Source organism: Bufo bufo, chromosome 3 (assembly GCF_905171765.1).
Source record: "Bufo bufo chromosome 3, aBufBuf1.1, whole genome shotgun sequence".
NCBI lineage: Eukaryota > Metazoa > Chordata > Amphibia > Anura > Bufonidae > Bufo > Bufo bufo.
This window is the reverse complement of record NC_053391.1, coordinates 313,741,852-313,813,940: the sequence shown is the minus strand read 5'-3', so window position 1 is coordinate 313,813,940 and position 72,089 is coordinate 313,741,852. Positions and strand designations below refer to the sequence as shown.

The 72,089-nt window shown below is 42.7% G+C and overlaps 1 protein-coding gene across 1 annotated transcript; it reads right to left on the bottom strand.

Annotated features, from left to right (window-relative positions):
• Positions 1-30,243: 30,243 nt before the first annotated feature.
• LOC120995227 (mitochondrial peptide methionine sulfoxide reductase-like) lies at positions 30,244-57,807 on the bottom strand. The gene is made up of 6 exons (XM_040424292.1): positions 57,701-57,807; positions 57,463-57,531; positions 57,267-57,386; positions 39,289-39,393; positions 31,772-31,878; positions 30,244-30,452 (listed from the first exon to the last, which is right to left on the bottom strand). The coding sequence occupies exons 1-6, from the start codon at positions 57,771-57,773 to the stop codon at positions 30,300-30,302; spliced, it is 627 nt and encodes a 208-aa protein (XP_040280226.1). The 5' UTR covers positions 57,774-57,807; the 3' UTR covers positions 30,244-30,299.
• Between the last annotated feature and the right edge of the window lie 14,282 nt (positions 57,808-72,089).

Genomic DNA, 72,089 nt, shown 5'->3' with positions numbered 1-72,089 from the left:
AGTTGTTCAGTTTTTTCCACGCGGGTGCAATGCGTTTTGATGCGTTTTTCCCGCGCGTGATAAAAAACTGAATGTTTACCAACAACATCTCTTAGCAACCATCAGTGAAAAACGCATCGCACCCACACTTGCTTGCGGATGCAATGCTGCTATTCTCACGCAACGCAGAACTGATGCGTGAAAAACAACGCTTTCACGTCACGCATTGCACCCGCGCGGAAAACTCGCTCGTGTGAAAGGGACATAAGATAGCATCTCTTAGAAAACCTTAAGGTCCCTTTCACACGAGCGAGTTTTCAGCGCGGGTGCAATGCGTGACGTGAATGCATAGCACCCGCACTGAATCCTGACCCATTCAATTCTATGGTGCTTTGTACATGAGCGTTGTTTTCCACGCTTTGCGGACAAGAATAGGCATTTATATTGCTGGCGCCCGTTCCGTTCCGCAAATTTGCAGACCGCAAAAAACTGCACAGCCGTGTGCATGAGGCCTTAGTCTGTACAGATCAATTTACAGCAGTTACCTGCTTACCAGTCATTCTAATCCTACGGGTAATGATATCACCTCTGTGTATAGATAACACATGATCCACCATTCATAATAGGTGATTGTCAAATCTTACAGTATCTAGTCTTTCCTTGTACAATGACCTCTGCACAGGTCACAGAGCATGCGGAGAAAACTCTCCATAGAAATCAATAGATTCAGCTCCATTTTGTCTATGGCCCATGTGGCTGCTATAAATTAATTTTCTTAAAGAGGTTTTTCAAGATTAGAAAAACATGGCTGTTTTCCTCCAAACACGGCTCCACACCCGTTGTGTCTGCTATTGCAGCTCCGCTCTATTAAAATGAATGGGGTTGACGTGCAACATAGTTTTCAACAGTCCCAAATTTGCAGGGAATTTCCCCAATTTTCGGAGACATTTTTAGCAAATTCGGTTGAAAAAGCGTGGTCCCTTCCAGAAGTGGGCAGTTCCTGCTGGGTTTCCCATTCCCAGGGCGGGGCTTACATGCTCCGAATTTACCAACTATAATGTTGGTAAGAATGCCTCCAACACCACATACAACTTATGGAGAGGTGTGGAACAGTTTATGTAGAATGCAGCCCTGTTTTTCTAAACCTGGACAACCCCTTTAGGCCCCTTTCACACGAGCGAGTATTCCGCGCGGGTGCAATGTGTGACGTGAACGCATTGCACCCGCACTGAATCCGGACCCATTCATTTCAATGGGTCTGTGTACATGAGCGTTGTTTTTCACGCATCACTTGTGCGTTGCGTAAAAATCGTAGCATGTTCTATATTCTGCGTTTTTCACGCAGCCCTGGCCCCATAGAAGTGAATGGGGCTGCGTGAAAAACGCATTGCATACACAAGCAAGTGCGGGTGCGATGCGTTTTTCACTGATGGTTGCTAAGAGATGTTGTTTGTAAACCTTCAGTTTTTTATCACTTTATTTATGAAAAACGCATCAAAACGCATTGCACCCGCGCGGAAAAAACTGAACAACTGAACGCAATCGCAGACAAAACTGACTGAACTTACTTGCAAAGTGGTGCGAGCTTCACTGAACGCATCCGGCCCCAATCCTCAACGCCCGTGTGAAAGGGGCCTTAAGGCTTTCACAAGTGGTCCAAAACGGATCAGTTTTGCCCTAATGCATTCTGAATGGAAAAGGATCCGTTCAGAATGCATCAGTTTGCCTCTGGTCAGTCTCCATTCTGCAAGCAGCGTTTTGGTGTCCACCTGACGAAACTGAGCCAAACGGATCCGTCCCCATTGACTTACATTGTGTGTTAGAACAGATCCGTTTGGCTCAGTTTTGTCAGGCGGACACCAAAACGCTTTCTCTGACACAATAGAAAACGGACTTTTAATGGTGTTCAAGACGGATCCGTTCTGAACGGATGCAGACGTTTGTATTATTTGAACGGATCCGTCTGTGCAGATCCATGACGGATCCGCACCAAACGCGAGTGTGAAAGTAGCCTTAGGGGGCGTGTCCTTTCTCAGGGGAATGTCCTTTCTACTGCAGGTGGTTGCAGTTGAAGGATGGAACTGAGCATGTACTTCCATCTCAGTGAGCCGGACAGGGAAATTAGGAAAAGAGCAAACAGCAGGTGGCACTATATAGATAGAATTCATTGAATAACTAAGTAGCTTTAATACATTTTTAAATTACATGCAATTATAAAAGTATTCAGATCCACGTGCTGGTTTGAAAACTGTAGAATATTTTTCATGGGACAAAACCTTTAAAGGGAACCTGTCACCGGGATTTTGGGTATAGAGCTGAGGACATGGGTTGCTAGATGGCCACTAGCACATCCGCAATACCCAGTCCCCATAGCTCTGTGTGCTTTTATTGTGTAAAAAACCCAATTTGATACATATGCAAATTAACCTGAGAGGAGTCCTGTATGTGAGAGGAGTCAGGGACAGGACACATCACAGGTTAATTTGCATATGTATCAAATCGTTTTTTCTGACACAATAAAAGCACACAGAGCTATAGGGACTAGGTATTGCGGATGTGCTAGCGGCCATCTAGCAACCCATGTCCTCAGCGCTATACACAAAATCCAGGTGACAGGTTCCCTTTAAGAACAGCTCAGACAAGATGGCAGATAAAAAAAAGGATATGTGTTGCTAACTGGTTTTAACTGGCAGATAAAATATTTGGGGACATATTTCCTTTAAAACAAATAAAAACAGATTTTGGAGTGTGTAGAACATTTTGATCACTTTCTATATAATTTTTTGGGGGGAGGTAAAGAAACGAAAAAATGGCAAATCAGAATTTTTTTTTTTTTTTTTTTGTGTTACGCCGTTCACCGTATGGGTTAAATACATACAATAGTTTAATAGTACAAATATTTTGTGAAGTGTTGATACCTATGATCTTAGGCTGAGTTCACATCAGCGTTCAGCCTTTCCGTTCTCCTGTTCCGTTATAGGAGCAGGAGAACGGAAAGGACGGATTCGGCACATAACTGAGCCGAACGGAGCCTACGGACCCCATAGACTATAATGCGGTCCGTTAGGTTTACGGTTATGTGCCGAATCCGTCCTTTCCATTCTCCTGCTCCTATAACGGAACAGGAGAACGGAAAGGCTGAACGCTGATGTGAACTCAGCCTTATTGTTGGTCTTGTTTACACGTTAATACTGCTTATATAGTTAGCCACTCTTATTGTGACGGCCATCTAACAGCGTACTGTAGGGTAGGAGGATTCTCTGTCCTGAAAAAAGCTGAATTTGCATCAGATTTTTTGGATACGTTTTCTTTATGTGGTTTTTGATGCGGACTTGGTGTGGATTTTCATTGCTGCCCATGTTCAATAGATATTCTCTTTTCCACATTACGGTTTTTAAAACTGCAAGCGGAAAAAAGCGCTGTATGGTTTAACATGCGGATTCCCCATTGAAATCAAGTTCTGCATGCGTTTGCGTTGTGTGTTTTGCGGTCTGCAAATTGTGGATCCGCAAAACACAGATGGCGTCCATGTGCATTCCGCAATTTGCGGAAAGGCACAGACAGCCATTAAAATAACTGCCTATTCTTGTCCGCAAAACGGACAAGAATAGTACAGGTTATATTTTGTTTGCGGACCACAGAACGGAGCAATGGATGCGGACAGCAGTCTGCATCTTTTGCGGCCCCATTGAAGTGAATGGGTCCGCATCCAATCCGCAAAAACTGCAGCTCAGATGCGGACTAAAACAACGGCTGTGTGCATGAGGCCTTAGGGCTCGTTCAGACGAACGTTTTTTGAGTTCCGTATACGGGCCATTTTTAGCGTTATGTATATGCTCCGTATACGGAACCATTCATTTAGATGGTTCCCCCCAAAAAACGGAATGTACTCCGTATGCATTCCGTTTCCGTATTTCCGTTCCGTTGAAAGATAGAGCATGTCCTATTATTGCCCGCAAATCACGTTCCGTGGCTCCATTCAAGTCAATGGGTCCGCAAAAAAAAACGGAACACATACGGAATTTACTCTGTATGTCTTCCGTATTCGTTCCGTTTTTGTGGAACCATCTATTGAAAATATCATGCCCAGCCCAATTTTTTGTATGTAATTACTGTATACTGTATATGCCATACAGAACAACGAAACGGAAAAACGGAATGGAAACTGAAACACAACGGAAACAAAAAATGGAACAACGGATCCGTAAAACCGCAAAACACTAAAAAAGCCATACGGTCGTGTGCATGAGCCCTTAGGCTCCATCCAGACGTCTGTAACGTGTTTTGCGGATCCGCAAAACACGGACAGCGGCAATGTGCGTTCCGCATTTCGCGGACCGCACATTGCCTGCACTAATAGAATATGCCTATTCTTGTCCGCAATTCCGTATCCGGGCAGCAAATCGTGCTGCCGCATAGAAATGAATGGGTCCGTAATTCCGTTCCGCAAAATGCGGAACGAAATTGCAGACGTGTGAATAGGGCCTTAGGCTCACCAAAAATCCTCCATATGAACATACCCTTAATGCTTGCACACATGGCTGTGTTGTCCATATTAGAGCACTCACAGATATCTTAGGGCGTCGTGTGTGAGGGCCGGATAGGATGCGGGTGCGTCGCGGGAAAATGCGTGATTTTTCTGTGCGAGTGCAAAGCGTTTTAATGCGTTTTGCACGTGCGTGAGAAAATTCGTCATGTTTGGTACCCAGACCCGAACCCGGACTTCTTCACAGAAGTTCGGGTTTGGGTTAGGTGTTCTATAGATTTTATTATTTCCCCTTATAAGGGTACTTTCACACTTGCGGCAGAGTGATCCGGCAAGCAGCTCCGTCGCCAGAACTGCCTAACCGATCCGGCATAACGTATGTCAACTGATGGCATTAGTAAGACTGATCAGGATCCTGATCAGTCTTAAAAATGCCTGATCAGTCAAAAAAAATGTATTAAAATGCCGGATCCGTCTTTCCGGTGTCATCCGGCAAAACTAATCCGTCATTTTTTTATTTTCACAGACCGGAAGGACGGATCCAGCATTCCGGTATTCTGAATGCCGGATCCGGCACTAATACATTCCTATGGGAAAAAAATGCCGGATCCGGCATTCAGGCAAGTCTTCAGTTTTTTTCGCCGGAGATAAAACCGTAGCATGCTACGGTTTTATCTTTTGCCTGAACAGTCAAAAAGACTGAACTGAAGACGTCCTGATGCATCCTGAACGGATTGCTCTCCATTCAGAATGCATGGGGATAAAACTGATCAGTTCTTTTCCGGTATAGAGCCCCTGTGACGGAACTCTATGCCGGAAAAGAAAAACGCAAGTGTGAAAGTACCCTAACATGGTTATAAGGGAAAATAATAGCATTCTTAATACAGAATGCTCAGTAAAATGTCCATTGAGGGGTTAAAAATAATAAACTAATTTAACTCACCCCATCCACTTCTTTCTTCAGGACCTGGGTAAAGGACCTTTGATGATGTCACTGCACTCATCACATGGTGATGGACTTGCTTGCGGATGCTTGCGATTTTCACGCAGCCCCATTCACTTCTATGGGGCCTGCGTTACGTGATAAACGCACAATATAGAGCATGCTGCGATTTTCATGCAACGCACAAGTGATGCGTGAAAATCATCGCTCATCTGCACAGCCCCATAGAAATGAATTGGTCCGGATTCAGTGCGGGTGCAATGCGTTCACCTCACGCCTTTCACCCGCACGGAAATCTCGCCGGTGTGAAAGAGGCCTTAGGTCTCGTTCACATCTTCGTCAAGCAGATCCAGCAGAGAATAGCCTGCCAGATTTAGTTGGACACGGCATTGCCAGATTCTCTAGTTCACCGTCGGATCCCGTTGCATGCAACATTTTTTTGTCCGGCCGACAACCGGCATTTAGCAGCTGGATCTGCTTGACAGAGATGTGAACGAGGCCTAATTGCCCATTCTGTACCTTGTGTGCCTCTGATTTTAAACAAACTCATACTTCATCCATAAGGAATCCATTCGGAAAAAATATCGGCATCTTGCAGTTATAATAATCAGATTTTGGCCTCATGCACATGACCGTATTTTGTATCTGTGTCCCATCAACATTATTTGCGGATTGCACACGGCCCTATTCATTTATTTCTATGGGTCAGCAAAAATAAAACACAGAGATGTCATTGGTGTGCTGTCCGCATCTGTGTGTCCATTCCATAAATAGATAGAACGTGTCCTATTCTTGACTGGAAAATGTGGACCACAGACCCATTGAAGTCAATGGGTCTGCAAAAAACGGACGCAACATGGAGTTCACACGGATGTCATCTGTGTTTTGCGGATATGTGTTTTGTGGACTGCGAAACAGATACGGTCTTGTGCATAAGCTTAAACCCGACCATACACATGAGAGAACTGCTGGCTTACATCTGTCTCGCCCAATCCCCCTATACACACGTAGGCTCGGCTTGGCCAAGCATGCATGTATTGTAAACTGGAGAGAGGAGAAAGCTGCTTCCAGACACTTCTGGTGGATGGCTTCTCTCCCTGAGATCAAAAGGATTGGCCATGTTGAAATTCAACATGCCTGACCATTCTCTCCCCCAATCTGCTGTCAGGGAGAGTCGAGAGGTCCACTCATACACATTAGAGCCAATCATGGGGAAACTGACAGATTTGTCCAGAATAGATCTAATGTCCATGGGGGGAAGCTTATGGCCTTTACACTAGAAAGCTGCAGCAAATTCCCACAATGTATCTTGTTTTGTGGAGAAGGCCTCCTGGTTCACGGAGGGCCATAGGGTGAACTATTGTGATCTTTGCCCTTGGTGCACTAATATCTTTGAATGCCTTGGACTATGCTCTTTTCTATCTCATCTTGGGAGGGACAGATTTAATTGTGCATACTACTGATACTTATCACATCTGTGTCAACATCATGTGGAGGATTGTACCCTGGTCCCTTCTGTCGCCCGCCTGGAGATGGACAGCCTATTTTGATGATTCCCTTTCATACAAGTCAACCTACAAGTGGCAGCATTCATTTCCCATGGCTCCTATTCTGTGCGGGTTGCTCTGGAAGCAGCAGAACTCCTGAAGCATAGCTCATTCTGCTTATGTCAGGGTGTCAGGCTGCTTTGCGGGAAGGGGCAGTGACTGGATTGTCTGTAAACGAGGTGATAATGGGACAATCTGCATGACAATGCCACCAGTTCACACTCCATTTGTAGAAGAGCTCAGGGGGTCCACAGCTGCCGCCCTAGAGTGGCACTACATCACTCTCTTGTTAGAACAACCTTTTCATATGGGGCCCTTATGGATGCTAAGCATTTCAGGTCACTTTCTGAGAACCCCTGTTCCCAAATCCTGCACTGAAGCCACCAGGCCAGCTGTGCTCATTTACAAGAGCTGAATGAATCAAGAGTAAATGGGAGAGATACTGACAATTCTCTCACACTTGAAAAGGATCAGATAAATTCACGTTCAGCTGGTGGAACACAGGCATGTATCATGTCTACCTCATAGAAAAAAAGAAAACTAATTCAAAAGAGCAGTTTTTCTCCATGACTCCGTTAGGCTGGGACAGGTCTAAAAGAAAAACCTTTGTCTTAGGCCTCATGCACCCGGTGGGTCAGCAATCCACGGTGCCGGCCGTGTGCACCACGCATCACGGATGCGGACCCATTCACTTGAATGGGTCCGCAATTCCGGAGATGCGGAACGGAGTCACGGAACGGAACACCGGAAGCACTACGGAGTGCTTCCGTGGTGTTTCTTTCCGTTGTTCCGCACCGCAAATATACAGTACAGACCAAAAGTTTGGACACACCTTCTCATTCAAAGAGTTTTCTTTATTTTCATGACTATGAAAATTGTAGATTCACACTGAAGGCATCAAAACTATGAATTAACACATGTGGAATTATATACATAACAAACAAGTGTGAAACAACTGAAAATATGTCATATTCTAGGTTCTTCAAAGTAGCCACCCTTTGCTTTGATTACTGCTTTGCACACTCTTGGCATTCTCTTGATGAGCTTCAAGAGGTAGTCCCCTGAAATGGTCTTCCAACAGTCTTGAAGGAGTTCCCAGAGATGCTTAGCACTTGTTGGCCCTTTTGCCTTCACTCTGCGGTCCAGCTCACCCCAAACCATCTCGATTGGGTTCAGGTCCGGTGACTGTGGAGGCCAGGTCATCTGGCGCAGCAACCCATCACTCTCCTTCATGGTCAAATAGCCCTTACTTTCAAAGTTTTCCCAATTTTTCGGCTGACTGACTGACCTTCATTTCTTAAAGTATTGATGGCCACTCGTTTTTCTTTACTTAGCTGCTTTTTTCTTGCCATAATACAAATTCTAACAGTCTATTCAGTAGGACTATCAGCTGTGTATCCACCTGACTTCTCCTCAACGCAACTGATGGTCCCAACCCCATTTATAAGGCAAGAAATCCCACTTATTAAACCTGACAGGGCACACCTGTGAAGTGAAAACCATTTCAGGGGACTACCTCTTGAAGCTCATCAAGAGAAATGCCAAGAGTGTGCAAAGCAGTAATCAAAGCAAAAGGTGGCTACTTTGAAGAACCTAGAATATGACATATTTTCAGTTGTTTCACACTTGTTTGTTATGTATATAATTCCACATGTGTTAATTCATAGTTTTGATGCCTTCAGTGTGAATCTACAATTTTCATAGTCATGAAAATAAAGAAAACTCTTTGAATGAGAAGGTGTGTCCAAACTTTTGGTCTGTACTGTATATCACATGTCATATTTTTTTGCGGTGAGACCACGGACCCATTCAAGTTGCGGTCCCCAATACACGGAACGGCCGTGTGCATAAGGCCTTACCTATGGCAACCTATCACAGCACAGCTTTCAATTTTCAAGAGCACTATAAGAAATAAGCTGTGCTGTGATTGGTTGGTACCAGTAAGGGCTCATGCCCACAGCCGTATGTATTTTGCATTCCGCAAAGCACGGATCCGCAAAAAATACAGATGACGTCCATATGAAATCCGTTTTTTTGTGGATCCATTGGAACAATGCCTATCCTTTTTCGCAAAACAGACAAGAATAGGACATGTTCTATCTTCCTTATTGAATGGTCATGCGGACATATGGAAACGGAATGCATTTCGTTTTTTTTCCCCGGACCCATTGAAGTGTATGGTTCCGCATACGTGTCGCCAAAAAAAAACCCCAGAAAAACGGAATGGACATGGAAAAAAATACGTTTGTATGTATGAACCCTAACAAAGACAATTTTTCTTTTACATGGTTTCATAAATCTCCACCACAGAGCTTTGAAGTGATTTTCACAATGTTTTTCTTGCCGTTTTAATGGTAGGCTTTTATTGGTCAAAAATATTCTGGACGGATGTTACTTTAACAGATTAGGGAACATCCGCCGTATATTTATGGAGGATGATCTAGGTCCGTAAAGCCTTTAGTATATATCATGGCACAGGCTTTGGCCTCTTTCACACGACCGTATGGCTTTTTCAGTGTTTTGCAGTCCTTTTTTCATGGATCCGTTGTTCCATTTTTTGTTTACATTGTGTTTCCGTTTCTGTTCCGTTTTTCGGTATGGCATATACAGTATACAGTAATTACATAGAAAAAATGGGGCTGGGCATAACATTTTCAATAGATGGTTCTGCAAAAACGAAACGGATACGAAAGACATATGGATGCATTTCCGTATGTGTTCCTTTATTTTTGCGGACCCATTGAATTGAATGGAGCCACGGAACGTGATTTGCGGGCAATAATAGGCAATGTTCTATCTTTCAACGTAATGGAAATACGGAAACGGAAGGCATACGGAGTACATTCCGTTTTTTTTTTTGCGGAACCATTGAAATTAATGGTTCTGTATACGGAACGCAAAAAACGGCCCGTAAATGGAAAAAAAACGGTCCTGTGAAAGAGGCCTTTAGCTGGCTGCCCAAGCAATTAAGCAGCTAAATGTCAGGTTGCCCAAAGTCAAAGACTTTGGGGCACATTTACTAATGGACTTGCAACACTTATACATGTAAAAAAGTGTCGCTAGCCCTCTTTTCTGTCCGGCCGTGTGACACAATTTGGGGGTGACAGGGGCGTGTCCGAGGTCGTGTCAGAGCTGGAAACAGGCGCAAATGTTAGATAAAAACGACACCAGCAAGGGGCTGCCATAGTTTTTACTCCAGGCACAGGGACTGCCACAGATGCACCTAATTTACGACAAGGTGCTAGCGGCAGCGCAGAGGGGAAACTAAGCCGCTCTTAGTAAATGTGCCCCTTTGTGTTTTTCATCAGTTCTATTAGCTCTTTTCTTGCAAAAACTGCGTTCATAGGAATGCTCTTTAGAGATTATCTGGCAGTGTAAATGTACTGCCGATTACCAGATGAACGAGCAAAACGCTCGATCATCGGATAATCCAATCATTCATGCGGACACAAAAATTGTCATTTGCCGGCAGCAGAATGTGCTGTGTAACCAGCATCTGCTGCCGGCAAACAATGAGTCAGTATGAAGAAGAGCAATGGCATTAGCGATCACTCCTCCCCATACTCTGCATGTATGCATGTAAATGGTCTCCACCAGCGAGCAGCAGATTGTCAGGAAGGACCGCTTCCTTTCCGATAATCTGCTGCTCTGTCGTCCCATGTAAAGGGACCTTTAGACCAGCCTTTTATGCCGGTCTGAGATTCTCCCTTACGACCGTGCCGTTTTTTTGCTGTCCGCAGATTGCTGTTCCGCAAAAAACAGATGCCGCCCGTGTGCCTTCCGCAATTTGCAATTTGCGCAACGGAACAGGAGGCTCATTATAGAAATGTCCATTCTATACATCAGCCTTGGGCTAGCGTATCTGATCTGATCACTGCTATCTTTTAAGGGGTTCTAGGATAGGTTATAAAAGTATGATCGCTGGGGGTCTGACTGCTGGGACCATCTTCGATCATAGGAAGTCCCTTGTGTGAATGGAGCGGTTGTGCCCAATTTGACCTCTATTGTGGCGTATGGGCCTTTGGGCCCCTCAGTAACCAGGGCCTGGGTCAGACCCCTGCACCTCCTATAGTTAAACAATATATGGAAGCACTCGTCACAGCGGACCTGCTCCCAGTCTCAGTTTTACCTCTGGTAGTACTTAACATACAACAACCATTAGGGTTCCTCCTCCCTCTTCTCATTACAATAGTCAAATACTGATGACAACCAAAAGGATGATTTGTGTAAAACCCATTACCTGCTTAGGACCTTTCTGCCGTGTTTGTGTCCAAGCCTTACACTTCGGGCTACATACTCCATTGCTACATATAGGTGATATATGCATGAGACTAAACAAATATTGGAAGAGCGATTCTCTCAGCATACAAATTAGAATGAAGGAACACAAACATTGACTCAAGACAGCAGTAATAATTACTTATAGATAAAGACAACTCAATGCTCTGCACTATTGTAAGCTCATTACTCTACATTACTGTTACCTGCAGCTTCGGGTGCATCTGTACACTGGAAGTTCTGGCTCGACCGCAGGTCTAATGACCCTCCCTGACAACATTATAACAATTTATGGATGTGTCACTTTGGGTCTTTAGACCTGCGACTGTAATATGGGCTTGTTTAAAATTGGCCTAAGGCTGGGTTCACACCTGAGTGTTTTACAGCACGTTCCTATGCACTGTAAAACGCTCAGCAGGCAAGGACCAATGATTCCCTATGGGCATGGTTCTCACCTGAGCGTTTTACAGCGCGTACGAACGAGCTGTAAAACGCCCTACGCCCCAAGAAGTACAGGAGCTTCTTTGGGGCGTATTGTTGTGCTTATTGTGGCAGTTTTTCATTGGATTAATCACACAAAATACAAAAACGCCCCAAAATACGCCTCAAAAATGCCTGATAAAAACGCCTGTAAAAAGCGCTTATCAAATACACTCAGGTGTGAACCCAGCCTAAGGGTGGTTTCACACTATGGCCCAGATTCCTAATCCTAAATTTACATGCTCCAAGGAGCATCTGATTATCGGGAAGGAAGCGTTCCCTCCCAACAACTCTCTGCTCAGTGGAGGTGATGAGAACAAGCAATCGCTATTGCCATCGCTCATCCCCATACAGCTGCATTGTTTCTAGGCAGCAGAGAAGAAAATGTAATATGGCAGCACCCTTAGGGCTCATGCCCACGAGCGCTAGGGCTCCATGCTCGTGTTGTGGACCGCAAATGGCAGGTCCGCAATATACGGGCACCGGCCGTGTGCACTCCGTGGTGCGGATGTGGACCCATTGACTTGAATGGATCCGTGATCCACAAGATACGGGCTAAGATATGACATGTCCTATCTTTTGCGGAGGAACGGAGCAGAAGCCTATGGAAACACTACCAAGCACTTCAGTGGTCTTTCAGTCCGTGCTTCCGCACCACAGCTGCGGTCCGCAGCACAGGGACGGAGCCCTTATGTTCGTCAGCATGAGCTCTTAGGATGTTTTCAGGTTATTGAGCTATCCCAGTCTCACATAAACATAATGGGATGAGATTTATCAAAACCGGTTCAAAGGAGAACTTGCCCATAGCAACCAATCAGATTCTACCTTCCATTATCCAAAGGAGCTCTGAAAAATGAAAGGTGGAATCTGATTGGTTGCTATGGGCAGTTAGTTTTCCTTTGCACCAGTTTTGATAAATCTCTCTCAATATTCGGTAATCTTAAATTTACCTGATCTTCTTTTTACTTACTACAGCAATCAGTTGTGTAAAGGAAGATATTGGGGAGATGTATTACTGGTGCATTGTACAAATGGTGTGCAAATCTCTCCCTCTAAGGCCTCATGCACACGACCGTGCGGATCCGCAAAAAACAGAAGCCACCCGTGCGCATTCCGCAATTTGCGGAACGGCACGGACAGCCTTTAATTTAAATGCCTATTGTTGTCCGCAAAGCGCGGACAAGAATTGGACATGTTATGTTTTTTTAGCGGGGCCACGGAACGGAGCAACGGATGCGGACAGCACACGGAGTGCTGTCCGCATCTTTTGCGGCCCCATTGAAGTGAATGGGTCCGCATCCGAGCCGCCAAAACGGCGGCTCGGATGCGGACCCAAACAACGGGCGTGTGCATGAGGCCTAAATTCATCACAGGGGAAAGATAATGGCAGGTCATACTTGGTGCTATTTTCCAACAGGTTTGTTGCGATTTCTTTAGTTTAAATCCATACTCTTGTGTTCCTGAAAAAGTCGCTCAGGCTTGAAATATTTGGGGGGGAAGTTTCATTTCTGGTGGTTTGGGTATGAGTTCTAGATCTGTAAAAAAAATACTCCAGGGGGTTGCTCAGTGTGAAGATGGGACTTTTTGCCAACTTTTTTACTAAATGTCGCAAAATGTAACCAAATGCCGCAAAAATATGCACCAAATGTTGGAAGCAGGCATCACTTTTCATTTTTATGCCACAAAACTGGTGTAGCAGATTTGCTAGGCGTTCCTTGTAATGTTTGGACCGATGTTATGTTTTTCAAGGTATACATCTATGTTTTTCAAGGTATATCAGAAATCTGGCGTAAATTGCTAAATCTGCCCTGTTCTCCCATCAATCAGAAGGCAGATATCAAACTATTCTAGTGCCTATTTAGGCCTCTTTCACACGACCGTTTATTTTTTTTTCCGTTCACAGGCCGTTTTTGCATTCCGTATACAATCCGTATACGGAAGCATTCATTTCAATGGTTCCGGAAAAAAAAAAAAACTGAATGTACTCTGTATGCATTCCGTTTCCGTATTTTCGTTTTTGCGTTCCGTTGAAATATAGAACATGTCCTATTATTGCCCGAAAATCATGTTCCGTGGCTCTATTCAAGTCAATGGGTCCGCAAAAAAACCCGGAACACATACGGAAAATGCATCCGTATGTCTTCCGTATCCATTCCATTTTTGCGGAACCATCTATTGAAAATTTTATGCCCAGCCCAATTTTTTCTATGTAATTACTGTATACTGTATATGCCATACAGAAAAATGGAACAGAATCGGAAACACAACGGAAACAAAAAACGGAACAACGGATCCGTGAAAAACGGACTGCAAAACACTGAAAAAGCCAAACGGTCGTGTGAAAGAGGCCTTACATAGAGATAACTAGATTTATGTTTTTTTCAAGCTGGCCTGTAAACATGTGCATATACAAGGAAATTCCATCAGTCCAGAATCCGATAATCTGGCACTCCATCACAGAACTGCAGTATAAGGCCTATTGCACACGACCGTATGGCTTTTTCAGTGTTTTGCGATCCGTTTTAAACGGATCCGTTGTTCCGTTTTTTGTTTCCGTTGTGTTTCCGTTTCCGTTCCGTTTTTCCGTTCCGTTTTTCCGTATGGCAAATACAGTATACAGTTATTTCATAGAAAAAATTGGGCTGGGCATAACATTTTCAATAGATGGATCCGCAAAAAACGGAACGGATACGGAACACATACGGATGCACTTCCGTATGCATTCCGTTTTTTTGCGGACCCATAGACTTTAATGGAGCCACGGAACGTGATTTGCGGCCAAATATAGGACATGTTCTATGTTAAAACGGAACAAAAAAAACGGAAACGCAATGCATACGGAGTACATTCCGTTTTTTTGCGGACCATTGAAATCAATGGTTCCGTATACGGACCGCAAAAAACGGCCAGTAAACGGGAAAAAAAAACGGCCGTGTGAAAGAGGCCTAATGTGTATAGGAAGAAAAGGAAACCAGGATGACAAATTAAATTCCCCTAATTAAAGCAAGGTTCCTGCAGCAGTTTTTAGGCTTTTCCTCTAGCTTTACAAATGAGTTTTATATGTTCTCTGCCTATGGCTGCCTGATAATCCAGAATGCCTGATAATCTGGCACAACGATGCCAGGCAAGTGATTAGGGTTATTTACAAATTCTCTTCTTCCTTCATTCTCCAGGAAGGCACTTTGCTCAAACAGCTCTGTCCTGATTCTTCCTTGGAGCAAACTTCAAAAGACAATTGGAAGTACAGTGGATCCTTTGGGAAGTGTTCAGGCATCTTATTGTTGTGTCTGATAACGGCGGACTGTTAACCCCTTATCTGGAGCTTCCTTTCTCCAACAGCAGTGACACCACAAACAGATATTTTTAGCTTCTTAAGCACTTTTTATCTGCCTTTGCACATTTTTAACTTGTAAGTTTGTGGGTGGATACACGGTTATCTTTCGTCTTAAGCTCTGATTCCTCCATCCGCGGATAACGCCACATCCTGAGGTGGTGTGCAGTGAGTGATGTACCAGCTGTTTTCCCCTCTCCAGCGTCCATCTAAAGTTGTAGCAGAGCTGAAATGGTCATTCAACTTCTTCTCATGTGAACTGTGATAGCTGAATTATGATAATGTGGTCGTTTTTCTTTCAGACCAGTGGAAAACGGCTAAAAAACAATCGGGACAGATTGGCAGAAGAATTCCGTCGCACTGGCTGTGCACCACATTTAGGCCTCATGCACATGATCGTGTGCCGGCCATGCCCACGCTGCAGGCTGCAAATTGCGGTCCGCAATGCATGGGCACCAGCCGCGTGCCCACCGTCTGCGGACGCGGACCCCATTCAAGATCTGCCTCCAACAGTCCGCACTGCAAAAAAGTAGTGCATGCACTACTGCATGCTTCCGATCCGTGCCCTAATTACGCACCACACCGCATCTCCCGGATTGCGGACCCATTCAAGTAAATAGGTCCGCATCCATGTGCACACACAGCTGGTGCCCATATATTGCAGAACCACTGTTTGCGGGCCGCAATACGGGCACAGCGGGCCCACAGTCATGTTCATGAGGCCTTATTAAGGTTTTGTCTCAGCCATCAAGGGAAGGGAAAGTGGGAAAGGCTCAGTGGAAGCAGTGTGGCTTAATATGCACCAGAAATGTTCCAGAACTCAGGCACAAAGTAAGACATTTATCATCCAGCAACAGCCATTGTGATAAATCTAGAGCATTTCTAGACTGTCTAGTCTTAGTCTACACTATTAGTAAATCCACTCCATTGTGCCAGAAGACAAACTTAGGCTACTTTCACACTGGCGTTTTGGCTTTCCATTTCTGAGATCCGTTCAGGGCTCTCAAGCGGACTAAAACGGATCAGTTTTGCCCTAATGCATTCTGAATGGAAAAGGATCCGTTCAGAATTCATTATGCATCAGTTCAGTCTCCATTCCGCTCTGGAGGCGGACACCAAAATGCTGCTTGCAGCGTTTTTCTGTCCACCATGTGGTGAGGAGCAAGTCAATGGGGGAAGGATACGTTTTCTATTGCGTCATAGAAAACGGATCCGTCCCCATTGACTTAGGCCCCATGCACACGGCCGTTCCGTTTTTTTGCGGTCCACAAATTGCAGATCCACAAAACACAGAAGCCGCCCGTGTGCCTTCCGCAATTTGCAGAACGGAACAGGCGGCCCATAGTAGAAATTCCTATTCTTGTCCGCAAAACGGACAAGAATGGTGGGACCCTGGACAATAGGGAAGGATCCACATGGGATTAAGGTCACCCCTAGGTGGATTATGTTATTAGTTTTGGCGGGAATTTTTCCCGCACTTTTTACTATTGCCGTGTCCGGGCAGATTTCCTGGGATGGCAACCTGGTTTTGATTGGGTCGCCACAGTCTGGGTAATTCTGCCCTGCGGTGGCAACCCTTATTTTATTGGCTGATATTTTAGGCCAATGGATATCTTTGTTTGTGTTGTCAAGACTGTGATTGGCTGGTCGGGTTGAGCTGGTGCGGATAAATATGTGGGTGCAGGTGAAGCTGGGGTCTGTTACCTCATCTGTGAAGGAAGAAGCATCGCTGCCCCGCCCGCCCTTCCCGATAGGCTGTCGTTTTTTATTTTTATTTAATTTTTAAGCTGGGGTATGAGATGTTTGATAAACTGCAATTTCTAAGCTTGAGCTTATGGCTGAGCTCGTGCTTTTTTGTATATGAGGTCAAATGAATGTTTAAATTGAGTTAGTAATGTTAAATTATTAATTTATAATGAGATGGGGCTTATGGCTGAGCTCGTGTTTTTGAGTTCAATGGTATTTTTAATTGAGTTGTTAATGTTGAATTATTAATTTAGTAAAATATTTTCCAATCAAATTGACTGGTTTCAGTGTTTTTATTGATATGATTAGGAATATGTTAAGTGGGGTATGACCATTCATCCCATAGGACATGTTATATTTCACACGGAGTGCTGTCCGCATCTTTTGTGGCCCTGTTGAAGTGAATGGGTCTGCACCCGAGCCACAAAAACTGCGGCTCGGATGCGGACCAGAACAACGGTCGTGTGCATGAGGCCTGACATTGTGTGTCAGGACGGATCCGTTTTCTCTGACACAATAGAAAACGGATGCGTCCCCCATTGACTTTCAATGGTGTTCAGGACGAATCCGTCGTGGCAATATAAGACATAACACAACCGGATCCGTTCATGACAGATCCATGCAGTTGTATTATTGTAACTGAAGCGTTTTTGCAGATCCACGACGGATCCGCCCAAAACATGAGTGTGACAGTAGCCTAAGCGTTATACTATGTGATCCCTTTCTGTCTCTCTATACAGCATCAGAATGGCCGTTGCTGGAGATCTCACTGTATGACGTGTAAACTGTTGTAGTAAATGCTGTGGGTTTTCCTCCCCCTTCTCTCAGCTGCATGGCTGAATGCTTCTGAATTCTGGGAAATCCTTAATAAGGTTTTTAGTGGGAAGAAGGCAGGGAGACGCCATGGTGTCTGAGCCGGACATAAGAGACGCCAGGGAGAGTGGTCTGTGTCCTGATCCCACCCAGTGTTTCCTGGAAGGAGGGAGGGTGAGATGGAGAGAGAAGGCGGGAATAAGCAGAGATGCAATGAAATTCTGCTCGTGATGTGAAGAAAAAAAAAAAAGGAAAAACTTTCCGCTTTGCTTTATGGGTTGGTGACCCTACATGACGGAGCCTATACATCTCTGTCATGTTGTGTCTGTAGGAAATGTATCCATATCATGCACACACACATGTGATTGTATGTATATCTCCTGTCTCCAGTCAGTCTCCGGGAAACACATTGCCATAACAGAGGGGGAAGATTTATCAGGAGGGGAATTTTTCACGTCCGTTTTGCAAGTATCTGCATTGCCATAATTTGTGACAAATTTATCAAATGTCGCATAATGTTTGATAAATTTGCTGCATCATTAATAGAGGTTATCCAGGATAATTAAAAATCTTGAACAAGCCGACACAAATAGCTTCAAATATAAAAAAGATCATATACTCGCCCTTTATCCCTGTCCATTTTTATGTAAAAGATTCACAAATGTTAATAGACTATAATTAATAATCTAACAGTCTGCGGTTCCCATGTATCTATTTTCTATGACATATTCCAGATGAAGTATCTTGTGTGTGCAGACAAATTCTGTTTCTATGGCCATGACTTTACATGTTGCCTATAGTCATGGCTGGACTGCTGGCAAATGCCAGATGGGCCAGTGCCGGAGTGGACTGGCTGCTCCTGGGGCATTGCTAGGCGAAACCATCAAGGGCTTGGGCCCCAGATTTCTTGCCCAGAAAGTGTTGGCCGCGGCAGATAAAACTGTATCGCCACCCTCAGAACAGCAATATAGCTGAAAATTGCAGGCCGGGCCATGGGAATCAATGATTCCCAGTCCTAATTTTCACTAGGCAACTAGGTCTGAAGCCTATAAGGGCGCGCAGTTGTTGGCTACGGGATGACATCATCATGCACCGAGTCTTAAGCAGTCTCAATGATATTATTGTGCCAGGTTGAAGGCGGTGCATGGCAACTGCCTGCGCTGGGATGTTTGTCACTTTTGGGGTACTATTGAGGGAGGAATACAGGGGGCAGTATATCTATATTATATTTATTATTACTACTGGTGGTACTGTGGGGGGGGGGGCATTATTATTTTTGGGCACAATGTAAAAAGTACTAATACCATTTAGTTTTATTATTCCTAGATACTTCTGCTTTACAATAATAGTACTTAAAGTATATACCCTCGTGAACTGCATGGCAAAGTCCACGGACAAGATGCGGGTGCGTTGCGGGAAAATGTGCAATTTTTCAGCGTGAGTGCAAAGTTTTTTAATGCGTTTTGCACGCGCCGTGATAAAAATCGGCATGTTTGGTACCCAGACCCAAACCCGGACTTCTTTCCAGAAGTTCGGGTTTGGGATCGGTGTTGTGTAGATTTTATTATTTTCCCTTATAACATGGTTATAAGGGAAAATAATTGCATTCTGAATACAGAATGCTGCGCGAACAAGTGGATTAAGGTGAGTAAATTATTATTATTTTTTTAACCCCTCCATCCCTAATTTACTTAGCATTCTGTTTTAAGAATGCTATTATTTTCCCTTATAACCATGTTATAAGGGAAAACAATAAAGATCGGGTCCCCATCCCGATCGTCACCTAGCAACCATACGTGAAAATCGCACCGCATCCGCACTTGCTTTCGGATGTTTGCGATTTTCACGCTACCCCACTCACTTCTATGGGGCCTGTGTTGCGTGAAAAACGCACAATATAGAGCTTGCTGCAATTTTCACGCAACGTACAAGTGATGCGTGAAAATCACCGCTTATGTGCACAGCCCCATTGAAGTGAATAGGTCCGGATTCAGTGCGGGTGCAATGCGTTCAACTCACGCATTGCACCCGCGCGGAATTCTCGCCCGTGTGAAAAGGGCCTTAGGCTACTTTCTCACTTACGGCAGAGTGATCCGGCAAGCAGTTCCGTCGCTGGAACTGCCTGCCGGATCGGGCAAAACGTATGCCAACTGATGGCATTTGTAAGACTGATCAGGATCCTGATCAGTCTTATGCCTGATCAGTCAGAAAAATGCATTGAAATGCCGGATCCGTCTTTCCGGTGTCATCCGGCAAAACGGATCCGGCATTTATTTTTTTCACCTTTTTTTCGGTCTGCGCATGCTTTCCATTCAGAATGCATGGGGATATAACTGATCAGTTCTTTTCCGGCATTGAGCCCTTTTGACGGAACTCAGTGCCGGAAAAGAAAAACGCAAGTGTGAAAGTACCCTTAGGCTGCGTTCACACGGGCGAGATTTCCGCATGGGTGCAATGCGGTAGATGAACGTATTGCACCCGCACTGAATCCCGACCCATTCATTTCAATGGGGCTGTTCAGATGAGCGGTGATTTTCACGCATCACTTGTGCGTTGCGTGAAAATCGCAGCATGCTCTATATTGTGCGTTTTTCACGCAAAGCAGGCCCCATAGAAGTGAATGGGGCTGCGTGAAAATCGCAAGCATCCGAAAGCAAGTGCGGATGCGGTGCGATTTTCATGCACAGTTGCTAGGAGATGATCGGGATGGAGACCCGATCATTATTATTTTCCCTAATAACATGGTTATAAGGGAAAATAATAGCATTCTGAATACAGAATGCATAGTAAAACAGCGCTGGAGGGGTTAAAAAAATAATAATAATAATTTAACTCACCTTAGTCCACTTAATCGGGGAACGGCATCTCCTTCTGTCTCCTTTGTTGAATAGGACCTGTGGTGAGCATTAATTACAGGAACAGGACCTTTGATGACGTCACTCCGGTCATCACATGGTTCGTCACATGATCTTTTACCATGGTGATGGATCATGTGATGAGCGGAGTGACGTCATCAAAGGTCCTGTTCCTGTAATTAATGCTCACCACAGGTTCTGTTCAACAAAGGAGACAGAAGGAGATGCCGGGCTACGCGATCAAGTGGACTAAGGTGAGTTAAATAAGTTTTTTATTTTTTTTAACCCCTCCAGCGCTGTTTTACTATGCATTCTGTATTCAGAATGCTATTATTTTCCCTTATAACCATGTTATAAGGGAAAATAATACAATCTACAGAACACCGATCCCAAGCCCAAACTTCTGTGAAGAAGTTTGGGTTTGGGTACCAAACATGCACGATTTTTCTCACACGAGTGCAAAACGCATTACAATGTTTTGCACTCCCGCAACGCACCCGCACATTTTGCCGCAACGCCCGTGTGAAAGAGGCCTTAGGGTACTTTCACACCTGCGTTTTTCTTTTCCGGCATAGAGTTCCGTCCTAGGGGCTCTTTACCGGAAAAGAACTGATCAGTTTTATCCCTAAGCATTAAATTGAGTGCATTCCGTTCAGGTTGCATCAGGATGTCTTCAGTTCAGTCTTTTTGACTGATCAGGCAAAAGATAAAACCGCAGCATGCTATGGTTTTATCTGCGGCCCAAAAAACTGAAGACTTGCCTGAATGCCGGATCCAGATTTTTTTCCATAGAAATGTATTAGATCCGTCCTTCCGGTCTGCGCATGCGCAGACCGGTAAAAATGTGGAAAAAAAAACGTAATGGATCAGTTTGTCCGTATGACAAATGGACAGACGGATCCGTTCTTGCAAGGCATTTTTAAGACGGATCAGGATCATGATCATGTTAATGAGGCACGAAGCAGAGTTCGGTTTAATATTTTGATACAGTAATTTATGCGAATGAACAAAGTGACATGTGATAGAGGCAAGATGAAGTAAGTCTCGCAATATTTGCTGAAACTTCTGAAAGACCTCCGTGGAGGCCATGCATCTTACAGTAGGACGGTACAGTAGGCCCATATTCTTAATGAAGTTTTCAAACAAATTGGGTTCAGATAGAGCAATCCGAACCCGATTTGCTCAAGCCTACCCCTCACAATCACGTTAAAATTGGAAAAACCCTTCCAAAAATGTCACTTTTATTATTTCATTTTAGGGGCAAAGATAAAAAAAAACTGCAATTTTTACTTTATTTTGTGGAACTAACAATTTTTTTTCTGCTGGTCAGTACACTGATGATAATGCCATATTTCTACATATTTTTTACAATTTTTCCTTACTGACTGCAGGCTTTCAGCTCCCCAACTACCCACCCCCTCCTCCAGACTGAGGGGGAAGGGGGCTGCTTTAGTTGCTCATATCTCTGGATTGGTTACAGCTAGAGATATGGGATTTGTATTGTTTGAAAGCTGGCATTTCAAACATATTAAAATCACAGCATTATCTTCAGTACATAGGAAAATATCACTGTTAGACATCGGGATGCAGTGAATGCAGCTGAAAGTCAAAGTAAAAGCAGGTTTTACCGTGTTTATTCCCGACTCAATTTCTAACAGCCATATACTGATGTTCTGCTAATGCTGTTATTTTAGTCTTATATGAATGCCAGTTTTCAAACAACACCAGGCCAATGTCTCTAGTTGCTACTAATCAGGAGATATGAGCAGCTAAAACAGCCCCCCTGTTCCCCTTCTGCCCGAGCTGGACTGGGGCAAAACAGTTAAAGGGGTTCTGCAGTTTGTTTTAACTGATGATCTATCCTCTGGATAGATCATCAGCATCTGAGCGGCGGGGGTCCGACACCCGGGACCCCCGGCCCATCAGCTGTTTGAGAAGGCAGCTGGCGCTCCAGCGCTTACCGCTGGCCCAGTGACGTCACGACCAGTATCACTGGCCTGGGCACGGCTAAGCTCTGTTCACTTGAATGGATCGTAGCCCCGCCCAGGCCAGTTATTACTAGTCATGACGTCACTGGGCCAGCGGTAAACAGTGAGAAGGCCGCGGCGCTGCTGTAGCGCCACTGCCTTCTCAAACAGCTGATCAGCAGGGGTCCCGGGTGTCGGATCCCCGCCGATCAGATGTTGATGATCTATCCAAAGGATAGATCATCAGTTTAAACAAACTGCAGAACCCTTTTAAGTACTTTACCCAATACAGTTAGGCCCCTTTCACACGGGCGTCATGTTTTTGGCCCGGATAGGATGATTTTTCCGTGCGCATGCAAAACATTGTAATGCGTTTTGCACGCGCGTGAGAAAAATCGGCATATATGGAACCTAGACCCGAACCCAGACTTCTTCACAGAAGTTCGGGTTTGGGTTAGGTGTTGTGTAGATTGTATTATTTTCCCTTATAACATGGTTATAAGGGAAAATAATAGCATTCTTAATACAGAATGCACAGTACAATAGGGCTGGAGGGGTTAACAAAAATAAAAAATAATTTAACTCACCTTAATCCACTTGTTCGCGCAGCAGGCATCTCTTCTGTCTTCTTCTGTGAGGAAAAGGACCTGTGGTGACGTCACTGCGCTTATCACATGGTCCATCACATGATCCATCATGAAGAAAGAAGAGAAGCCGGGCTACGCGAACAAGTGGATTAAGGTGAGTTAAATTTTTATTTTTATTTTTTTAACCCCTCCAGCCCTATTGTTCTATGCATTCTGTATTAAGAATGCTATTATTTTCCCTTATAACCATGTTATAAGGGAAAATAATAATGATCGGGTCTCCATCCCGATCATCTCCTAGCAACTGTGCATGAAAATCGCACCGCATCCGCACTTGCTTTCGGATGCTTGCGATTTTCACGCAGCCCCATTCACTTCTATGGGGCCTGCTTTGCGTGAAAAACGCACAATATAGAGCATGCTGCGATTTTCACGCAACGCACAAGTGATGCGTGAAAATCACCGCTCATGTGAACAGCCCCATAAAAATGAATGGGTCTGGATTTAGTGCGGGTGCAATGCGTTGAACTCACGCATCACATCCGCGCGGAAATCTCGCCCGTGTGAAAGGGGCCTTAGGTACTTAATTGCACAGAGTAGAATCTGTAAAAATCTGTAGTATAAATTGACATGCTGTGGATCATTTACTAAGACTGGCTTTTTACACCAGTCTAAGATTCCCCACTACGCTGCCGTAACATTTAGCTAGTTTATGATGAGGCGTGCATCTCGTGCTAAATTAGGCGAATCCATGTGCCTGGAGAAAAAAAACGATGTCAGTCTCTGGCTGGAGTCGTTTTTTACCAATATTTATCTCTGTTTCCAGATGTAAATGTTAGTAGCTTTGCTGGGGCCAGAGTCCCGGCCCCAACACAGACCCTGGCACGCCCCCGATCCCTCCCTGTCCTGTCCAACTGTCAAGCACAGAGTAAGACTGGCCGTGCGACTAAATATTGTCACATGGCCAGTACAAAAAGGGACTTGCGACTATTTTTAGGTCGAAAATGGTCCCTTGATAAATGACTCCAAGTGCTACCACATGTGACCAGGCCAGTTTTGTATACCACCTTACAGCAAAAGTGTACAAGAATCACATGCATCACATTTATATTTGTATAAATATCATGAGTAAACTGCAAAAAAGGGCACATTTAGGCCGAGTTCACACGACCCGTGCCGCGGCGCGCAAATTGCGGGCCGCAATGCACGATCGTCGGCCGTGGGTCAGCCGCATTGGATCGCGGACCCATTCACTTTAAAGGGTCCGCGATCCGTCCGTTCCGCAAAAAGATAGGAACTGTTCTATCTTTTTGCAGAACGGAAGTACGGGACGCAACCCCAAGGAAGCACTCCGTAGTGCTTCCAAGGGGTCCCGTTCCGTGCGGCCGTTCCGCAGTTCCGGATTTGCGGACCCATTGAAGTGAATGGGTCCGCATCCGTGATGCGGAATGCACACGGAACCGTGGCCGTGTATTGCGGCCCTCAATTTGCCACGGATCACACACGTTCGTGTGAACTAGGCCTTAGCCATATGGACATCATCACATACAATTAGCAAAACATGACAACTGTCAACTATATACAGATCAAGAACACTGTGGTGGGTAGATAGGTGGTGGGCACACTGACAGTCCACGACTTTTTCAGCCCTCTTAAATGCTCTTTAAATTCATTTATTTTTATGTAGCCATAAGTTAGTATCGCAAATCTTATATTATTCAAGACATAGGGGTGTGATTTCTACATATGATTTATGTTCTCTGCCATGTAAACTTTTGGTTTGTGCTGTATGAAGATAAGACTCCCACACAGTGCAGCCTGGAGACACCTGCAGAGCAGTATACAGGTGTGTAACAGGAAATGTGTGGGTGTCACCACTGCGTCCTCACTCAGCATCTGTGCTTCCTGCAAACATGCCTCTGACAATCTGAGTGATCAGCACTCTCTGTACCTGGCTTCTATCACTTTACGTCACAATAGCTCAACCCCCCTAAACCATGACTTAATCACTCAGTAGCGAATATCCTTTTTATTCCTATGAGCGCCATACAGTTACACAGTATCCACCTCTGTGTACCAATATATCCATATAAACTAGTACATACTGAGAGTTTTTCTACAGTTATTGCAAAGTTAAAGTGGCCCTGGAAAAAAAACTAAAAGTGGCCCCAGATACCACAGTGCAGCATAAAATACGACCACAGCAGAACCAGATACCAAAGTGCAGCACAAAATACTGCCTAAATGAATTAATGATGAGAGTATCAGATCATTATGTACCTGGCTTTTGGACAAGAGGAGAGCTTAGGTAGCCCTCTGGGCATTGGCCCAGCGGAAAATTTCCCTGTAGGGTCTATGGCCAGTCCACCCCTGGTTGTATCCAGTCTAGACAATTTTATGTGTGCCGAAAAGCCTGGACTACAGAGTGATACATTTCCCTTAGGCCTCTTTCACAAGAGCGAGTTTTCCGTCTTGATGCAATGGGGCACATTTACTAAGGGACTTGTGACAAAAGTGTTACAAGTCTTCTTTTCTGCCCGGCTGTGCGACAATATTTTGTTGAACTTTTTGAAGAAAAAGACTGGCACTCAGTTTAAACTTTTGTTCAACTGGTGTTTGCACATGTCTGTAGGCTGTAATAGCCAAAACGCGTTGCAAGTGAGTAATTTTCTTCAAAAGTTGACACGGAGTGCCGCTTATAAATGGCGCGCACCACGACGATACTGGAGTGCCGACCTACACCGCTGCAATATTTTGTTGCACGGCCGGTTTTGCACTGTGTCCGCCAGTTGGGTGTGATAGGGGCGGGGCGTGTGAGGTGCGATGTGGGGCTGGAACTCCAGCCCCAGAAAATTTACTTAGGGTACTTTCACACTAGCGTTAAAGTTTTCCGGTATTGAATTCCGTCACAGGGGCTCAATACCGAATAAAAATAAGTTTCCGTTTTGTCCTATAATGCATTCTGAATAGAAAGCATTCCGTTCAGTATGCATCAGGATGTCTTCAGTCACTTTTACGGTATTTTCTCCGGCGAATATTCCGGAACACATGCCGGATCCGGCATTATTTTCCATTGAAATGTATTAATGCCAGATCCTGTACCAAGTGTTCCGGAAAAACGGATTCGGTTTTCCGATCTGCGCATGCACAGACCTTTAAAAATGTGAAAAAAATAAATACCGGATCCATTTTCCTAGATGACACGGGAGAGACGGACCCGGTATTTTAATGCATTTGTCAAACGGATCCGGATCCAAAAACAAATAGTATCTGTTTGCGCATGTATTTCCGGATCCAGCAGGCAGTCCCCTGCCTGCCGGATTCCTCTTACGCTAGTGTGAAAGTACCCTTACTTTTGCGCCTGGAAACATCTTACGGCAGCGCAGTGGGGAAAACTAAGATCGTCATAAAAAGCAGGTCTTAGTAAATGTGCCCCAATGCGTGTAGTGGACACATAGCATCCGGACTGAATCCTGACCCAATCATTACAATGGGTATGTGTACATGAGCATCGTTTTCCATGCATCATCTCTACGTTCATGACAAATCGCATAATGTCCTATATTGTCTGTTCTTCATGAAGCCCTGGCTCCATACAAGTGAAGGGGGCTTGCCTGAAAAACGGATGGCATCTGCATACAATACATTTTTCACTGATGGTTGATAGGAGATGTAGATTTTTTAACTTTTCATTATACATGTTATGTATATCTACAATATGTATTTTTTCCTTATTGGAGGTGGACTTCATGGGTCAAACTGTGCCAAGGAAGCATCTAGTTTTCAAAGTGAACAGATTAATCAGGTTTTCCAGTAATATTCATTGTCATTGCTGAGGTACAAACCCTCATGAGTCTTATGAATTAACATAATGAGAGGGCCATGCATCTATGCATGCAGCCGCTTTAGTTTGATTTTCGTGAGGATCTCAGAGGTCACGTGTCCCCCAACCACACATGGATGAACAACTTTAAAGAAGGCCTTAGGCTTATTGCACACGAACGTGTGCGCCCTGTGGCCGTATTGCAGACCGCATTTGCGGATCTGCAATACACGGGCACTGTTTGGTGTGCATTCCGCATCACGGATGCGGACCCATTCACTTCAATGGGTCCGCAAATCCGGAGATGCGGAATGGTGCGGAACCCTACGGAAGCACTACGGAGTGCTTCAGTGGGGTTTCGTCACGTACTTCCGTTTCAACAAAAAGATAGAACATGTCCTATCTTTTTGCGGAACGGCCAGATCGCGGACCCATTAAAGTGAATGGGTCCGCGATCCGCTGCCCCACGGTGGGTGTTCGTGCATTGCGGCCCGCAGCACGGCCACGGGGCGCACACGTTCATGTGCAAGAGGTCTTAAATGCACATTCCTAAAAAAAAAATACCATCAAACATTTTTTGGCATGTACAACTTATATGTGAAAAATCTATGTATTTTTATAAAATTTACAAAAAACATAAAATTGTGGATGGTTTTCTGGAAGTCACTTCATGTATTCTACTTCCTTTCTCTTCCTGGCTCTTTCACTTCCTTCTTTGCTTGGACTTTTTAGGAACCAGCCTCGCTTGACTTTCTCAGTCTGACCAATCACTGTGATCAGAGATGGAAAGTGACTCAATTAGAGCATCAGACATTACACTGATAAGTGCAGTGCTCTTCTGTGAGCAGCCTTATCTAGGCCTATCAAGCGAACAACAGAGCTGTCATACTGTTATCCTAATTATATGCCTACTATTATCATGCGGATTATCCTCTAGATAACATCTTCCCCTCTCAGCAAGGGTAAACTGACAGTGGATTACCTAACTATATAAGAGTGCTGACTGCTACAGATGGACAGTATTTTTTGTTTCATCTTAAAAGAAAACAGCTAAACATTTCAAATTAAGGAAAATTTAAAAAGAAAATTTTCTGTGAATATTAAGTTAAAAAAAATATCCCTTTCTGATGGAACTGTTTTCATAAGGGCTCATGCACACAAACGTATTTTTGGTCCGCATCCGATCCACATTGCAGGTTGGATGCGGGCCGATTCACTTCAATGGGGCCACAAAAGATGCAGAAATTTTCCAACCTGACCAATCCCATTTTCAACATACTGTAATATGCAGCCAGCCGCCACGAATAGTCATTCATACTATTTCATCAGTCAACTTTAATGTGTAAGGCCCTTTTAGGATGGGAATGCCCCTTTAAGTGCTGACAATGCTCTATAATGTGGTATGTCACTACTGTATAGATGTATATATACCTAGATTCAAGAGCTGCATTTTTTCCATTTGTTTTGTCACAACTCCTAAATTGCGTCAGAGATCCGCAGCCCCCAGCACTCCAGCTGTTCTGAAACTACAATTCCAAGAATCCTCTTCTCACTTCTATGTCTGTTACCAGAACAGCCAAGTGCATGCTGGGAGTTGTAGTCTCACAGCAGCTGGAGAGCTGAAGGTTGCTGATCCTTGGACTATGTGATGACTAATGTTGACTAAAACCCTGGGGACAGAAATGACAACCTGGAAATGACTGACGACTGGGAACCACAGATGTTGCTTAGACAAATGCAGCAGAAAGCTGACCATTCTTAGTACCTGCTGTGATCAGGGTTTATTGCAGTTTTAGGGCCCGTTCACACGAACATGTGAAGCCCGTGCCCGCGCTGTGGGCCGCAAATTGCGCTCCGCAATGCACGGGCACCTTCCGTGGGAAATGCGCATGGGGATCGCAGACCCATTCACTTGAATGGGTCCGCGATCCCTCAGTTCTGCAAAAAGATAGAGCATGTTCTATATTTTTGCGGTGCGGAGGCACAGAACGGAAACCCAGAAAGCACTCCATAGCGCTTCCGTAGTGTTCCGTTCCGTGCTTTCGTTCCGCATCTCTGGATTTGCGGACCCATTGAAATGAATGCGGAATGACAGTGGAACGATGCCCGTGTATTGCGGATCCACAAATGCGGTCCGCAATACGGGAACGGGACACCAATGGTCATGTGAACGAGCCCTTACTATGTTTTCCCCATTCACTTCCCACTTTATGCCAAGTTTATTTGTTCATTTACTAAAATTGTGGATTTTCCAGCCAAATATCACTGCATGTAAATCACCAGCTTAGTCTTGATAACATCCTTCGGATGATGGTGTGATCTATGTAAACCTACTGGGCTGGTAAGATGCAGACACCATTATCAGGGTGAGTCAAATGGGTTTATTCTGTGTATTCGAATGGACAGCAATTTTAGATCCACACATCACTGATTAAAGGGATTCTGTCACCAGGTTTCACCCCTGTCAGCTAAACATATGCTGATGTTCAGGGCCTCATCAGGATTCCTAATGTGGGCTTCTAAATGTGATCCGTAGCCTTATTTTGCTAAAAAAACAGGTTTTACTAACCTGTCACTCAAAGAAATAAGGTGCCCAAGGGGATGTCAAGCGATGCAAGGTGCCCGCCGCACCCACCGCCGTTCGTGCCCTGCGCCGCCTCTTAATCCTCTGTGCCGCCTCTCGCTCTCCCTCCCCCCTCCTCCTGCTGTAAGATCTTGCGCGTGTGCACAGGGCTCCGAGAGGCTGGCGCCAGAGTGCAGATCATACAGGGGGTTGAGCGAAGTGCCGGCGCATGCGCACTTCGCTGTAAGAAGCAAAATGGAGAAGTCCGCACGGGCGCATCAGGCAGAGCCCTGTGCGCACGCGCGAGATCTTACAGCAGGAGGAGGGGGGAGGGAGGGAGCGCGAGGGGCGGCACAGAGGATTAGGAGGCGGCGCAGAAGTCTTGAAAGGCGGTGGGTACGGCTGGCACCTTGCATCGCTTGACATCCCCTTGGGCACCTTATTTCTTTGAGTGACAGGTTAGTAAAAGCTGTTTTTTAGCAAAATAAGGCTACAGATCACATTTATAAGCCCACATTAGGAATCGTGATGAGGCCCTGAACATCAGCATATGTTTAGCTGACAGGGGTGAAACCTGGTGACAGAATCCCTTTAAGGCCTCATTTGTGGTCTGCAAAATACGGATGACGTCCCATGTTGCATTCATTTTCTATGCGAACCCATTGACTTCAATGGGTCCATAGACTGCGTGCCTTCCGAAAAATATAGAACATGTCCTATTCTTGCCCGCAAAATTCAGTCCACGGACCCATTGAAGTCAAATTGCGGAACACAAAATACATATAGTTGCGTGCATGAGGCCTAAAGTGAATTAGCATTAAAATAATTAAATGTAGAAACCAATCTGCAAATGTGTACATGAGCTTTATTAAGGGAAGACAGATGAATAGCATCCAGACGTTTACTGCACACAGGACACTCCAGTTCCTTTAAGACCACAATAGCCATCTGGGTTTTTGTACAGATATTGCTGGTGGTAATCCTCGGCATAATAAAATTGTGGAACGGGACGGATCTCAGTGGTGATGGCTCCCAGGTTATGTTGGCTAAGCCCCTGTGGTTAGAAGACAGTGATAACTCCACGTATATTGTTTGCATCTTGCTTTCTGTGTACATTGATCTCTGTAACTATATTGGAAGAGATTTATCAAAACTGGTGTAAAGTAGAACTGGCTTAGTTGTCCATAGCAACCAATCAGATTCCACCTTTCATTTTCCAAGGCAGCACTAACAAATGAAAGGTGGAATCTGATTGGTTGCTATGGGCAACTAAGACAGTTTCCCTTCCACCAGTTTTGATAAATCTCCCCCATTGTCTTTACCAGTGTACATTAATAAAGTTATCATCCTTTAACCTCATGTACTTGCTCAATGAAATGCTTCACTAGGTATGTAGTTGAAAATACCATTGTAACTTCTTGGTTGGATCAGGAACAAACTGTCCGAAATAATCGCAGATTAAGCTGGATTTATACTGTATATGCAGTTTTTATGTCGTTTTTTGTTTTTTTACCCAAACACAGGAGTGGATACAAAAGAAAGAAGCCTTTCTGTTATATGTTTCCTTCCTCATGGATCCACATCTGACATTGCACCCCTCCCCCCAAAAAAATTAATAAAATGTACCCAAGAAATGCATATTTGAATCCAGCCTTAACGTGGACATAAACAATAGTCTAAAGTTAATCGAAGCAGATGAGGTAATCCAAAATTATTGTCTGTCAGATCAAATTATTATCCTCTGAAGAGAAGTCAGCCATGTTTGAAATTTTCATCCAAAAGTAAGACCAACGTTCTTTCATTCCCAAAAAGATCTTTTGTCAATCGCTCGGTTTCATTGAACATGTATGGCCAGATTGAACAACTGTAACAGTCAATAAGGCCTAAAATGTGTATGGCCGTGTCTGCGAAACAATCATTCACCAGAAGATTGTCTGTGCAACTGTTGTTCAACCATCTTCTGTTTATCATGGAAATACAGCGGCATTTTATGAAAACATAGCAATTTCTACACAATTAAGAAAATTGTGGCAGAAAAATGAGATCAAACACCCCCAAAAATGTCTCTTGGAAAGATACCCTTTCCTAAGTGGGGCTGAAAGACATTGGACGCAAATGGAACTGGTACCTACTTTTTCCGCATTAACAAAAATAGGGTAAGAATCAGTCATGTATGTATTTTTTACCGAGCAAAAGTCGGCACTTCTGAGCCCTGACAAGTTTGCAGGTAAATAGCTATCATGCAGCTAGAATGTGAACTAGTTTGACTTCTTTCCTAAGGATAGCCCTAGTCAGGAGCGCCCTCTGCTGGAGTCGAGCATCTAATTTATTGAATGTTAATTGTGCACTGGAAGTTGTGTATAGAAAGTTTACCTTTTGGTAGCTGTCTTTTGACTGAAGAGCGGCTTCTCTCTGTTGATCTCCATAGGTGAATATCACTGAGCGGTACTGAGTACCTATATCCTGGCCTTGCTTCATTCCTGCAATGACAAATGGAGTGATCATTTCATGGAAAAGGATTATATCGTACGGTTGTCCTTACTACTTATCACAGACCGCCAAAAAATATCTAGAGATAGCCTGCTCTAAAAACCACCACGAAAATCTCATCATGGTATGCATGTCTATAACATTTTATGGTGGAACGTTTTGTGTGCGTTATATGAATGCTACGGTTTTAATTCTAATTTTATTATGTACAGTCGTGGCCAAAAGTTTTGAGAATGACACAAATATTAGTTTTCACAAAGTTTGCTGCTAAACTGCTTTTAGATCTTTGTTTCAGTTGTTTCTGTGATGTAGTGAAATATAATTACACGCACTTCATACGTTTCAAAGGCTTTTATCGACAATTACATGACATTTATGCAAAGAGTCAGTATTTGCAGTGTTGGCCCTTCTTTTTCAGGACCTCTGCAATTCGACTGGGCATGCTCTCAATCAACTTCTGGGCCAATTCCTGACTGATAGCAACCCATTCTTTCATAATCACTTCTTGGAGTTTGTCAGAATTAGTGTTTTTTTTGGTTTGTCCACCCGCCTCTTGAGGATTGATCACAAGTTCTCAATGGGATTAAGATCTGGGGAGTTTCCAGGCCATGGACCCAAAATGTCAACGTTTTGGTCCCCGAGCCACTTAGTTATCACTTTTGCCTTATGGCACGGTGCTCCATCGTGCTGGAAAATGCATTGTTCTTCACCAAACTGTTGTTGGATTGTTGGAAGAGGTTGCTGTTGGAGGGTGTTTTGGTACCATTCTTTATTCATGGCTGTGTTTTTGGGCAAAATTGTGAGTGAGCCCACTCCCTTGGATGAGAAGCAACCCCACACATGAATGGTCTCAGGATGCTTTACTGTTGGCATGACACAGGACTGATGGTAGCGCTCACCTTTTCTTCTCCGGACAAGCCTTTTTCCAGATGCCCCAAACAATCGGAAAGAGGCTTCATTGGAGAATATGACTTTGCCCCAGTCCTCAGCAGTCCATTCACCATACTTTTTGCAGAAGATCAATCTGTCCCTTATGTTTTTTTTTAAGAGAAGTGGCTTCTTTGCTGCCCTTCTTGACACCAGGCCATCTTCCAAAAGTCTTCGCCTCACTGTGCGTGCAGATGCGCTCACACTTGCCTGCTGCCATTCCTGAGCAAGCTCTGCACTGGTGGCACTCCGATCCCGCAGCTGAATCCTCTTTAGGAGACGATCCTGGCGCTTGCTGGACTTTCTTGGACGCCCTGAAGCCTTCTTAACAAGAATTGAACCTCTTTCCTTGAAGTTCTTGATGATCCTATAAATTGTTGATTGAGGTGCAATCTTAGTAGCCACAATATCCTTGCCTGCGAAGCCATTTTTATGCAACGCAATGATGGCTGCACGCGTTTCTTTGCAGGTCACCATGGTTAACAATGGAAGAACAATGATTTCAAGCATCACCCTCCTTTTAACATGTCAAGTCTGCCATTTTAACCCAATCAGCCTGACATAATGATCTCCAGCCTTGTGCTCGTCAACATTCTCACCTGAGTTAACAAGACGATTACTGAAATGATCTCAGCAGGTCCTTTAATGACAGCAATGAAATGCAGTGGAAAGATTTTTTGGGGATTAAGTTAATTTTCATGGCAAAGAAGGACTATGCAATTCATCTGATCACTCTTCATAACATTCTGGAGTATATGCAAATTGCTATTATAAAAACTTAAGCAGCAACTTTTCCAATTTCCAATATTTATGTAATTCTCAAAACTTTTGGCCACGACTGTATGTATCATATTCATAAATGGAGCACTATTTTTCCTTTTTTTTTTACATAAAAAGTTGTGAATGTGTTGCATTACTTATCTTGCAGTAATCTTGAGTTGCATCCTCTAATACAGGGGTCAGCAACCTCCAACTGTGGTGAAACTACAATTCCCAGCATGCACACTTGCATGGCTGTTTTCAGGACTCCCACGGAAGTGAATGGAACATGCTGGGAGTTATAGTTTCACCACAGCTGGAGTGTCGGAGGTTGCTGACCCCTGCTCTAATGTATTCTAGAGCTACATTCACAATCCAGCTGGAAACAGTCAACAAGCTTGTCATTTAAGAACACCCTGAAGCTTAGGGTGGTGTCTTCACACGTAGCAGATTTTGTTGCAGAAATTTCTGCGACTGAAAATCATTTCCATTCATCTGAATGGAGCTGTTTTGGCTGTAGGTATGTGGATTTCTGCAAGCCCCATTAAGGGGGTTTTCAGTGATTTTTAGGCCTCATGCACACGGCCGTTGTTTTGGTCCACATCCGAGTGGCTCAATGGGGCCGCAAAAGATGCGGACAGCACTCCGTGTGCTGTCCGCATCCGTTGCTCCGTTCCGTAGCCCCGCTAAAAAAAATATAACATGTCCTATGTCTTGTTTGCGGACAAGAATAGGCATTTATATTGAAGGCTGTCCGTGCCATTCCGCAAATTGCGGAACGCGCATAGACATCATCCGTGTTTTGCGGATCCGTGATTTGCGGACCACAAAACACACCACGGTCATGTGCATGTGGCCTTATACTGATGACCTATCCTCCGGATAGTAAAGAAAAAAGGGTTCAGGAGCAGCACTTCATATGGCTTATGCAGAGCAATGGTGGTGTCAATGCAGCAGCTGGGCAGGAGACCCCAGATTCAAGGCGGTCCACAGGTGAATGGTAGAAATAGAGGGCCACAGCAGCATGTCCAACCAATTCTTCTTTATTGTACAAAACTCCACAGCATAGCTTGACAAAGGCTATACCTAGCCGAAACGTTGCTACCTTTGTACACTATGCTGTGGAGCTTTGTACAATAAAGAAGAATTGGTTGGATATGCTGCTGTGGCCCTCTATTTCTACTATCCTCCGGATAGGTCATCAGTAACTGATCTGTGGGGGTCCTACACCCAGGACCCCCACCAATCAGCTGTTCAAGAAGGCAGCAGTGCATACAGTAGCGCCGCTGCCTACTCTCTGCTTTTTCTAGGCCAGTGGCGATACATTCATTGGCCCCGAGGCCTAGGCGCAGCTCAGCCTAATAGAAGTGAAAGGGCTGAACTGCAATACCAAGCACAACCACTATACAATGTACGTCGCTGTGCTTGGTAACCTGCGAGAAGGCTGCGGCGCTTACAGGAATGCCGGAGCCTTCCTAAACAGCTGACCTGCGGCGGTCCCAGGTGTCAGACCTCCACCGATCAGATACTGATGACCTCCTATAAAATCTTGGAGGACTTTTTTTTCCATCTTCAAAAATGGATCTGAGATGGAAACAGCTCAAATGGATGCCAAATGTGCATAACTGATGCACAGGATTTACTGGATCTTGTTTTGCGTTTTTTTTCTGTTCTTTAGAAAAGATCATAAGAACTTGAAAAATAGCGGTGACGTCCTAAAACTATGAACATGTAAAAAATAGAATGTGTCCTATTCTTGTCTGTTTTGCAGACAAGAGTAGGCTGTTCAAACAGAGGGCAGAACATAGCAATCTGCAAAATATGGAATGCACACGGCCGGTATCCGTGTTTTGCGAATCAGCAATTTGCTGTGTGCATGAGGCCTAAATGTGGGTTTGTTACTTGTGCATGATATAATTATGGAAATGGAAAATTAAGGTTAAAAGTAACAGCTATTTAAGTTCTGAGTAGCACAATATGTGCATACTTGAGAAAGGGGGCGGGTTCCCCCAAAACGTAGCTTCATGCGCACTGCTTTGTGCTAATCCCCTCCGGACATTGTGTCTCTAAATTTTACCATCTGGAACTTTAAAAGTACTTTTATGGACATTACGCACTGTATGGACTGTTTATGGCTGCAGTTTCGATGTATCTTTTTTTGCATATTAGATGGACTGGATTAGAGAGAGTCCATATAAGACGCATTAGAAGTCCTGGTAGTAAAAGTTGCCTGACCACTTTGTATATTTATTATTATAAGTAATGCAATGTATTTACAAAGTTGTGTAATTTCATATGTAAGTTAATGTTATATGCAAATTGTAAAATTATGTTTTAAAGGGTTATGTCATAAATTTTAAACTCTTTCTCTACTCACTTCTATGGAGGACTTTCTTCCCTTACTGTAGGTAGGCAGCAGCTCATTGAGTACCTGCATCTCCCAGGATGCATTGCAATTAGCTCTTATTAACACCTTCCCTGGATGGTTAATAATCCCTCTCATCTACCCCTAGAGATACATATGGTATGTAATGTTCCCACAGTTTCTTTCATCACTGTCTAGAGCAGGCATGCTCAACCTGCGGCCCTCCAGCTGCTTGAAAACTACAACTCCCATAATTCCCGGACAGCCTACAGCTATCAGCCTACAGAAAGGCATGGTGGGAGTTGTAGTTTTACAACAGCTGGAGGGCCGCAGGTTGAGCATGCCTGGTCTAGAGAGAGATATTTCTATGAATTTAGACGTACGAATGAATGAAAGGTGTCTGGACCACTTCACCTGCTTCATTATTAGATCACTATGACAGCACTGAGAGGAAGAGAGCAGGGAAGCTACTGCGCGTGTTAGGCCTCTTGCACACAATTTTCTTTTTTCCGTTTCCGTTCCATTTTTTGTGTTCCGTATACGGACCGTAGACGGAACCATTCATTTCAATGGATCCGCAAAAAAAGCAGAAGGTACTCCGTATGCCTTCCGTTTCCGTATTTCCGTTCAGTTCAAAGATAGAACATGTCCTATTATTGTCAGCCCAAAGGACGAGGATGGTACTGCTCTATTAGGGGCCAGATGTTGCGTTCCGCAAAAAACGGAACGCACACGGATGCTATCCGTATTTTTTGCAGATCCGTTTTTTGCGTATCGCAAAATACTGAAAAAGACATACGGTCGTGTGCAAGAGGCCTTAGTCCACCAAAAAATGCAGGAGAAAGTGGACAAGGAGAATAAACAGTAGGGGGCGCTACCAGAGAAGAAATTGTACATAAAAAACATTATTTTATTTATTTATTTATACATTGTAAAGTAATGCTTTTAATGGGAATCCCCTTTAACCCCTTGAGTCCTGGAGGTTTTTTTAATTTTTGTTTTAATTTTTCTTCCTTGTCTTTCTGGAGCCGTAACTTTTTTATTTTTTCTTTCACGTAGCTGTATTGGAGCTTGTTTTTTTGAAGGACACGTTGTTCTTTCTAATGCCACCATTTAATATGGTATACAATGTAGTGGGAAGCAGGAAAAAAATCCAAATTGGGTGGAATTGGGGGGAAAAAACTTTGAAAAATAAATATCTTTTTCCTTTCATCACCAGATTCTGACCCCCTTAACTTTTTTTTTATAGTTATGTCTATGGAGCTGTATGAGGGCTCTTTTTTTATGGAGCAATCAGTAATTTTTAGTGATACCATTTTGGAGTGTGTGTAACTTTTTTATCATATTTTTTTATTTTTTTTGGATAAATTAAGAGATTCTTTTTTGCCGGTACGCCATTTGCTGTATGGGATAAATATTTTTATATTTAAACAGTTCAGGCTTTTTGGGACACGGCGATGCCCATGATTATTATGGGGTTTTTTTTGTTTGTTTTTTATTCTTGGGAAAGGGGGTGATTAAAATTTTTTTATTTTTTAAAAACATTTTTTGTTTATTTTTATGGCCACTGTCGTATTCACACAAAACCTGTCCTAATCACACATAAGGACAAGTTACTTTACAACACTGAGGTAAAGACCTGCCTCATCGTCCTCTCTATTTGTCAGGGATTATGATCCTGAATACAGATGATAAGAACTTTAGCTGAATCTCTGGGAAATTTAGTTCATGAAGAGATATGACGTACAGAGAGGACAGACTGTGGTGATGGAGACTGTATATAAGAGCTGCTGCTCATTATCCACACATCACCCTCTTCTCATGTCTCCTCATCATCTCCATTCCCAGAGGTTCACCTGTATTTAGGATCATGATTCCTGACAAGCAGAGCAGAGAGGAGGATGAGGCAGCCCTTTACCTCAGTGTGGTGAAGTAACTTGTCCTCCTGTGTGATTAGGACAGGTTTTTTGTGTACTGATAGGACGGTGGCCATTTTTTTTTCTCCTAATGATTGCTCCCTAGACAAAACTAGCCATTCTAAGTAATTAAAAGGTATTTGTGAATATATTTATTATAAAATAATATTTAAGTATTTTCATTTTTTTAATTCCTGGAGAACCCCTTTAAGCTCCATTTTCAGTTATCCTATGGAGGCCGGCCAGCCGGTGCCATGTTTAAAACCCGTCCTTCCGCCATACATGTACAGCGGTGGGACTCATGGGGTTAAGGTAACCATACATTTTTATGGAAGGATATTTGATATGACAACTTCACAACTTTAAAGAAAATGTGTAACCAAAACTTTTATCTGCCAGTTAAAACCAGAGAGCGACACATGTCCTTTTTCTCTAATCTGTTTTTATTTTCTGATTGTAGATTTTTTAATTCTATTTACTGAACATGATAATGACGGTGCTACATGATTAGGGCGGTCATCTTGCCTGAACTTCTTAACAGCATTTAGAAAGCATTAAGAAAATTGCTTAATTAACGGCAGCCTCATGGACCATAGACACAGTGGTCAGGAGGGGACCTTATTGACTTCTATGGGAGAGTTTTCTCTGCATGCTCTGTGACCTTTGCAGAGGTCATTGTACAAGGGAAGAATAGATAAGATTTGAAAATCACCTCTTGTGAATGGTGGATCCTGTCTTATCTGTCATTCTAATTATGCCTATAATATATCGCATCTGTGTATAGATAAGCAGGTAACTGCAGTAAAATTATTCTTACAGACCAACAAGTGGCGCCTATTATCATGCTTACTGGCCAGTGCGAAAACTGCATAATTTGATGGTTTTTATTTAAATATAGATATTGACATGGAAAATGTAAAATAATATAAAAAATTGTTTAAAATTTTACACATAAAAACATAGAGGGTCATTTATTATTGTTTTTACATAACTTATTGGTATATTTTTGTCGCAGATTTTTTTGCAACCGGGTTTTGAAGCAAAATCTGTGACTTTTCCCCACTCACATCACTTTTCCTTGTTGGCAAAAAAAGGTGGCGTGGGTGGGGAAGAGGATAAGCTGGCCAGCCCATCACATTAATCATTTTCTATGCCAGTGTATGGCATGGAAAATGGTCTTAAACTACGCCAACAAGGGAGCTGGCGTGGTTTAATGCATGTAGCAGCAAGCGCCAAAGTTATGTAGAGGCCTGCGCCTCTGCATAACTTTGACACATCCACTGGCAGCGCAGGGGGATTAAGACAGGCTTCTTAATTTCCAGTCTTAATAAATCACCCCTATAAGTTAAATAATAGGTCAATTTCTTATGACACATTTCCTTTAAGGCTCTGAAATATACAAAGCATATAAATTACACATATTCATAACATACCCTCTGTTGGGTTGTGATGTTCCCAGAACAGTTTCAGCAAAGATTTATAACTGATCACTTTGGGGTCAAACACAATGCGGACGACTTCAATGTGTGCAGTAAGACCTACAAAAAACACAATATAAAATTCAGAATGCAACTAGCAGTGAAATTCTCTTTTTGAATAGTATTTTAGTTTTTTCTGTGCTTCTTGTGATACCAGAGGGTATGAATGTCATGCAGAGTGAATTAAAAAGCAAAAAGTGCAGGGCCTGAGGGGGTGAAATATGACACAGGGATTCCTCCTGAGGCCTTACACCTGACATAAAACACACAGTATACATTTTCCCCAGGGTAATAATTTATGTATTAAGGCCTCATGCACACGACCAATGTTTTGGTCCGCATGCAAGCCGCAGTTTTTGCGGCTTGGATGCAGACCAATTCACTTCAACGGGGCCGCAAAAGATGCAGACAGCACTCTGTGTGCTGTCCGCATTCGTTGCTCCGTTTCGTGGTCCGGAGAAAAAATATATAACCTGTCCTATTCTTGTTCGTTTTGTGGACAAGAATAGGCAGTTATATCAATAGCTGTCCGTGCCGTTCTGCAAATTGCGGAACGCACACGGATGCAATTTCCAGACCGCAAAACACACAACGGTCATGTGCATGAGTTCTTAAAGAGGACCTGTCAGCTGTTCTGATGTCTGTTATATAAAATAATTAAATTCTTAATTTAAAAAAACAACGATTCTGGAGCATCTTTTCTCAGAACTCTGGGTTGTGCTGTTTCTGTGTTATTCCTCCTTGAAATGTATGAATACATCGCCAACTGGTGTTACCAATCTACATGCTCAGACTTTCTTATCAGTGCTGCCACCTCCAGACCTTGTAGGGTCACACTGCTTTTACATCGGGAATGGTAACACCCAGATGTTATTTTATACATATAATACATTTCTAGGAGGAATGACATATACACTACAATGCAGAATTTTTAGAAATGATGCTCCATAATTATTTCATAGAGAAAGTATGTACTAAAGTAAGTATAAGGAGATCTGACAGGTCCTCTTTAACCCCTTCAAGACACAGACATTTTTCTTCTTCCTGACATAGCCTAATTTTGCACTTATCTGTCACTTTATGGGGTAATAACTTTGAAATGGTTTTATGTATACAAGACATTCTGATATTTGGCCATTATGTTTTATCCTTACTTTACAGAAAAATTTGTAAAATTCGCAATTTTCTAAATTTGAATTTCCCTGCCTTTAAGACAGATGGTGATAGTTCGTAATATTCATATTTCTACTTTATGTTGACATAATTTTGTAAATGTTATTTTAGTTTTTTAGGAAGTTAGAAGGCTTAGAGTTTTTTAAGCAAATTTTCAAATTATCAAGAAAATTTGTAAAGCTGTCTTTTTTTTTTAAAGGGGTTCGCCGGGAATTAAGTAAAATTCAAATACTTAAATATTACTTTATTTTAATCTCATCAGGGGAAATAAAATGGCCACTGTCCTATTCAAAACACAAAACCTGTCCTAATCACACATTAGGACAAGTTACTTCAGAACACTGAGCCAAAGAGCTGCCTCATCCCCCTCTCTGCTCTGCTTATCAGGAATTATGATCCTTAATATAGTTTAATATAATCTTCAACTGAATCTCTGTAGGAATGGAGATCATGAGGAAACATGAAGTACAGAGATGAGGGTCAGGATGTGGCTGATGAGCTGCAGTCTCCATTACCACAGACCCACATTACCACAGTCTGTCCTGTCCGTCCTCATGAACTCCATTCCTACAGAGATTTGGCTAAAGTTCTTATCAGCTGTTATTATTCAGTATCATAATCCCTGACAAGTAGAGCAGAGAGGAGGATGAGGCAGCTCTTTAGCTCTCAGTGTTCTGAAGGAACTTGTCCTGATGTGTGATTAGGACAGGTTTTGTGTGTACTAATAGGACGGTGGCCATTTTCTTTCCGCTGATGATTGCTCTCTAGACAAAACACCACTATAATAATGAAAGGTACCGTATTTGGGAATATAGTTATCATAATGTAATATTTAACTATTTAAATTTTTTTGATTTCCGGAGAACCTCTTTAAGGACGAATTCAGTTCTGAAGTGACTTTGAGGAGTTTTCATAATAGAAACCACCCATAAATAACCCCATTTTAAAAATGACACCACTCAAAGTATTCAAAACTGATTTCAGAAACTTTGTTAAATCTTTAGGTGTTCCACAGGAATTGAAGGAAAATGGAGGTGAAATTTTTAAATTTCATTTATTTAGCAGATTTTCTATTTTAATACATACTTTTCCTATAACACGCAAGGGTTAACAGCAAAAGCAGCTTTACCTGTAATGGTTTTTGGGCACCATGTCACATTTGAAGAGATCCTGAGGCACCTATACAGTGGAAATCCCCATAAATAGACCCCATTTAGAAACCACATCCCTCAAGGAATTTAAGAAGGTATATACTGAGTACGTTGTCCCCACAAGTGTTTCATAGAATTTAGAAACACTTGGCTATGAAAATAAAATAAATAAAACAATAAAATGTTGCTTTAGCCCCAGATTTTTTATTTTCACAAGGCTTAACAGGAGAAAAAAGATTCCACAATTTGTTACCCATTTTCTTTTGAATAAGGCAACACCCCATATGTGATCATAAACTGCTGTATGGGCACACTGCAGGGCTCAGAATGTAAGGAGCTCCATTTGGCTTTCAGAAGGCAGATTTTAGTGGAATAGTTCTCGGGTGCCATGTTACATTTTCAGAGCCCATAAAGTACCAGTACAGTGTAAAACTCCAAAAAGTTGCCCCATTTTGGAAACTAAACCCTTCAAAGGATTTACCTAGGGGTATAGTGATTAGATTGACCTCAAAACGTGTTTTATAGAAACATTTTTTATTTTTTTGTAGTTTTTGCTTCAAATGTTTCGTTTTCGCAAGTGGTAACAGGAGAAGAAGCACCACAAAACTTTGGTCTGCAACTAGGAGCTGAATCCAGGGATCATGCCAGCCAGCCAGGAGTGGGTCACTAACACTCAGAGGGACAGTCAGAGACAGGCTTACACTTGGAACAAGTAAACACATACACAGCATATACACACACAGAATATATGCTTAAATACATTATATAACATACAGTATACACACACATATACACCACATATATATATATATATATATATATATATAGCATGTACAAACACACACACAGCATGTACAAACACATATATAAACAAACACCACCATTCATTCGTTTTTACTGTGGAGATTCCAATGCACAGAATGGGTGTTAGGTGATACACAGATATTTTTTAACATATGTCATCCAGGTTAATATGTCCTCTAAATGTTGCTAACTTATGCACAAGTAGCGCATATGAGTCCTTTATCACACCCTAAAGTGAATATAGACCCCCAGACCAAACCCAAAAATGTGTTTAGACACAAAGCCCAGAGTAAAGACAGACCTCAGACCCCAAAGTAAGTACTATCACTACAATAAATATAGACGTCAGACCAGACCGGAGTCCAGGGTTGACAGCCTATTTATTGTACTACTTTTTTTTTTCTGGATAACAATACTGAGATACTGATACAGATACTTGTAATTTTATATACAGTACATTACCTTATATACATTCACATTACCTTATTGAGGATGCGCCCCTGCCGTCAGTAGACAGCCATTTTCAAATCTTTCAAGATATTCTAATGGGTTCATGTCAGGACTCTGGCTGGGCCACTCAAGGACATTGACAAAGTTGACCTTAAGCCCGTTTTTTCTTGGCTCTATAATTTCTGCCCAGGCTGAGGTCCAGAACTCTGGATTACTCTGGATCAGGTTTTCTTTTGGAATATCTCTGTAGTGTTCCCTCAACTTTGACCCGCCTCCCTGTCTCAGCTGCTGAAAAACACTCCCCACAGCATGATGCTGCTACCACCATGCTTCACTGCAGGGATGGTATTGGGCAGTGCCTGGCTTCCTTCACACATGACACTTGAGAACAAAAAGTTCCATCTTGGTTTCATGGGAGCAGATAATCTTGCTCCCTCACAGTCTGAGAATACTTAAGGTGCTTTTTTTTTTTGTTGCAAACTTTCATGTGTCTTTTACTGAGGAGAGGCTTCTTTCTGGCCACTCTGCCATAAAGCCCAGATTGGTGGATTGCTGCAGTGATAGTTGGCCGTCTTCCATCTGCACACAGGATCTTTAACCAATGACCTTCTGCAATTCGGTCAGCTGTTTGCTATTGTGCGTTTGCTAATGAGCCTAGCTCACTAAGGTGTTACATTTGTTGCTGGGGGAGGAGTTTTGGAAGCAGTGTGTGTATATATAGAGACAGACTCATTAGCTGGCCTAATTCATTAGCTGCAAGTACTACATTAAGTACTAGTAAAGAGATATTGCAGGAGATAGTCAGGAGGTAGGCTGGAAGGTGGAAACAATACAAAAAAAAAAGGTAAGATTTGTTTGATTTAAAGTTACAAATTTTATTTTTTATTTTTTCTCCTCTTTAAAATGGCAGACTTGGTTCAGTGCAGGAATTGTTGTGCATTTATTTCATGTTCCACTCTTTGGAGATTCGGATGCTGTCAGATCTGTAGACAGTTCTCCTTACTGCAGCAGGAAATTGCATTTTTGAAAGCTGAAATATTTAAATTATCTGTTAAACAAACTCCAGCTAGGACTGCTGCAATGCAGCTGCCACAGAGGACCCCCAAAAATGGCAGATGGGTTACTGTAGGTTCTGGAAGTCTTAGAGTGGTGGATAGAAGACATGTCCCACAGTCGGTGGTTCTCCATAATTCATTTGCAGCACTCTCAGAATGTAAGGACAACATGGATATGGACTCAAGCACAGAGGGTGTGAAACCATCGACTCCTATGTCTAATGTATGCAACAAAAAAGATAAAGTGAAGTCTCAAAGGAAGCAGCTGTTGCTGGGTGATTCAATCATAAGAAGTGTGGAGCTTAAAGAAAATGGTTTTGTGAGATGTCTCCCTGGGGCTACTGCTAGAAGAGATAGAAGACGTATTATTAATATTGTTAAGCAAGCAAAGCAGGAAGGGGACGTGGATGTTCTTGTCTATCTAGGGACTAATGACCTGGCTTGCAATGAAGTGTCAGAGGTGAAAAAAACTTTTATCACACTTGGTAATGACGTACAGGATTTTGCATCCAGCATTTCATTTTCTGAAGTTCTGCCTGTGCATAATGTTCAGAATGATAGGCAGAGGCGCATAAAGGAGTTCAACATATGGCTTGGTAAATGGTGTCAAGAGAAAGGATTTGGCTTTGTTTCTCATGATAGCTCTACTTGGAATAGAAAGGAACTGTACAAAAAAGATGGTTTGCATCTTTCTCTCAAAGGAACAAATGTACTTAGTGAACAACTCCAAGAATTTGCGGAAGAGTATTTAAACTAGGAAGGGGGGGCAAAAGAGTGAAAATAAAAGAGTCCAATTGCCCCCCGAAACAATGCCAGAACATGTCAGAAGCACAGAGGTTAAGAAATGATAAGCTCAGAGTCCTGTCTACAAATGCTCGCAGTTTAGGTAAAAAAATCAATGAACTTGGGTCAATAATGGCATCTGAGAATGTAGATTTAGTGGCTGTTACGGAGACATGGTTTAATGAAAGAAATGACTGGGACATAACCATACCAGGGTACTCTTTATACAGAAGAGACAGAGAAGGCAAGAAAGGAGGAGGAGTGGCCCTGTATGTGAAAGATAGCATTAAATCTAACCTAATACAAGTTGGTGAGGCCAACATAGAGTCAGTTTGGGTTACGTTGCAGTTTGCTAACCATGCAGTAACTCGTGTAGGTGTGATATATAGACCACCTGGTCAAGTTAAAGAACTAGATGATCTACTAGTTGAAGAAATAGCTAAAATGACAATGAAAGGAGAAGTTATCATTATGGGAGATTTCAATCTTCCAGATATAAACTGGAAAACCAAAATAGCAAGTTCTACCAGGAGTACAGATATTCTAAATTCCCTACTGGGGTTATCTCTACAACAAGTGGTTGAGGAGCCAACCCGGAGGGAGGCCATTTTGGATTTGGTATTCACAAACGGGGATTCGGTATATGATGTCATTGTAGGCGAAACCTTGGGATCTAGTGATCACCAGTCAGTGTGGTTTAATATAAGAACTGTGAAAGAGTCCCACCACACAAAAACAAAAGTTTTAGATTTTAGAAAAACAGACTTTTCAAAAATGAAATTAGTCATAAATGAGTCCTTATCAGACTGGAACGGATTACATGGAGTCCAGGAGAAATGGGACTACTTAAAAGGTGCATTATTGAAGGCAACAGAAAATTGCATTAGACTTGTCAGTAAAAACAAAAAAAGGAGGAGACCACTGTGGTACTCAGCAGAAGTGGCCCAAATCATTAAAAATAAAAAGCTAGCATTTTGTAATTATAAAAAAACCCAGAGCAATGAAGATAAGGAAATCTACAAGATTAGGCAGAGAGAGGCCAAGCAAGTTATAAGAACTTCTAAAGCGCAGGCAGAAGAAAAACTAGCTCAGTCTATGAAAAAAGGGGATAAGACATTCTTCAGATATATAAATGAAAAAAGGAAATTAAAACAAGGAATAACTAAATTAAAAACAAAGGACAGAAGGTATGTAGAAGAGAATAAAGGGCTAGCCGACTGCCTTAATGAATACTTCTGTTCAGTTTTTACAAAAGAAAAAGGAGAAGGACCTCCACTAGAAAGAATGACTAATAAATCGTTTGATGCATGTATCTTTACAGAGGAAGATGTTCTAAGTTTGCTGTCTAAGGTGAAGACAAATAAGTCACAGGGGCCTGATGAGATACACCCAAAATTATTAAAAGAGCTTAGTGGTGAGCTGGCAAAACCGTTAACAGATTTATTTAACCAATCATTAGTAACAGGAGTCGTCCCGGAAGATTGGAAATTGGCTAATGTCGTGCCCATTCACAAGAAAGGTAGTAGGGAGGAATCGAGCAACTATAGACCAGTGAGTCTGACATCAATAGTAGGCAAATTAATGGAAACCCTATTAAAGGATAGGATTGTGGAACATCTAAAATCCCATGGATTGCAAGATGAAAAACAACATGGGTTTACTTCAGGGAGATCATGTCAAACAAATCTTATAGATTTTTTTGACTGGGTGAATAAAATAATAGACGGTGGAGGTGCAGTAGACATCGCATATCTAGATTTTAGTAAGGCTTTTGACACTGTCCCACATAGAAGACTTATCAATAAACTGCAGTCATTGAGCATGGACTCCCATATTGTTGAGTGGATTAGGCAGTGGCTGAATGACAGACAACAGAGGGTGGTAGTCAATGGAGAACATTCAAAACAAGGTCATGTTACCAGTGGGGTTCCACAGGGATCTGTACTGGGACCGATTTTGTTTAATATCTTCATAAGTGATATTGCAAAAGGCCTCGCTGGTAAGGTTTGTCTTTTTGCTGATGACACAAAGATAGGTAACAGGGTTGATGTTCCTGGAGGGAAACGCCAAATGGAAAAGGATTTAGGAAAACTAGAAGAATGGTCAGAACTCTGGCAACTGAAATTTAATGTGGATAAGTGCAAGATAATGCACCTGGGGCGTAAAAACCCAAGGGCAGAATATAGAATATTTGACACAGTCCTGACCTCAGTATCTGAGGAAAGGGATTTAGGAGTAATTATTTCAGAAGACTTAAAGGTGGGAAGACAATGTAATAGAGCAGCACGAAATGCCAGCAGAATGCTTGGATGTATAGGGAGAGGTATAAGCAGTAGAAAGAGTGAAGTGCTTATGCCGCTGTACAGAACACTGGTGAGACCTCACTTGGAATATTGTGCGCAGTACTGGAGGCCATATCTCCAGAAGGATATAGATACTCTAGAGAGAGTTCAGAGAAGAGCTACTAAACTAGTACATGGATTGCAGGATAAAACTTACCAGGAAAGGTTAAAGGACCTTAATATGTATAGCTTGGAAGAAAGAAGAGACAGAGGGGATATGATAGAAACTTTTAAATACATAAAGGGAATCAACTCGGTAAAGGAAGAGAGCATATTTAAAAGAAGAAAAACTACCACAAGAGGACACAGTTTTAAATTAGAGGGGCAAAGGTTTAAAAGTAATATAAGGAAGTATTACTTTACTGAGAGAGTAGTGGATGCATGGAATAGCCTTCCTGCAGAAGTGGTAGCTGCAAATACAGTGAAGGGGTTTAAGCATGCATGGGATAGGCATAAGGCCATCCTTCATATAAGATAGGGCCGGGGGCTATCCATAGTATTCAGTATATTGGGCAGACTAGAGTGGCCAAATGGTTCTTATCTGCCGACACATTCTATGTTTCTATGTTTCTATGTTTCTGATTACTTAGCTTTTGTGAGGTGGCCAGCTATAGGAAGAGCCCTGGTTGTTCAGAACTTTTTCCTTATAAAGCCTGTATTACGCCTGCCAATTTTTCGGCTGATAATCGATAACGAGCGTTCGTTAGTGATCATCTTGCAGTGTAATACTGCTGCCGATTGCCTGATGAGTGATCAAACGCTCATTTTTCGGGCAATCCATATCTTTTTACATGTTAAAAAATTATTGTTTGCAGGCGACAGATTGTGCTGTCTAATTACAATCTGTTGCCGGCAAACCACTATGAAGCATGGGGACGAGCGATGGCATAGCGATTGCTCCTCCCAATGATGCAGAGGAGATTGCTTCAGGGGATTGCCGGGAGGGAACGCTTTCCTTCCGACAATCGTCTGCCACATCAGGCTGTGTAATACAGCCTTAAGAATTATGAAGGCCACTGTGCTCTTGGGAACTTTCAGTGGAGCAGATTTTTTTTTAATTTTATTGTCAGCTATAAGATCATATCTTTCCAAATCATGTCCAATCAACTGAATCTACCACAGGTGGACTCCAATCAAGGTATAGAAACATCTCAAAGATGATCAGGAGAAATGGAAGCCTTCAGAGCTAAATTTCAAGTGTTATTGCAAAGGGTTTGAATGCTTATGTCCATGTGAAATTTACATTTTTGCTTTTTAATAAACTTGCAAACATTTCTAAAATTCTGTTTTCACATTCTTGTTATGGGATATTGAGTACAGATTGATTGGGTGAATTTCTTTTTTATTTTAGCACAAGAACGCAACATAACAAAATGGGAAAAACTAAAAGGGTCTGAATGCACTGTAAGCCAAACTTGTGACGTGTCAGTACAACTTTACCTGAATAGACTACAGGGAAATGTGATTTTCCAGGTAAAGCACAAGTGAATAATGCAAACCAACATTACCTAAGGTCCAGTTCACTGCCCCTTCCAAGAATAAGAATAAATGAATTGGGAGGAAAAGTTTTGCGGTTTCTTGCTAACCAGGGAAAGAAGTGGAAAAATGTACACTCACTGCAATTGAAATCTCAATGTGAACTGTTGTCCCATTACCTTAATTTTTCATGTAGGATCAAAGCCAGCCAAGTTAATAAGGAATCCTTTAATATATTTAGCTCAGCCAGTGAGGAGCTGCAAGGTCATTATTAACACTTACCTTTTCCATTCCATGCGTATCTTGACATACAAGTAGCCTTGATCTTATCAACACAGAATGTTTCTATGTCCTGTAAATTATTTGGTGTTTGGAAATACTGTATATATGTATATATATATATATATATATATAGAGTGAAAAATGGCGGCACTGGCTCCAAGGAGAGAAGGCGGGTGCACGTCCCAAAGGGAATGGACTGATTTCCCTGGTGGATATATTCAGAAAAATGAGCGGCACTCCAGAAATAAAAGCAGTGAACCCTTTATTCACACCAGTGGTGCAACGTTTCAGCTCTGGTCACGAGCCTTGCTTGAGAAAGGCTCGTGACCAGAGCCGAAACGTTGCACCACTGGTGTGAATAAAGGGTTCACTGCTTTTATTTCTGGAGTGCCGCTCATTTTTCTGAATATATATATATATATATATATATATATATATAATAAAATGATCATAGTAGCTGTGGTGCAGGGTAATCACAGCTATGTAGCATGAACAGGACTTAGCTTACCCTGCACCACCGCTTCAGACAGCTGACCAGTGGGGGAGCTCCACCAAACCAATATTCATAGCCTGCCCTTAGGATAGGCAATCAACAGACTGAAGCTGAAACACCCTTTTAATTATCGTATATAAGCACATTTTCACAACTGTATTACTGCTCCCTATAACCTCCCAGTGGTACAAAACATAATTAAAGGGGTTGTCCCATTAAAAAGACTTATCCCTTAACTACAGGATAGGGGATAAGTCTCTGTTCAGCGGAGGTCCATCCCTGGGGCCCCATCAGTCACAAGAATGAGGACCCATTGATCCCCATTTTAATGGAGCAGTGGTCACACATGCCATCTGCCATCCAATTCATCTCTATGCGACTACTGGAGATAGCCGAGCACTTGTACTCAGATATCTCCAGCAGGCCTATAGCGTTGAATGGGGCACTGGTGTGCATGTGTGACCGCTGCTCCACTGAAATGGGGAACACTACCTTGAGGATAGGTGATGAGACAATCGCAATACAGGGCCCAAAAAAAATATATGGTCAAATACAGTCCCTCTGTATCCCTAGTTAATTGCATTGCACTGTCCCTTTCTGTGCTCTCCTGAATGAACTTGTAAGCTGATTTAGTTTGTTGAGGAGAAGTGATAGAGACACTTTAGGACGAGCCTTCAGAACTGTATACGGGAAAAAATTCAGAGCACGCCTTTAGGGCTCATGCACACGGCTGTGACGTTTTTTGCGGTCCGCAAATTGCGGATCTGCAAAAAATGGATGCCGCCCGTGTGCCTTCTGCAATTTGCGGAATGGAACAGGAGGCCCATTATAGAGATGCCTATTCTTGTCCGCAAAACGGACAAGAATAGGACATATCTCATAATTTTTGCAGGGTCACGGAACGGAGCAATGGACGCGGACAGCACACAGAGTGCTGTCCGCATCTTTTACGGACCCATTGAAATGAATGGTTCCGTATATGGAATCAAAATACGGTCCGTATACGGAACGCAAAATACTGTCGTGTGCATGAGCCTTTAGTATGGGGTTGGGTCAACACCAGTTACTTGATGATACTTGATCATCAAGCAGAGAAGTACTTTAATCCATTGTGATGCATCTACTGGATATAATCACTATAGATACAAATTCTTAACTGCTCGATCATCAAGTACATGTGCTGCCTTTTATTTATTTTTTTGTGGGATGAGCCATCAGACTAGTTGTCTGATGGATTTATCACAGAATGTCATCTGGCAGCTGCTATGTGCTGAGAAACAGAAGCTGCAGAAGACAAACTGCTATTTAAAAAAAAAATAAAACACTATTTCAAATATATATTTTTTTATTTAAATTACAGGATATCTAAATCAATAAAAAATGCTCAATAGCTTTTAAAGGGCATTTCCAGGCTTTTAATATTCATCTATCCTCAGAATAGGTCATCAATATCGGATCGGCAGGGGTCCGACACCTGGCACCCCCACCGATCAGCTGTATGAAGAGAAGGCACTCGCCGTGTGTTTGTGCCGTCTCCTGTCTCTCTTCTTACTTGCCATAGACATAGCAGCAGTGAGCAGGAAGAGAGACAGGAGACGGCATACGCACATGGCGCGCGCTTTCTCTTCATACAGCTGATCAGCGGGGATGCCAGGTGTCCTGAGGATAGGTCATCAATATTAAAAGCCTGGAAAACCCCTTTTACATTGGTCATACACATTACACAAATGTCAGATGATTTGGGGGTACCTGACCCCCTTTCGCCCCTCTCTCCATTCAGGACACATATATGTTCTGCCGACACCTATGTAATGTAAATTATCGACCTGAATTATAACCCCCTATTGTAAAGGGAATAATTCTAATGTTAAAAAATAAATTAGAAAAATCCTATTATATTGAAATCTTCACTTTAAGGAAACAGATCAAGTTATATTCTAGAAAAACTGCCTGATAGGAACGTTTAAATAAAATAATAAATCTTTATTGTGTCATGAATAAAACAGGAATCAAAGACTAACACTCAGGTGACGAGTGTATCAGGCTAGAGTGTTAGGGCTCATGCACACGACTGTGACGTTTTTTGCGGTCCGCAAATTGCGGATCCACAAAAAACGGATGCCGCCCGTGAGCCTTCTGCAATTTGCGGAACGGAACAGGAGGCCCATTATAGAGATCCCTATTGTCCGCAAAACGGACAAGAATAGGACATGTCTCATAATTTTTGCGGGGTCACGGAACGGAGCAACGGATGCGGGCAGCATACAGAGTGCTGTCCGCATCTTTTGCAGACCCGTTGAAATGAATGGTTCCGTATACGGACCGTATACGGAATCAAAATACTGTCGTGTGCATGAGCCCTTACCCCTCAATATGGGGGAAGAACATACGTCATATAACCTGTGTTCCCTAACCCCACAATTTTCAGTGGAGTATAGGAAGGCGTATTTGTTCAGCACTCTACAAAAATAGTAGCACTGATTATATTGGTAATAACATCAGTGCTCCTATAGGGCACGGATCAAGGTGCCTCCTATAGTAACAGGCACACACCTTAAAATAGTAGGACTGATGATATTGATGTTAGGAGCACTGATACTATTACCAATATAGTCAGTGCTACTATTTTTGTAGAGTACTGAACAAATACGCCTTCCTATACTCCACTGAAAATTGAGGGGTAACACTCTAGCCTGATACACTCATCACCTGAGTGTTAGGCTATATGCACACGACCTTTGTGTGTTTTGTGGTCCGCAAATTGCGTATCCGCAAAACACGGATGGCGCCCGTGTGCGTTCTGCAATTTGCGGAACGGCACGGACAGCCATTAATATACCTGCCTATTCTTGTCTGCAAAACGGACAAGAATAGGACAGGTTATATTTTTTGTGCGGACCATGGAACGGAGAAACGGACGTGGACAGCACACGGAGTGCTGTCCGCATCTTTTGGGGCCCCATTGAAGTGAATGGTTCCGCATCCAAGCCGCAAAAACTGCCGCTCATATGCGGACCAAAACAACGGTTGTGTGCATGAGACCTTAGTCTTTGATTCCTGTTTTATTCATGACACAATAAAGATTTATTATTTTATTTTAACGTTCCTATCAGGCAGTTTTCCAGTTATATATCCAGGGACGTATACACACGTACAATTGTTGAGTATTTACAAGTTATACTCTAGGATGCCCTCTAGTGGCATATGTAAGGCTAGTTGCACAGCACATTTTTGCCATATACTAGTTGAGTTATAAAGTTTTCATTTATTGCTTACTGCAAAAAAGTATGCTTTTGCAGCACAGAAAAGTGCAACCTGCTATGTTTGCCTCCATGCAAGGTGTGCCACTGGTATAATTAAAGGGTTTCTGTCACCCCACAAAACTCTTTTTTTTTTTTTTGGATAGTTAGATTCCTTATAGGGCGATATAGGAGAATATAATAGTCTTACTTACTTTCATGCGGCCGATTCTTTATAAAACAAAGTTTTATAATATGTAAATGAGGACTCTACCAGCAAGTAGGGCGTCTACTTGCTGGTAGCCGCAGCAGCAATCCGCCCCCTCGCCGTGTTGATTGACAGGGCCAGCCGGGATCTCCTCCTCCGGCCGGCCCTGTCAGTAATTCAAAAATCGCGCGCCTCTGGTCATTCGGCGCAGGCGCTCTGAGATGAGGAGGCTCGTCTCCTCAGTGCGCCTGCGCCGATGACGTCTTCTCTTTCGGTGATGTCATCGGCGCAGGCGCACTGAGGAGACGAGCCTCCTCATCTCAGAGCGCCTGCGCCGAATGACCAGAGGCGCGCGATTTTTGAATTACTGACAGGGCCGGCCGGAGGAGGAGATCCCGGCTGGCCCTGTCAATCAACACGGCGAGGGGGCGGATTGCTGCTGCGGCTACCAGCAAGTAGACGCCCTACTTGCTGGTAGAGCCCTCATTTACATATTATAAAACTTCGTTTTATAAAGAATCGGCCGCATGAAAGTAAGTAAGACTATTATATTCTCCTATATCGCCCTATAAGGAATCTAACTATCCAAAAAAAAAAAAATGAGTTTTGTGGGGTGACAGAAACCCTTTAAAGTATAGCTGTCAAACACCGGAATTTTTCCCACAAAATGATATACTGTATCAGTCTGCTCTGTTCTTTCTGCTCTATTCCCTGCTGCATGTACAATGTGACAAGTTCCCTGCATCGCTTTATGAGGAGGGAGTTGTCATAATCAGGAGCTCCATGAAAGCCATTTCCTCCCGCTGATGACTGATACATAATTAGTAAGCTATCAATCAACATGGGGTGTGCAGGGCTATCCCTGCAGTTCATGAATATGAGGACTCCTACCTCGCAGCGTAAAGCCAGCACTGCAGTGAACCTTTAGGATACTGGAGGTTTTTTCGTTTTTGTGTTTCCATTTTTCTTCCCTATCTTCCTTGAGCCATAACTTTTTTATATTTCCGTTCACATAGCTGTATGAGGGCTTATCTTTTTGCGAGAAAAGTTGTACTTTCTAATGCCAACGTTAATTATGGCAGACAATGTAGTGGGAAGTGGTAAAAAAATTCTACATGGGGTGGAATTGGAAAAAAACGCAATTCCTCCACCGTTTTACGGGTTTTGTTTCCACAGTGTCCCGTTTGTGGCAAAACTGACCCATGCCCTTCATTCTCTGGGTCAGTACGATTACAACGTTACCCAATATGTATAGGTTTGAAACAGCAGAGACCTGCCGGCCATGACGCCCACTGCACGTGCGAGCGGGCGCCATGTTTGCCTATCGCTCCAGCGCTGGTAGCGAAAGGTATAATAAGTAGTAAATTCTCAGAAACTACATTATAGACATATATAAGCGATACATAGGGCAGCATAAAGTTGGTGACAGATTGCCTTTAAGCATGGTGAGAACAGGCAATTCCCTACTGGCTGCATGGCAGGTTGTGTCCAACAGCCGGGACTGTTTAGCGAAAAGAGTGAGCAGACCGGGTGTCACTATACCTGTCAGCTCATCATGACAACCCCTCTGTTCTATTTGCAGAATGCAAGCTTCTGTAAAAAGCACATGCCCATGCAACATTACAATTTCAGCCCAGTTCTATTATGAGAAAGTAATTTCTCATTATAAAATTGTCCAATATCAGTTGTAAAGCATCTTCCCTAGAGATAAGCAAAGTTTTCAAAAATTCGATTTGGCAGCTTTGCCGAAGTTTAGCCAAGAAATTTGATTTGTTACCAATTAATTTGTCACAAATCGCTATAAACCAGGCCATTGTGTCTAATCATATTCTTCCCACTTGGTGGCCCAATCTTAGTGTGAAGGCTTGGAAGTTAACCCTTTCCCGACCGCCAACAGTACATTTACTTAAGCAGCCAGACATTTAAAATTGTCGCCCACTGGCACATGCAGCGGCCACCATGGCCACTGGGTGTTTGCTGTTTTAAAGAGCAGACACCCAGCACTAATGTCCGTGACCGTCACAGACGTTTAACCCTTCAGATGCCATGGTCATCCAGCTGTGCTCTGGTTCCTCCTAGCGGGGATCTGGGGAGCCAGAGCATGTATGCAGTAGCCCCTGTCCTACCTTTCTCAAAGCAATAACATTGAGGGATCCACAACAGGGATGGCCATAATCCCATATGGATCCCTCCATAAGGTCTGGGATCCCTCCCTACTATGAACCTAGTGGTATTTTGATTTAAAAATTATTATATTTAAGACAAGCTGGCAGAACATGGAGAATTGATCAAATATGGCCACTGTATTATTGCAGCAACACTGTCCCTAGCGCATGAGGGCTTGCCACGTCTCTCCCTATGCTCACCTCACAGGACAATGGCGGAGACCGTGTAGGACGAGGGTTTTATAGGGCTGTGACATCACAAGGGATGGCTATCTGCGAATTGGCTGGCATTTTAGGAAAACCTGATTCGTTACTCTAAACCGCGAGGAAATTTGGCTTCGTTTTAAATCAAAGTTTTCTCAACACTAATCTTCACGTTCATTAACTAGCAACCTAAAAGTCTTGCATATTTATGTCTGGATATAGTTAAAGGGGATCTCCGGAAATTTAGAAAATGAAAATACTTAAAGAGGACCTTTCATCTGGCAAAACATTGTGAACTAAGTGTCATGATCTGTACAGCGGCGCCCAGGGATCTCACTGCACTTACTATTATCCCTGGGCGCCGCTCCGTTCTCCCGCTATGTCCTCCGGTATGTTCGGTCACTTGGTTATAGTAGGCGAAGACTTAGGGGACTTGGTTATAGTAGGAGGAGACTGCCCTTGTTCTCCTAGGTGTCTCCTTCTCCCAGCGCTGGCCAATCGCAGCGCAGAGCTCACAGCCTGGGAGTTTTTTTTGAGAAGGAGACACCCAGGAGAACAAGGGCAGTCTCCTCCTACTATAACCAAGTAACCGAACATACCGGAGGGCATAGCGGGAGAACTGAGCGGCGCCCGGGGATAATAGTAAGGGCAGTGAGATCCCTGGGCGCCGCTGTATATATCATGACTCTTAGTTCACAATGTTTTGCCAGATGAAAGGTCCTCTTTAAATATTACTTCATTGTAAATATATTCCCAAATACCTTTTATTAGTTATTATTGCTCATTTTGTTTAGGGAGCAATCATTAAGAGAAACAAAAAGGCCGCTGTCCTATTAATACACACAAAACCTGTCCTAATCATACAGGAGGACACATTACTTCAGAGCAGTAAGCCAAAGAGCTGCCTAATCTTCTATGATCCTGAATACATTTTAATATGATCTTCAGCTAAATCTCTAGAAGACATATAGTACAGAGAGGAGGTGGGAATTTGACAGATGAGCAGCCGCACTTGTATGCAGTCTCCATTACCACAGTCTGTCCTGTCCATCCTCTCTGTACTTCATGTCTCTTCATGAAATCCATTCCCACAGAGATTCAGTTAAACTTCCTATAATCTGTATTCAGGATCATGACCCCTAACAAGTAAGAGAGGAGGACGAGGCAGCTCTTTACTTCAGTGCTCGGAAGTAATATGTCTTCCTGTATGGTTAGGACAGGTTTTGTGTGTGTTAATAGGACGGCGGCAATTTTGTTTCTCCTAATGATTGCTACCTAAACAAAATGAGCCATTAGAAATAATGAAAGGTATTTAGGAATATGCAACAGGTGGCCTCCCCCCAGGGCCCTCTATATATATATCGCATCCCAGGTGTAGGAATGCCGAGTGGTATAGTGCGGCCCAAATGTCTCTTTATGTGTGTCACGGTGCTCCGCTTTGGCTTTGGCTCCGAAGCAATAAATAGGGGGAATAATTGAGGAATAAAAGAATAACTGGAGTCCAGACCTTGAAATGAAGTTCAATGGCAGCTTTACTTTGCATAGATGTTTCTCCAAAATGGTTTACAGGCTGTGTCTTGGTTGCAGCAGGCTTTAGCATGAAACTGGCAGGCAAACTCCACTCTGCTATATCTGTTTCTCTCTGACTCTGTTGTACTGACAGGCTGGCTGTATAACTCAGCTTCTTCTATATTCTGCACTTCACTTTGTAGTCTGACTCTAAGTTATGCCAGGGAACTTTCCTCCTGGCTCCTGAGGCTTCAAGCTTTGGCCTCCATGGCCAGCAGAGCTTAAGGTGCTCTGGCTGGCGTGGGCACGTCCAGCAGAGACATGCCCCTGCACACCCTTCCCCTATCTGGGGGTAAACTAGAAATAGTAGCAGGATGTAGGAGTGTTACAAATATATTTTCAATGAAGTAATATTTAAGTACTTTCATTTTCTAAATTTCTGGAGGACCCCTTTAACTTACAATTCTTGCTCTTTTAGAGCAAACCATCATCATAGCTTTATCGCATTTAACAGCCAAAAAAAAAAAGGGTGAAGTTCATGTTAAAGGTGTGTCCATTTTGTTAAAGTAGCTGACAAGTAAAATGATAAAACTATTTACCAGTACACACTTCTTCATATGTGGGATTCTTCGTGAACCCTCCTGCATACCCCACTTGTGTAGAGAAGACCCCCTTTTGTTTCCAGAACAGTTGCTCCACACCCCAGAAACAGCCCATACCTGTAAAGCATCAGTAGGAGACAATATCAGTACAGGACACTGGCTTTTTTTAAGTATTTAAAAAATTTGTACTTACCAAACATCGCCAACTCAAGTCCTACTGGGAATGGCTCCAGTGTTGAGTTTCCATTTACAGCGTGCTTGGCTGTGAAGTAGATGATAAAATGGAGTCAGGAGAAATGCTGGGAAGTGGTGTAAAACCTAGTCATCCTCTGTTATGTATTATGCTGAACTGCTTTCTGCTAAAAGTGTGTTCTCAGCAATTCTATAGTGTTCATGGATTGACCCCCCCCCCCCCCCCCCCCCATTCTTACCTGCTACCTTCAGAGCTTCATCCCGGCCTGCTAAGGCTTCTTCAGCCTTGGGTAGAACTGTCTTGCTAGGCATTGCTGTACCATCGACTGTACGAGGTACAGACAGCCAAGGGTATTTATAGGGTATAATCACCAGAAGGGGCAGAGGTCAACAGAATATTTTTTAATAAGTAACCAATGAGATCTGCTTGATAACATCTCTTGTCTGAATGAACTACTAATAAATGTCTTCAGCAAAAACAGTGTATGATGCAGGCACTTCTCAAAACACTTGAATAAGCACTGTTAGATTGATGGGGGGGGGGGGGGAGTTGATAAATCATAGCTTCATTCAAAGCCTATGGGACTGCCAGGAATAGCCAAGTACAGCGCTCAGAGATAGATTCTCAATGGAGCAGTGGTGTACATGCTTGTCCATGCCTTCATTCAAGGCTACATTCACACACACCAAAAAACATGGCCATAAAAAAACGGACACAGTTTTTCATGGCCACTTTTGGATCCATTTTCTGGCCACTGTTTTTGTATCTGGTTTTAACAGCAATTAAAATGGATGATCTTCATTGTTTTTTAAATTCCAAGCCCTTCAGTATACATAATGACCCCCCATAGTGTCCCTCAGCATATATAATGTCCCCCAGAGTGGCCCCCAGCAGTAATAATGTCCCCCATAGAGGCTCCCAACAGTAATAATGTCACCCAGAGTGGCCCCCAGCATAAATAATGTGCACAGGTTTTTTTTTTATGCTGAAAACCACAGACCACATGATGATGTCATCACACTGGGAACGCAGTGGATAAGGTGAGTTTTTTTTTATTTTAACCCCTAAATGGCCATTTTCCACTAAGTGTACCTGTCTTTAATGGATGCACTCCTGTCTAACGGCTGTTAAAAACTGTCCTATTGATTTCAATGGGGTCCATCTTAGCCATGTGAATAGCCCCATTGGCTAAATGGCTAAAAGTTATCTTTTACCCAGTGGATAAATTCTTTTTATCAAAATACCCCTAAAGGCCTCATGTACATGCTGTATAAAGAGAGTACGTATTGCATTTGTAACATGGTTCCTGAATACAGTCTTTTACATTAGACTTATTGCAGTGTGAAGTGAACAAGGGATTTGGGGCATCATTTTATAACATTCTCTTTAGCCTCTTTTGGCACGTTTATGGTGTAGTTGTTACTTATTTAGTGTTCTCTCCATTAATGATATCAAAGTTAATTGTTAGAAAGTGGTTGTACACATGATATCTACATTCCAGAAATAAAGTCCCTTCCCATCCGGTTATATTCATCCTCTATTAGAGGTGACCATAAATAGAGTTTATCAGATCATCATGTCGCGGTGTTTAGATAAAAATGATAGTATGAGTGGGAGTGTGCTGCTAAAATAAAGCGCTATTAGTTCACTATTAGTGTTGTAGACCTCGTGCCTCTAAAGACTGCACCAGTGCTTGATATATTGACAGTATTCAGGTTTAGATAATGCAGTCATAGTGTACCATATAAGACAGTGGCTAGTGCTGTGATGCCCACCTAGTCAGTTCCTTTTATGATATGTCAGTAGAGCTATGGAATTTTCCATACATATAGCTATAATATGACCCCTGAATATTATGTACATTCTGGGATCATCGCTGCTTTTCTTATTGTGTTTAACATTAGATGTACCCAGCATCATTTTCTGGTAGTAAGTGCTGCAGTGTTGCACATTTGACATGGGATACACAATGCTCCCTTCTGTATACCGCATATCGAACAGTGTGGACTATGGAGACCTATGACCCAGGGATTGTAGCTGTCCGCCACAGTAGATGTGATTTGGGATACATTGTCTGTACTGAAGCAACAGTGCTTAGCATTAGTATGGGCAACGCTGACCTATAAGTCGTAACCTGAACCACATAAAAAACACCACAAAAAAATTCAACAAAAACTTGATAAATAGGGCAGATTTCTGTGCATTTTTTGTGCAGTTTTAGTGCAGATTTCATGCAGAGTTTCTGCAGACAAATCTGCACCGTGTGCCACCCTTAAAGGGGTTGTCCCACAAAAACTATTCTGCAGTTTTTAAACCAGCACCTGGATCTGAATATTTTTGTAATTGCATGTAATTAAAAATTTTGTATAGCCACTGAGTCATTCAATAAAATGTATCTGTATAGCGCCACCTGCTGTTTTTTGTTTCTTATTTCTTTGTCTGGTTCACTGGGATGGCCGCACATGCTCAGTTTCATCCTTCAACTGCCTCCTGAGTTGTGATAGGGCGATAGCAGCAACAGAATGGATACGCCCCCTTAGCTGCAGAAAAGACACTCCCCTTGATCTGTCAGATTGATATAAATCTGGCAGAGCAATAAATGGGGAGATCTCTGGATCCATGTGAGATACAAAGCTGCTAAAGGGCCCATGTAAACAACGAAAAGGTGACCCTTCAAACAGCTGAACGGCACAGGTGCCAAGAGTCCTATAGGCCATCAATATTCTGATCCTGGAAAATCTATTTAAATCATGAATGAATGGTGTCCTCACCATGGGAATGAACAATGTCACAATTTAGTGGAAAAAAGTCAGTTTGTGGCAACGTATGCCTAGTGTAATGTGTCAGAGCTTCTGTGCCAACCCTAGCCCTACGCTAACTCAGTCAACTACATAGTGGCATGGAGTGTTCCTGGTGCCCAAGTGCTTACCCCATACTACAGGCATGATCCATCAAGTCAAAACTATTCTAACAGGGAATCAGATTCAATACTGCCACTGTCTATCAGAAAAGAGAGTTTGCTGAGCACTGAATCACAATAATGGCGGAAAAAACTTTGCAGGCAGATTACTGCATGACAGCAATGCAGGTAGTGAAAAAAAAAACACACACAAAAACGGAAAATTGCGTGGTAATGAAGTGGCTAATTAAGACCAGATTTTGTTCTTATTATGTCCTGATATGTAAAACCAGTGGTGTACTTCCAATCGAGGCAGAATACACAGCTGCTATGGAGCCCGTGGGGAAAGGGGGTCCAACGTGGACAAAAAGCCCCACCACCTAATTACAATTAATACAATGGCTCTTCTCTGTCTTGAGTCCCAGCCTGGGGTCAGGCACTGGAGCATCACTGGCTGTGGCTCCAGTCATCCTCGAGTCACTGTTTCTCTGCTGGGTGGTAGGCTGGCCAATGAGCATTAGTAGTGCTAGCAGAGCCTGCTGCGGATTGGCTGTCCTAGTAGAGAAACATTATTAAGCCATAAAGAACTTCATTCCTGCCAGGAAGCACTGTATGTGACTGGTGAACTGCAGCATTATGAGTGTGAAGATATGCCACAGTGACAGTGAGCACCCAGCAAAGTAAATCAGCAGAAGACAAGGTCAGAAAAAAGTTCATGGGTTGGGGGCTGGGGGCTCAGGAGGTGGCTATGGGACTGGAATGGTGGCACACTATATAAAAAAGTAGCTGCAGCAGTAGCAGGCGCAGTTCATGGGGGGAAGAAGTATGGCTGTGGTGCACTATATAATAAGCAGAAGCAGTAGCAGGCACAATTTATCAGGATGGCATGATAGTGGAGCACTATATAATAAGCAGTAGCAGGCAAAGTTCACAAGGGGAGGATAGCAGTGGTGCCTTATATAATAAGCAGCAGAAATAGCAGGCACACTTCTTAAGGGGGGTATGGTAGTGGCACACTATATAATCAGCAGCAGGCACAGTTCATGAGAGGGGTATGGCAGTGGAGCACTATATAACAAGTAGCAGGCAGCAGTCGCAGGCACAGTTCATGGGAGTGTATGGCAGTAGCACAAAATAAAATAAGCAGCAGGTACAGTTCATTGGATGGCAGTTGTGCACTATATAGTGAGCAGCAGCAGTAACAGGCACAGTTCATAAGGGAGTATGGTAATGGCACACTATATAATAAGCAACAGGCACAGTTAATAAGGGGTTTATGGTAGTGGCACACTATATAATAAGTAGCAGGCACAGTTCATGAGAGGGGTATGGCAGTGGAGCACTATATAACAAGTAGCAGGCAGCAGTCGCAGGCACAGTTCATGGGAGTGTATGGCAGTAGCACAAAATAAAATAAGCAGCAGGTACAGTTTATTGGATGGCAGTTGTGCACTATATAGTGAGCAGCAACAGTAACAGGCACAGTTCATAAGGGAGTATGGTAATGGCACACTATATAATAAGCAACAGGCACAGTTAATAAGGGGTTTATGGTAGTGGCACACTATATAATAAGTAGCAGGCACAGTTCATGAGGGAGTATGCAGAGGCGCAATATACAATAAGCAGCAGCAGGCACAGTTCATGGGGAATTATAAATGATCTTGCAGAGGGATTGCATAGTAAAATACTAAACTAAAGTGTAGGATCGAGCACCCACAAGCGAGGAGAATTGCGCGCCATTATAACATTTTAACTATCTGAACTAGGAGGGTTCCAGCAAGCGGTAATGTAACAAAGTAGCCACATTTAATTACCGGAGGCAATATAGTTTATTAAAGGACTCAATATACTCTATTGGAGAGACTAATAAGATATAATAAGATCTGTATTACAGAGTGATATACAGTACAGACCAAAAGTTTGGACACACCTTCTCATTCAAAGAGTTTTCTTTATTTTCATGACTATGAAGGCATCAAAACTATGAATTAACACATGTGGAATTATATACATAACAAACAAGTGTGAAACAACTGAAAATATGTCATATTCTAGGTTCTTCAAAGTAGCCACCTTTTGCTTTGATTACTGCTTTGCACACTCTTGGCATTCTCTTGATGAGCTTCAAGAGGTAGTGCCCTGAAATGGTCTTCCAACAGTCTTGAAGGAGTTCCCAGAGATGTTTAGCACTTGTTGGCCCTTTTGCCTTCACTCTGCGGTCCAGCTCACCCCAAACTATCTCGATTGGGTTCAGGTCCGGTGACTGTGGAGGCCAGGTCATCTGGCGCAGCACCCCTTCACTCTCCTTCATGGTCAAATAGCCCTTACTTTCAAAGTTTTCCCAATTTTTCAGCTGACTGACTGACCTTCATTTCTTAAAGTAATGATGGCCACTCGTTTTTCTTTATTTAGCTGCTTTTTTCTTGCCATAATACAAATTCTAACAGTCTATTCAGTAGGACTATCAGCTGTGTATCCACCTGACTTCTCCTCAACGCCACTGATGGTCCCAACCCCATTTATAAGGCAAGAAATCCCACTTATTAAACCTGACAGGGCACACCTGTGAAGTGAAAACCATTTCAGGGGACTACCTCTTGAAGCTCATCAAGAGAATGCCAAGAGTGTGCAAAGCAGTAATCAAAGCAAAAGGTGGCTACTTTGAAGAACCTAGAATATGACATATTTTCAGTTGTTTCACACTTGTTTGTTATGTATATAATTCCACATGTGTTAATTCATAGTTTTGATGCCTTCAGTGTGAATCTGCAATTTTCATAGTCATGAAAATAAAGAAAACTCTTTGAATGAGAAGGTGTGTCCAAACTTTTGGTCTGTACTGTATACCACTGTGTGAATGTTGTAATTCATTATTATTGGAGTACTCCAAAAATTTTATTATATGCGTGAGCTCTGCATTTTTTATGTACATTGATGCTGGAAGGGATTAATGAAAATATTATATATGAAATAATAGGATTTAAACTTTTTATAAACGTGATAGTGGTTTATATAATAATAAAAAGTATATGTATGCAAAAATACTGTGAGCCAGCCGTTTATTATATATTTTATATTTCTATTATTTTCGCCAGCTGGTAAGTGGCAGGCTGGGCTCCAGTAGTTTGCTGGTTGAGCTTTTCTATAGTTTATCAATAAAATACTAAACTGTAAGTAATTAACACAAAAGAGGGAAGTATACTGCTACAGATGGATCTAGATAGATTGGAGGCTTTACCAACAACACCTCAATGTATAACCATATATTTAAAAAGGGGTCTAGCCTAACTAGACTGACAACTTATAAAGATATGCCAAAACCCCATAGAATGAAAAATACTCCATATAATAAAAATATATCATTTATTAAATATTACATATAACAGTACATCACAACTAATAATTGAGGGGAGAAAAAGCAAAGCCCCATAGACTGCTACAGAGGCAGAGCTAATACAGGGTGAATGGACGAGGCCAAAATATTAACACAAGTATATCTGATCAAATATATCATTTTATGTCCCAAATAATGAAAATCGACATGAATGGGTAAATCCACTTGAGTGCAAAATAGGAGTTACAGTACATCAGTGGACACAGTGGAAACTCTTTCACCAGACAGCAAAACATTGAGGCTGGCAAAGTTGTGAATCACGGCTCTCTCTATATGCTAACTTGCTAAAGTCTCTTTCATTAGAATCTGCAGCTGATGACTGTACTCTGGCAATTATGCCTGCAATTCGCACTGTGGTGAGCAGGGTTCAAATGACAATGGTTGGCCAAATCATATCTAACTGTGTAGGGGGCTTTAACTGCAATCCCTCCATGGGAGCAAAGTCTGAATAGGCCTGCCCACTCCTGCCCCACCTGAGGGGGTGGAACAGGGTGTCCCTGCCAACCATACGAGTCCATGCTGGATGTACATACTTAAAATAACATCACATAACATTTGCAGATACCCTCTGTGCTGGGGTACTGCAGCAACATATTGAAGCAATGACTTTTTTTTCATATCCTTCTCTATAGGGAAAATGCTTGAGAAAAATGCCATCCACACAACAGTTTTTTTGGGGAAAAAAAGAACACATGCGGTAGAAAATAAAACGGACAGAGCATATGAGGGAGGGGGAGTTATTCCCTAAGATGAGGAAAATTGGCTTTTGCCTTCCTTTGAATAAATATTTGCAGGATAACTGCCCGAACTCGATAAACAAATAACTTTTTTTCAGGCGTATGAACTACATACCTTGTCTTGTCATCAACAAAAATGTGCAGAATACCAGGGGATTCTCTGATGAACCCAGATTCTGACACAATAACAGACCCCAAAATTCTAGCAGAAAAGATTTGGAATTATGTTGGAGCCAATCACTAACACTTGGGTCTATTCCTTCTGGATTGATTCACAAAAGAAACTGTAGGGGTGGGTCCAAGGAGCTGTGTCCTGTAATAAACTGTATGACCATCATATCTTCAGGATCCCCCATTCCCCAGAAGGAAGCAATGAAGCCTCCTATTGTCTAGAATGGAAAATTGGCTTTTGTTGCTGACAATGTAAGGGTATTTTTATGTGACAGTAGTGACAGATATGTTGCTGACATTTCTGCAACTGAAAAATCAATTCCATTTATTTGAATAGGGGTTTGGTAGCAAGCACAGGGATCTCTGCAAGCCCCTCAGATAAATTACATAGTTACATAGTTAATACATTAAATAAAGACATAAGTCCATCAAGTTCAACCAAGGGATAGGTGGGGACGTGAATCCCAGAAGGAAGTGAGACTCAGATTTCTACACGTTTTCATAAGCATTAATGTCCTTTAAAAGTAGAAAAATTATAGGGGCTAACCTCTTGTTGCTAAGGTATGGTGCTCTTGTCGGATTGGCTCACCCTGTCAATATATTCGATATATTAGAGTATGTATGAGACAGGCACACTACATCTGAAATAGTGTTAAGCAAGCATGCTTGGCCAAACAGCAGTTCGGCTCGAGCATTGCTATGTGGCACATCCCAGTGTTCGGCCGAATACTTTGTATGCTCGAGCACAATTGAACACAATAAAAATCAATTGGAGACCCGAGCATTAAACCAGGCACCCCCTGCTCTGAAGAAGAGAGGGTGTCTGGTTCACAGAAAAAGGTTAGAAATTCATGGAACCACCAAAATGGTTTGAAAACAGCATAGGAAGGATGTCTGGATGCATCTTGGACTCCCATTACTTATGACATACAATAGACAACCACACAAAGGCTATATGCCAAAACAGCCGGAGGAAGCGGTCATACCGCGAAACGGCCGTCGCTGTGGATTGATACTCCATGTGAGTCTGCCCCCGCATCATGCCCTGCAATAAAGAAGCGTGAACACGAATGGTGAGTGCGGCTTATCTTTGCATCTTGTTCGCTATATGCCAAAAGCCAGGTATATGCAAGCCAACAATCTATCCATGAGACAGAAACGGTCAGCATACCTCACAATGGCAGCCTTGCGCACTATGAGACATTGAAGACCAGCTTTTTTTTTTTTTCCAGATAGGAATATTTACAATCTATCACTCATAAACATTCCATCCCATCATCATCAGACTTTATTGCATACTTTCTTATCAAGTTCTATCACTGCTAAACGTTCAATCCCATCTGAATTCCAAACCAGCTCTCATCTGACTGAGAGCCTGTAAGCTTCAAAGTTGCTTTAAATCTGTTGGATGGCTTGGGTAGACCTGTACACCTAGATCATTATCATTAGGGTGACAAAAAGTTTTCGGATTATCCTAGCATGATATTCAATAACCTTTCTATATGGTTTGTCATATAAACTTATTTGCATAATCATGGGCATATGAAAATTAGCTGAATCTGCTTGTTTTTCAGCTGAAACACCATTTGCGATAAACATTTGCGATAACAATTAGCGATTAGAATATTCACGATCAACACTACTCATGAACAGCGCCATCTATTGGTTTAATAGTCTTTTTTTTTATTTTAACAAATATCTGTTTATTGGTTTTTCAATATAAACATGTGCATCAAATTACATCAAGTGTGTAAAGATATGAGCCAGTATTACAGCATTTGTAGAACACAGTTGCAGATATCCAGAGAGCATACATGCATGTTTCTTGTTCACCTAAATACTTCTAATTGCGTTTTATATGGCAAAAACTTAAGAACAGACTCTATACATTTGATTTTATCCTGGAGCTTAGTTAAGACGGTGAGATAAAACACAATAAGATTTAATCAAGCTGTCTTTGGTGAAGAGCTTTAGTTTACAGATATCATAACAAACAAGTGGAGGTTAAGAACATCCTCCGAACATCACTAAGTTCGCAAGTCCTTTTTAGGTCTTTTGTCTCATCCAGGCGGGATGAGAGTTGTATGTGACTGAAGATTAGCCACATCATTAGAGTAGGGAATAGGGAGTTCCACCGTCATGGCAACCACTTTATCGTAAGGATCAGATATAGATCATAGTCTTTTTTTTTTTAAATACATTTATATTCGGTTTTGATATTATTTGCACATTTACATTCAAAGGTACATATTGGATCAAACTACAGTGTAGATCGCGAATATTGTAATCGCGAATTGTTATCGCAAATTTTCCATACAAATGTTTTTTCAGCTGAAAATCAAGGCAGATTCTGCTCATTTGCATGTCTTTCCCATATGCCCATGTTTATGCAAATGAGTTTACATGACAAACCTGTATAGAAAGGTTATTGAATATTATGTTAGGACAATCAGAAAACTTTTTGTCACTCTAATGATAATGATGTAGGTGCGCAGGTCCACCCAAGACATCCAACAGATATGAAGCAACTTTGAGGCTTACTGGCTCTCAGTCAGATGAGAGCTGGTTTTGAATGTCTCATAGTGCACAAGGCTGCCATTGCAAGGTATGCTGACTGTATCTATCTCATGGATAGATTGTTGGCTTGCACATACCTAGCTTTTGGCATATAGCCTTTGTGTGGTTGTCTATTGTATGTCATAGGTAATAGGAGTCCAAGATGCATCCAGACATCCTCACCATTCTGTTTTTAAACTATTTTGGTGGGGTTTCCATCAATTTCTGACCTTTTACTATGAACCAGGCACCCTCTCCTCTTCAGAGCAGGGGCTCGGGTTCTCCCATTGACTTCCATTATACTCGGGTGCTCAGTAGAGCACCCGAGCATCCCGATGTGTTCGGCCCGAGCACTATGGTGCTCGATCAACACTAATCTGAAACCATCCAGAGAATATAATACCTTAAATCACCATTTATTATTCTCATTTAAAATAGATTGTTCTGTCCTAATACATGTTCACACAGTGTGCAGTCTGACATTCAGTATAAACCATTCCTGTCTTCCAAAAAGGGGACTGTTTTCTGTAGTCTAACTTGTTTATTGGCAAAACAGGAGTATTGATGTGGTAAAACTATAAGAATACAAATAGCTTGTATAAGTATAAAGCATAAAAGATAGTATGTACAGCAGGAAGAATAGAACAGCATGTACTACAACATTACATTAACTTTGAGCATATGTCCCAAAATGGCTGCCTATACATAGGAATGCATCGCTAACATCTAGCGTCAACAGACGCCACCACTGAATCCTTCTTCTTAGCAATCTATTTTGGTCAATGATGGAATCAAGCTTCTCCAAAGAGCTATCCTTGGAGACTGTTTGACTTTTGCTGAGGTAATCTATTTTCTTAGTATAACCTTCATGTTGTATTGTGTGAATTATCATGTTCTTGGACCTTTCCATATTGGCAGTGGTAAAGTCGTGTTTGCAGTAATGCCACCCTTTGCAGGGCTTCTGACTTCCAGGTGATGTAGATTGGTAAGACTGAGTTATATGAGCTACACAGACTATAGCACAAAAGAGCAAAATACAGGTAGAGAACCTGTTGAAACAATGGGATTTGCGTTGGTGGTTCGAAGTCGCTGTATGTAGAGCAGATACTTCAGGTCGGATTTCTTCATCTGTATCTGGGTCTACCAATTCGAATGTGTCGGATCCGATGTTGCAAGCCGTTGAACGGTACAGGAATGCAGGACACATGTTGTGTCCTTAAGGTGGTTTGGTGTGACAGATCTAGTCGTGTGGTCCGCAGGATATGCTGTGTGGGCATGTAGTGCCACTGTTTAGGACAAGTGGATCTCCTGATCCTTAGCACCCAATTGCAGACGTAGACGTAAAAACGTCTGGTTCCATTGCAGATATATCCTAGGACTGCCTTGCTGTCCGTATAAAACTCGACTTCATCGATTCCTAGGTTCATTCCAGAAGTTATAAGTTCAGCCAACTCCACTGCAAGCACAGCAGCGCAGAGCTCCAACCTGGGAATCGTGTGTTTGCGGAGTGGCACTAGTTTGCTCCAGCTCATGACAAATCCTATATGACATCGTTCTTTGACATCTATGGTCTTTAGGTATGCTACGGCAGCAATTGCATTGACTGAAGCATCGCAGAAGATATAGTCTTTGCATCTTGACTTCAGTAGATAGCACAGAAGCATAGGGTTGTGCCACGTGAAGGCTGGTTAAAGCTTTGAGAGACTTCTTATTAACTTGTCCACAGGTCCTTTTTCTCCATGGGAAGCGGATCATCCCAATCAGACGTCTCTGTGGTGAAGTCTCTTAACATCATTTTACCTTGGATGGTAACAGGCGCTACGAATAGCAGAGGATCATATAAGCTGTTTATGGTGGACAGGACTCCTCTAAGTGTGAAGGGCTTTTCTTCCTTACTGATTTGGAAGGTGAATGTGTCAGTCTTTAAGTCCCACAGTAAACTAAGGCTCCGCAGCATGAGAAGGGAGTCGGTGCTAAGATCCAAGTCCTTTAGATCACTTGAATGCTCTTGGGGTGAGAAGGCTTCCATTAACTCACGGCTGTTGGAGGCAATTTTTTGCAACCTCAAGTTGGATAGAGCGAGCATCTCTTAAGCCCTTTTTAGGAAACTGATTGTGGTCTCGTTCGTGGGTGTGGATTTCAAGCAGTCGTTCACGTAGAAATCTTTTTCCACAAAGGATCTGACATCTGACCCATACTTTGCTTCACTCTCTCGTGCTGAATGTCTGAGACCATAGATAGCAACTGCAGGGGAGGGACTGTTTCCGAAGATGTGCACTCTTATTCGGTATTCCACAATGTCTTCATGAGGGTCGTTGTTGCGGTACCAGAAGAACTTCAAGTAGTTTCTGTGTTCTTCCTTGACTAGGAAGCAATGGAACATCTGTTGTTTGTCAGCCATAAATGCTACACAATCTCTGCGGAAGCGGAGAAGTACCTCTAGAAGTCTGTTGAGGTCTGGACCAGACAGTAAGACATCGTTTAGCGAGACGCTCCTGGCGCTCAAGTCGAATACTACTCATATCTGCCCTGGTTTTTTATGATGATACACGCCGAATATGGGTAAGTACGAACACTCCTCTGAGTCTTGGAGCGTGGGTGCCATTTCTGCATGGTTGTTCTGGAATATTCTTTCCATGAAGGTAAAGAAATGTTCTTTTGTCGCTGGTGTCATCTGAAGTTTGTGTTTGAGGGAGATAAATCGACTGTAGAAAAGTTCTTTGTTGTTAGGTGAGCGTTGTCTTCGGGGTTTAAACGGTAAAGGTGCGACCCAGCTTTTCAATTTGTCTTTTACTATTATTTGATCCATGATCTCCAAGAACAGCCTGTCTTCTATGGACATTGCAACCCTGTTGTTTTCTCTTGTCCTGTGGAAAACTGTGCACCCTAAATGATCTTGCTCACCATTGCAGGCATGGTCTTCACAGGAGGGATCCACGAAAGGACAAGGCACAGGAGCTCTGTGTGGCAATTTCTTTTTATCAGGTAACTGCTGTGACATGGCTGGAATAGGGAAGGACGTCCACTTTCCAGTGTGTTGGTGAGCATACTGTTGACTGAGGTCGGCTTGTGTGCTCCTCCTAGACAGACGTCTCCTATGATGACCCATCCTAGGTCAAGTCTCTGGGCGTATGGAACGTTCTCGGAACCATTAATCTGTCCTCTAGCCTTGTGAACTAGTATGTCTCTTCCAAGGAGTAAGACTATCAGGGCTTCTGGGTCCAGTTCCGGTATCAGAGGAGCTATACGCTTCAGATGGGGGTGGTATGCTGCTACCTCTGGTGTAGGTATCTCAGACTGGTCGTCAGGAATGTGATTGCACTCCAGTATGGTTGGCAGTGACAATCAGTCTGACCATCTATGGACTCTAACTTGTATCCAGTTGCCTTCCTCCCCGCTGTCTCAACGGTACCTGCACATGTCCTTAAAGAGTAGGGAGAACTGGGTACAGTACAGTGAGAAGCGACTACTGAGGTGTCTATGTCAGTGTCTATCTGCTTCCCGTCATGCTCCTCAGCTTGGGGTGATACCTGAGAGGGTGCTCCAGGGTGTAAAGCTGTATTGTATTCTGTGCTACCGCATTTCGTGCATGTCACACTGACCTTACAGTTCCTGGGGAAGTGCAATGTTGTAGTGCAGCACCTGAAGCAGATGTTATTTTCTTTCAGGAATTCTTTGCGGTCCTCTAAAGACTTCTCCCTGAAGGCTCTGCATTTTAGTAAAGAATGTGGTTTCTTGTGCAGGGGGCATTCTTTTAAGATCTTTGTGTTTGTTTTCTTCTTACGGCCTGTAAGGAGAACCTGAGGACGCAACGTTAGTTTTGTGGACTGTCACTGGTGTTTTATGAGGTTTGGCACCAGTGGGACATGACAATGTAAAATCAAAACTGGGATCGTTTCTGATCATTGCCTGTTTAGTAACAAAGTCTACAAACACCACGAAGGGGGGAAATGGTACATTATGAACCTGTTTAAAATGAGAACCATGCATGATCCACCACTCCTGTAGGTTATAAGGGAGTTTTTGGACAATAGGATTTACACCTCTGGCAGGGTCCAGGAATGCTAGCCCTGGCAGATCTCCTTCTGCCTGAGCAACTTGTACCTATATCAACAAGTTACCGAGTTCCCTGAGCTTCTGGTGACCCCCTACCCACTATTCTAGGAAAATTATAAATTCTCTTAAATAAAGCATTTTCTATAGCTTCTATTGATCCATAACACTCATCAAGTCTTTCCCACACCATCTTTAGGCCTTTGCCCAAATAGTTTATGTTAATATCTCTGATTCTTTTGGCGTGTTCGGCAGAATCGCTTCCAAACCACTTCACCAAGAGATCTAACTTCTCACTATAGGAAAGATCTAAGTCTCTTATGGTGTTCTGGAAGGAGGCTCGCCAAGCCCTGTAGTTTTAGGGGCAATCAGTGAACTTTTTAAGTTCTTTGGTAACCAGCACCCGTTTAGCAAAGAACTTAGCGAAGTCCATGGCGGCCTGGTTAGCAGCAACACTATCCGGTGTGTTGTTGTTATGCTGTATGTGTGGTGTTTCACCATACCTTTTAGGGGTTTCTGGCTTAGGGGAGTCTGTAAAATACTGTTCTGATGCGAAGGTTGTCCCTTTAAAGGGATTCTGTCACCTCTCATAACCCAAATTCGGATTTTAAACCAGTCATGCTCCACAGCTTACCTTGAATCGGCTGTGCTGTTCTATATTGTAATCCGTCCAGTAGTTTTGCAGAAAAACGACTTTTATAATTATGCAAATTAACCCTGAAGGTGCCCAGAGGGGCGTTATGTTATCCTTTGTGTGCCCAGTAACGCCCCTCTTACAGTGCCCAAAATGCCTTCCTCCAGAATCCCTAACCGC

Bases quoted from the DNA above. Each gene is read 5' to 3' on its own strand.
- LOC120995227 (XM_040424292.1), bottom strand. From the start codon at position 57,773: ATGCCTAGCAAGACAGTTCTACCCAAGGCTGAAGAAGCCTTAGCAGGC. The intron at 57,387-57,462 runs GTAAGTACAAAT...GATGCTTTACAG, and splicing joins ACTTGAGTTGGCGATGTTTG to GTATGGGCTGTTTCTGGGGT. The intron at 31,879-39,288 runs GTATGTTATGAA...TTGTCATTGCAG, and splicing joins ACATCACAACCCAACAGAGG to GAATGAAGCAAGGCCAGGAT.